The sequence below is a fragment of the Hoplias malabaricus genome, chromosome 8 (genome assembly GCF_029633855.1).
Source record: "Hoplias malabaricus isolate fHopMal1 chromosome 8, fHopMal1.hap1, whole genome shotgun sequence".
In the NCBI taxonomy this organism is placed as follows: domain Eukaryota; kingdom Metazoa; phylum Chordata; class Actinopteri; order Characiformes; family Erythrinidae; genus Hoplias; species Hoplias malabaricus.
Window position 1 is genome coordinate 26,074,099 of NC_089807.1, and position 72,089 is coordinate 26,146,187.

The 72,089-nt window shown below is 38.3% G+C and overlaps 1 protein-coding gene across 5 annotated transcripts; it reads left to right on the plus strand.

Annotated features, from left to right (window-relative positions):
* The first annotated feature begins 4,541 nt into the window (after window positions 1–4,541).
* On the plus strand, window positions 4,542–29,035 carry bcl2l11 (BCL2 like 11). Of its 5 annotated transcripts, none has more exons than XM_066678946.1 (6): window positions 4,542–4,850; window positions 6,760–7,115; window positions 9,826–9,959; window positions 11,498–11,583; window positions 11,665–11,729; window positions 26,837–29,035. In XM_066678946.1, the coding sequence occupies exons 1-5, from the start codon at window positions 4,843–4,845 to the stop codon at window positions 11,693–11,695; spliced, it is 615 nt and encodes a 204-aa protein (XP_066535043.1). In that variant the 5' UTR covers window positions 4,542–4,842; the 3' UTR covers window positions 11,696–11,729; window positions 26,837–29,035. The 5 variants fall into 5 exon arrangements, with proteins under 5 accessions (XP_066535043.1, XP_066535040.1, XP_066535044.1 ...); XM_066678943.1 differs by lacking the exon at window positions 4,542–4,850 and adding an exon at window positions 5,750–6,477; XM_066678947.1 differs by lacking the exons at window positions 4,542–4,850; window positions 11,498–11,583 and adding an exon at window positions 5,750–6,477 and having other exon boundaries at window positions 26,837–26,868.
* Window positions 29,036–72,089: the final 43,054 nt, after the last annotated feature.

Consider the following 72,089-nt stretch of genomic DNA (forward strand, 5'->3'; position numbering starts at 1 on the left):
GACTTTTAAGTGTTTTTCTCGGTTCCGTTGCTTGCAAATACCTGTACTGGTTTAGTAAACTGTAGTGAAATTGTTTTTTGTTTTTTTTTCCATTCTCTGCTCCACTGTTGGATCTATGGAGGTCAAGTCAAGACAATATGTTGAAAGTGGTGGCAGACTTCAACAGTGCTGCCCGGCTGTATCTAAACAGCAGCTGCTGGGTTGGCCATCCCCAGGGTAAATTGGGGCTTCTACCCATAGTCAGAAAACCATATCATTCAGCCCTACCCTGCCTTCCTTTTCAAGAAAATGATCTGTGACACTGTCGTACCAACAATGCGTCTTTTCCAGGGACTTGACTAGTGTCCTCTCAATGGCCAGCAGAGCTAGGCTGCTTAAACGGCTTTGGCCCATGTGAAGTGTGTCCGCCTGTGAGTGCTTTGTGACGGTGGAGGGGCTCAGCAGCACCCGCTGGACAGAAACTGCGATAGAAGTCAGAAAGAGTTATAGAAGTCAGTCTCCAAACACAAGCAGCTACGAAAAACCCACCAGAAATAGAAGCTTGATTTGTCGCTAATCATTTTTAACAAAGAAAATGCCACTAAGAGGTTTAAGAAAGTCTCCGGTTCAACTCAGAATAGAATGAAAATTTAATGCTCTCACGGATCTCTACACCAAAGAATCGCTGATACGCTCATTTCGCTGTCAATCAAAAAGGGATTCAGCCTCAGACAGATCATCCAATCATCATGCAGAAGCTGAGCGTCCGGGCCAGCCGGGGACAGCCCACTGCCCCATAGACCCCCAGAGACGCTGAGCGTCCGATGGGCGGGACAAAGCCCAGCATTTATCCAATGACTCATCTCGTTTCGCTGCACTTCACTGCTTCGCTATTGAACTCTGTGGACGCCCAGCGCCCACACTGTTTAAATCACTGCGGGGATGATTCAGAGGAAAGCCGCGTCTTTACCAGCGATTAGAAGCTGATTCTGAACTAAAGTTGAGCGCGTTGTAGTGCATATTTATTCAATGACATGTACACACAAACAAGATATATTTGATCACTTATTTTTTGACATTTTAGGGGAAGCTGAGCTTCCCTTGCAGTCTTAGAGCAATCGCTACTGATCTCCATGCACATGGGTTTGAGCTCTTGCTTGTTTAGGATTTAATTTAGCTGGCAGCACAAATAGAAAGATTTAGATTGTTTTTACCTCTACTTCTGTAAAATCTATAAAATGCAGGTTTGATTTTCATTACTCATGCCTCTTGGTATTAATGGCAATTGTAATATTAGGCAGAACCTTCTCCTTTAACTTTTACTTAAAACCAAATTAGTTTGCATGGTGTTCTGGCATCAAGCAGTAGATACTCAATGATTAATTGTATGTCATTCAAATTTGAAGACCTCCTTCAAATCAAGTTTTTGGGGTTTTTTTTTTGTTTGTTTATTAACATTTCTGTGTGGCATTATACACTGAGGGAAATATGCCATCAACCCATTTCCACTTAGAAACAGCAGTGTACAATAGACAGTCTCAAACTGAATTCAGAGTGCCAGGATTTCTTATGTCATGAGCCAGTCCTGTCAGCTAGCAGGGCAGGCCTTTAAAGCTGCAGAGGAGGGGTAACAAAATCTATATCCATCTCTATAAAATTGTCCCTTCCATGACATCTCTGTCTATACCTATATCTCTGTTATCCCTTCCACGACATCTATGTATCTATATCTAAATATATATGTACCATTTGCCCTTTCCTATATCTAAATATCTATGTAGTCAGCCCTTCCACATTTTACAGTTTTTCTCCATTGCATACACAAAAAAATTTAACTATGCACACACTTCTGAAATCTTGGAAGTTCATGTATCAACAACATGAATCTAAACTGCTAAGGTCCAAGCACATTTTCATTTGTTTTCACTGAAATATCATACTAAATCACAGTTTTACAAATCTCTAAACACACACTGCATCATTTAGGAAACTTTGGCCACCTGAAAACATTCCCACATTCCCAGTTAGTCTCACTCATGTTGCACCTTTATAAATTCAATTGGGAGAAAACTTTGATCATTTCTAAAAGTATAAAAGAGGCAGGGTGTAGAGTAATCAGTTTCATGCATTTTGTAATAAATACATTTATTTTGTGACATTTTTGTGTCTGCCCTTTTTGTTCCTTGTAGTGTTTCCCATTGTTTTGCTACATACCACATAAAATGGATCACATTTGTGTTACATATGCATGTAGTATTGTAAATGCTGTTTTGGGCACTTCACCAAATTGAGAAAAAAAAAAGTCAAATTTCCACAAACTCATAAGCATTTTAATATGTAACATGGCACATTAAGCAAAAGCATACATATACACGTTTGATGGAAGTGTTTTGAAATTGTCATATCAGTGTTTATTTGATGCTCTGTAAGAGACAAACATGTAATAGCTATGTGTAATGTTTTAGTGAAAGAGAACATGGTTTTGAATGCTGTTTCATTTTGCCAGAGATTTATGGCTTTTTGACAAAGTAATAAACTCTTTTGAGTTTTGATAAATGGAGCCATGTTTCTGGAAATGTGTTTAAATGTTTGGAAAAAACTGTAATATATCATGGGCTGGCATAAGAAACTAGAAATTAAACTCAGAAATACATAAAATATATTTCTATATATAATATAGAAATATATAATTATTTATGTTTATAATATATTTATATTGCCCTGTGAAGGACTGGTGTGTTTCTGCCCATTGATTCCAGGTAGGCTCTAGACCCACTGCAACCCCTGGATAAGGGTTTGGGTAGGTGTAAAGCAATTACAAATATATTGGTTTTCATATGGGTGGCATGGTGGTCCGTCTTTGTGTCTAGTGTCTGTATCCCACAATGAGCCTGGAGAGAAGAAATAAGAGCAAACAATTGAGGATGTGAGAACTGAAATTGTGAAAAACCATGGACCGTCTCAAGGCCACAAGTCCATATCCAGATATCTTAATGTCCTTGTGTCCACTGTGTGCAATACCACTAAGGATTTAATCACACAAAGCAATTCACTGACTTTCCTGGAAGGGATGGAAGAAAAAAATTCTGGAGGGCTGTAGTGGTGGCTGAAGAACTGCAAACAACTTTCAAAAATTCAGGCTGACCTACAAACACAGGCTACAACACTGTCAGGGGAGTCCCAGGAGATCCCAACTGCTGACATAAAAATCCAGTCAGAATTTACCTGAGGAAGCCACAATCTTTCTAGGAGACATGAGAACAAAGAGATTTCTGATAAAGCACATTATTGTACCATTTCCAGGACACAAAATGAGGTCTTTAAAAAAAAAGCCCTCATGGTCAAATATGGTTGACATTCACAGATGTGTTCGGCTGGTTTTGGTCTGGCACTGGATACTTCGACTGTGTACGTTGCATCATGAGTTCTGAAGACTACGGAATGCTGAAGCACAATGTAGAGTCCATCAGACGTCCTGGGCCTTCCAGTAGGAGAGTGACCTATAGCGTACTTCAAAAAAGAACACAGAAATTATTTAAGACAAAGCGCTTGAGAGTTCTGTGGTGGCAACAAAAAAACACAAAAAATAAGTCCAGATCTAAATCCTCATAGAAAACCTGTTGAGAGATCATAACACAGCAGTTGGAAGAAGGAAACCTGCAAATCTGAGACGCGGAGCAGTCGGCAAATACGAGTGATCCACAATTCCAGTACAGAGGTGGAAGGAACACATTTATAGTTATAGGAATCAATTAATTTTGTTGTTGTCTCTTAATAGTGTGCTTCCAAATAAAAAAGGAAACGTGCAAATAAAATTGTCCAGTTAATTTCTGGATATGTGTTCCAGGTGTCTGGAATGAAATCCGATTTTACTTACTTTTTTCTCTTCCAATGCAAACAAATATATGCATACTAAAGCATTGATATTGGTCACAATTTTCTGGGAAAAGGGATGTATTTTCGGAAAAGTGCAATGGTGTTGATATTTTTAGCCATGCATATAATCACTGTCCAAAGGAAAATACGTATCTCTGAAATAGCAATTTTACAGGAGAAAAAAATGTCTTTACTTTCAATGAAAGTCAAGGCTAAACATTTTATTCCAGGTAATTTTGGAGCATTTCTATTGGTCCTTTCTTCATGAACTTATTAAACATTATGAAGGACAGTGGCTGTGCTTAAATGATGTAGTAAGCAAGGACATGTTTTTCTTTGGACAGTGATGGAAGTCTACCATGATGCTCTAAAATATACATTTTAATAATATAAGTATAAATTACCTGACATAATACTTAAAACAGTTCATGTCCATTTCAGCATTCAACTGTCTGCTGCAATAGAGCCCACTATCATTTTCTTACAACGTGTTGCACATAGTGGACAGCTGACCACCAATGTTTTTAACCCTAATGAGAATAAAACTTGGTGAGTTAAACTTGAAGCGTGGCCTCAGCACGTTCTACCGCTTGAACAGATGTGGGCGGGGTCGCATTGAGGATGTGGTCGAAACGCCCAATTCGATGGGAGGAGCATGTAGGAGACGGTGTTGGTGGCGTGAAGCGGCGCTCCGCAGACAGCTGCAGAAGAACGACCTGCGAAGGAGCTTCTCTTTGAGCGCACAAGCGAACAAAAGACTGAAAGTCAGCGCGCGGACCTTCCTCACTTTATTTTTGCAGCCCGAGAGCCGCCCTTTTACCTTCCTCGTTTCCTGTTGATGAAAGCCTGTTTTCCAGGGACCATCATCTCCAGCTCTATTGCTTGGAACTCTCGTCTAAGTTTTCATTCGGTGAACGGCGGCTTTTCGTTGCGCTCTTGTGGCTTGTCGTGTGCTGTAGTGTTTTAGAGTTCTTATGATCCTTCGAGATGAGCAGGTAAGTCCGGGCGATTTTTATCGACACGAAAATAAGCCGCATTCATTTAAAGTACAAATAAAACTTTCTTTTCTGTTGACACTTAATTTAGTTTAAAATCTCCGTAAAACACTGGCATCGTTTCACAAGCCGCGTTGGCGCTGCCTGATTGACAGGGCGCTTTGTAACTACCGGAGTCAGAATTAGAAAAGGCTGGCGCCACTGCTTTTTTTCCGCGCCGTTGTTTCCCGTCGCGGTGTTGGAGACAGGAGACGTGCGCCGTGCTGAAGAACTTCTCGAGGTGTGAAAAAGGACAGGAGAACACTTGCTTGACCTGGTTTTACTTTGTGTTGCACCAACGCAGGATTAGTCAGAGGACAATGACAGCAGGTCGTCCAAGATTAACTTGTGTATTTTTTCTTTTACACTTCAGAAGAGTTATATTCTGATAATTTGTCTGTGTATTTTCTCTCGATGCCACGCACTGTCGGTTGACATGATATATGAAGGCGCTATAGGTTTATAAGGCAGCCCACGTTATTATGAGTCTGTTTGCTTTTGTTTGGACTCGCTGGACCAAGTTCACACGACGCGATGTTGATTTTTTTTCCGTCTGTTTTTATTAAGTTGGGTCGCTAGGGGGCGCATTAAAGTCTCCACGGTGTGTGAAGGAGTTGTGTTTGGTTTCTCGTATCTGTAAACCATAATCCAGCTGTGGCTGAAGCCCGGGGCTGTTTGTGTTCAGTGCTCAGAGCTGGTACTGCTCGTACTCCCGGTTTCAGTCGAGCGCTTTTAATGTCGAGAGCTCGGTGAGTTCCCTGTCAGTGTTTTTACCGGCTCCTCCAAAGCGCATTCAGACCGTAAACCAACCGATAAACGTAAATATCTATCAGTCCTACTCTTTGTTTGAGGATTGTGGACCAAATAGTTAGGCTATGTCCATTTAGAGTCACCCCTCCCCTCAACACTCGTCTTTCTTAAGTTCGCGGTGAATGTCGGGTTCTGCAATAGCGCTGGAGTTAAAGCCCAGCTCGACACGACAGGACATGCTTTTTCGCCGGCCGCTCTTTAACCCGGGTTATTATTTTAGTAAGATATGCGGCATTTAGGGATTCGCGTCGAAGGAGAGAAAAATAGGAAGTTAGGCACGAAGTGGAGTGGAGTTGTGACGCAGTTGAGCCGCGGCGCCGCTTGAAAACACCGCGGAGTGCTCGGAGACGGCGGAGTAATGTTACTTTACACGGAGAGCGGGTTGCCCACTCGGGGCAGAACTGAACTGACCAGACTGAACTCCGAGAAGATCCCTCACTTGGAAATGATCGAGTTTTCACCGTAGAACAAATTGAAATCTCTCTCCAGCCCTGTTGTTTACTGGGCGCTAGTTTAAGCTCTTACAAGAACCAGCGAGCGTTCCGCTCCTTCTCGGCGAGCGAATGTTAAATCAACCAGCTCCGGATAAGAGCTCACCAGAGGCGCTGATATAGCTGATATAGACTAGGCTGATATTTTCTATCCGAGTATAAATATGGTACGTTCTGGGTTTATGTAACTGACAAAAACCATGTATGTGGAGACCAGCTAACACAAAGCCACAGGTTATTGTGACTGAGGGAGCGGAGCTGGAATCTTCCAACGAGACATTTCTGAGGTAAACAATACAGTATACAATATAAAGTAGCGCCAACTTATAAAGTCTATTTTAGGCTTAAACAACAACAACAATCTATCCTGAGTGCGAGTCGATGCATTTGAGAGGTTCGACTCAAGGTTCCGATTCGTTCGCGTACGGTAATCCACATCTATTTTCTGACGCGCGTTTGTCTGAAAACTCTAGTCAGTCGAGTTTCACAGTCCAAAACACCAGCATGTAGCTTTTCTTGCCCAGTTCGCATGCAGAACAGTAATTGCTGCTGTTTTGTTTGTCCCGCAGACGGTCGAGCCGGGCACCCCGCCCAGCCGTGTTAAAGTCTTCGCGGGAAAGCGGCGAAGCAACGGCCCGAGCCGAGCAACCCGAGCAGCCGCCACCGCCGGATGCAGAGTCCAGCGTGGTGGACCCGTTCCGGGGAAGCGCCGCCACGCCACACAGTCTCCTGGGCTTCCAGTCCCGCTCGCCGGTCTTCCGAACCCTCTCCAGGTCCTCGAGCGGATATTTTTCGTTCGACAGTGAGCCCAGCTCTCCGCTCATGACGCACAGCGCGTCCACTCAAACCCCGAGTCCCTCTAGTCAAGTCATAACTCACGCCTTGCAGCGCATTTCGGAGGCGCGAGGGGTTGGGCAGAGGCACGGTAAGGAGTCTGCATATACGTTTATATCACGGAGGCGCGCGCATTCTTTCACTTGAGTGTACTTCAGTAACAGTTCGCTTCCTTTGGCCGCAGCTCGCGCATATGTTCAGCGCCACGGGGTTGTTATGTTTAGAGTAGCGCCGCGTGCCGTGTGTTTCAGACCTGACGTCACCGCGCGCTCCCCTGATAGTGTATTTGCATGCATGCGCTTGCTCTTTTTTTATTGGCTCCCTTATGAACGGCTAGGTTAGTGACCGTTTGTGGCTAAATAAAACCCCATAAAAACAAGTTCCCCTCCAGTAATCGATTAACCCCCTAAACGCGTCACTGTTCATCAGAATTTACAAATGTATAGATTTACAAGTTATCTTCCAGAACTGGTAAGAGGTTCTTGGTCCACTTATAGTTTCAGTTGACCTATGAAATCCTTCCCTGCAAGATAATAGGGTAGCTTTTTAGGTTTGTGATATAAGAAAACCTTTTTGTCTGAATTTGTCTGTTTGAGACTTTATTTGGGACACTGCAGTTTCAAAACAGAAATTCTCAGCCATGATATTTCACACCGAATATATCTTTGTGAAAAGAAAAGACTAGATAGCAGTGAGCAATTACATCAAGATATTAAATTCCGATAATATCCACTAAACAACGTTTATCACCATTTTTTAATGCAATGAGATAACTAAGCAAATCTTAATCAAAAATATTAACTAATGCTAAAATATCCATATATTGGATACTGGATATCCATTTATCTCATCACATGTATAGTTTTGAGTGCAAAAAAATGTTTTCAGTAAGTGTTGGGGTTGTCTGATAAACCATTTTAGTACTTTGAAGTGACGTCTCATGTCAAAATATAGAAAACTCTTGTGTTCCACAGTGTTGCCTAGAGACTTTGATTGTGGTTTCTGTCTGTGTGAGTGAACATCTTTCAAACAGAATGTCCTGTTAAATGCTGTGTTTGTAGTTATTTTGCTGACCTAAAAACCTGTACATATTGAATTGAGCATTCCTATTTACTTCAGCTCAGGACAGAGAATCTCCTAATGTCAACCTGCATACCTTATCAGCACATAAACTATTTCACACTCTGTATTTTGAACTCTCAAGACATGTGTCTGTGTGTGTTTACTAGTGAGGGTGCATTTTATGTTTTTGTGCAGGAGGTGTGTTTAGCTTTTTTGCAACCCCTGTGTTTAAACTCTAAAGCAAGCCAAAAGAGGCAGGAGGCCAGCTTGCCTGCAGTCAAAATAGAGTGCCATGTCTTTTGTTGAATGCTAGACACAAGATCTAGCTGTTCTTATTCTCCCCCATTGAGAGCCAGCAGATAGCACAGGGTGATAAAGTATCTTCCTGTAGCGCCTCACTAGCGCTCTGTCTCCAGGAGGCTACTCTTAATGGCGAAGGAAAGCAACACTAACTTATCAGGGCTCTCATCTGTCTCATGTGCAGGAAGGTTATCCAACCAGGAGCTGCTTGTTTGGACGTCTGGTTTGGTGTCATTGTGCCAGCTTGTGCAGGCTTTGTGTATTTGGTTTGTGAGATATATATGTCAACAGGTTCACTATTGTCTTTCTGTAACTGCTTTAAAGTCAATGCCATATGACATGAAATAGTGTTCAGTGCTGAGAGATTATACATCACAAACCATAACTTGAAATACAACACTTCACAATTTCATCAAACTGCTGCTACAGCTATTCAGGGTACATGCAAATGATGGTGTTATCACCTGAAAATATTGCTGTCAGTAATATTGGCCTGTGGCTAGCAAGTAATAGCAGAGAAGGTAATTGAGTAATATCGAGTGCGAATTAGGATGTTTTATAGTGAAAGCCTCAATGAGTCGGGTGTAGTTGAGTATGGAAATGAGTAGCATATGGTCCTAATATGATTGGGTATGAGAAGTAACAGTAAAACTGGTTCTCACTTGAGTCATAGCTGGAGAATCAGTGCACGTATAGCCAGATTGTGGTTGTATTATTAGCACTTAGCCTCAATGCACTCTGCAGTGACATTCATACTTAAGTTCACATTTACAGCATTCTTCAGTGTAATAGTTCTAAAGTACCTAACGTGTTGGTATCATTGTCACTGTTCCCTAGGTCTTCAAATATCAGAATTTCTAGAGAAATTTGAAGCAGTTTAAGCAAAAAAAAAAAAAAAAAAAGAAGGCTGAGGATCTATGAAGTTTATCAAAGTTGTAGAGAAGTATATTATTTTAATGTGATAAATTTCTCACTTGTTCATTCACATATTTCAGCTGGTGCAGTTGAACTGACTGACCTCATGATGTTTATATGAAGTCTCCTTAGCAACCAGAATAAAGGCAGTAAAACAGCAGACAGGATATTAGGCTAAAATGTTATTAAATAGTTTGCTTCTGTACCACATTTCTCTTTGTGAGGTTATATAAGGATATATAAAATCATTAGATGATGAACTGAATTTTATACAATATCCTTAGATGTGATCTTATGAGTACAATTCTAGCTCCTTAGTCTGTGGTCCTGTTTATTTGTTGTAGACAGTAAAAGACTAAATAATTTCCATATTATGTTGTTTTCTGACCAAAACCAATTCCACAAGAGAGTGTTAGTATTTTCCCACATTATAATGAAATTAGTTTGCCTAAACATTAACCATTTAACATAAAAGACGATGCCTTATACCTGATCTTTCATTGTCTTTTTTGTGTGTTCCACAGAGTTATGGCCTGCACAGTATAACCACTGTCCACCCCACGGAGGGGAGCCTGAGGGGGACATGCGAGTGGAGTCATACATTGCGCAAGAGTTGCGGCGCATTGGTGATGAATTCAATGAGCTTTATTTTCAGGCGGTGAGTAACCTGCACAGGTGTGTGCTTCAGCTTGTGTTGGTGATATGCAAGCATTAAGGGCACAAGATCTTGATGATGAAATACTTTGTGTGACAGGAGTAATGGCAGGTTACTTGGTCTGTCCTAAGGAGTGGATAGCCTTTCTGTAGAATTTACGTATCTGTCAGAGTTCATTAGCAGTAGCTGGAGAGATGCCAACCTGAAAGCTTTTGATGGAGTGAATATGAAATAACTTTTATGTGTCGCCGCAGGTGAGGGCTGTAGCTTGAGGTGTGTTTATCTACACGCATTTGGAAGGATTTATATATTTTTGTAAAACTGAATTTCTGAACATTGCATCACTTCATTTACAGTCAGAAATCAAGGTCTTCTCCTTGGGGAACTACACTGATGAGGAGCACTGTGTACTGGAGCCCAGGCTTATTTTTAATAGATTCAGTTTAGCCTTGTTTCTATTTTTTAATGATTTGTCACATGACAATTATAATATTTTTAATAACACAAAAGCCATGCTGTCTGACTCTTCAAACAGTGTTTCAAAAAATATGCATATTGTCATGAACCCCTAATGCAATGGTTTAGCTTCTTTTATGAGTGTGGTTGTATCAGAATTCAATTAGAACCCTATACTTCCTTCCTTAAAACATCTAAATAATTATGATAAGTAAGTGAGCCATTAGGATCACTATTGGCCTATGGTTTTATATTAGATGATTATAGTTGCATGGGTTGTAGACCTGAGTGGGCAAGTACTGCTCTCGGAGCGTAAACTTATAAGGTTACAAGATTTTAAATTTAAAACAATAAATATAGTTATCCTGTGTCCATATCCTGACAGTCCTAATGTTTCACATACTAGGCTCATGACCAATAGTACCATGATTACTGCCTTAATTTGGAAGAATCTTTAATGCTTTAAAGAGTGTTAAGAATGGCTGCAGTGGAAAATGATAACCAGCTCCACAAGTTTATTGGCTTAATAGAATGCGACTGACAATGAAAATCTAGTATCTGATTGGCTGCATTCAAAAATGACTGACATGTATCTGATACACTGACCCCTAGGTGGGGTGGGCTTAGAGGTTTAAGTGGACAGGCTGAAGTGCCACTTGTCCAAAAAAGTCTGAAAATCCCTACACTATTGCATTGTTATCTTGTGCCAGTGCCCAGCTGCCTTTTAGTTTAAATGAACTAGTTTCCCAAAAACATCTTAATATTAACTAGTTTCCCAAAAACATCTTAATATTAAAATCATCTTAACAGGGAGAGTAAGCAGTAAGCTCACTCTACTGCTTAGGCATCTTCTTTGTTATAAGATGCTTTTGGGAAAACCAGCTTTGTTTAATTGTAGGCCAAACTGCTCAATCTTACTCCTTTTCATAATTGTATAATTTATTTAGCTGTCCAAAAATGACTGAACTACTTTTCCAGGGTAGACAATCTTTGGCAAACATCCTTTGTATTTTGTGGTAGCTCTAGTTTATTTAGTCTTGAAGTAATGTAAGAAGTGTATGACTTTTTAATGCTCTTTCCTTCAGATCATGTTGTGTTGTGATAGATTTGCATTGCAGACCATTGCCCATGGAGAGCATTTGTGCAGAAGCATAAGAGTGACAGTGTTTTTGTGAGTGTGATGTCAGAAACCTAGAGCAACTTTGATTCAGTTTTTTGTCCACATTAACAGTATGACATCTTTAACCCTCAGGAGAACCCACCACCATGATCAAACCTTGTGACAGGTTCAAGACGAGACGTGTGAAAACAGTCACTGTGAGCATGGCCATTAATTTCTGTTAAAAGGACAGGCTTTGTGTTCTATGTTCGTTTTTGTTTTATGCCGAGAGAAAAAAGTAGAAACAGAGATATCATAAGTTAAGTGTGATTAAAAAATCATGCTCACATTAGTAAAAGTGTCCAAAATGGGATGGTACAGACGTCTTTGTTTTGAAAACTCTGTCATATTATTAAGAAATTAAAATAAAATGCTGAAATCTACCTCTTTTCTACAAGCCAAAGCTAAATACAGTAAGGGGTGGGGGAGGAACAAACTTGCTGGAAGAGCAAGTCAGAAGGAGAGAGATGGCTGAAAAAAGATACCAAACACCAGCTTTGCAAATATGGTTTAATGTGGGACATAAAAGCAAATTCCGTATACAAAAAATGGCCAAAATATGTCAAGACTCCTAGGGGCTGTGGACTTGCTGTATTGCACATGTTTCAGATATCTTGATTAGCAGGAAGTACCGGCATGCCACATGCTGTAGGGACAATGACTAATGCTCAGGCTGTGGCCCAGCAAGAGGACTGTCAAGGTTGTTTGGGTTCTTGTTATGTTTTCCTGTAACTTCATGTAGAGTTACCAAAGATGTGGGTAAGTGGATGACGCTGTTTACCAAAAAGCAGAACGGGTGCAGTGGTGTGTTCCACCTTTTGTGTTTCATGTATAACATGCTGGTGTATGGGGTGTGTTTGACTTGGTGTTGCAGCATGGCTGTGGTCTGGCTGGATGTTGAGTCTCAAACAATATCTATCACAAATCTCTGACAGAACGGACAACTTAGTGGGTTTATTTAAAAATTATAACAAAAATAATAATGTTACACTAATATAGTACCTTTTACATAATCAAGAATAAAATTGAGCGAAAAATAAATCAGAGACCATGAAAGTATTCTGAGATTTCTAGGTTGCTCTAACACATTCTGGTTTCTTGATGGCTACACATTTTTTCTGAATCATAGAATTTAGTTGTCTACACAGAACTGATGCAAGCTATTTATCTGACAATGATAGGTTTGGTGCTCTATACAGTCTTTCATTCTCCCTTCATTTTTAATTGATTTTCATTGAAAATTCTACAGAAACGGGACATCTAGTAACTTGTCAACACACAAATTAAGGTGTATTTTCCATAGATGTCTTAGTAATCTTTTAAAAACTAGTCCAAAGCTGCTTAGGAATATATCTGTCTTGAATTTAATAGAGAGGTTGAGGGGAAATTACTTTCCTAATTTCATGGAGCAGTACTACAATAAACTATCAAATCACTCTTTTATTAATTAAAATCTAAGAACATGTTTGTGTCCAAGTCAGTGGCCATTTTGAAAGATCATACTCTCTTTGTTTTAGACTTGTGGACTGAAAAATTGAAGGAAACAAATCAGATTATGAACTGTTTCCTTTAAGTTATTATTTCTTTCTTCTACACAATTTTGTTTAGCTTACATCAACAAATCCTCACAATAATCATCTATCAAGAATCCTTTTTACAATTCTTCCTGATTCTCTTATGGTAACAAGATCATAGACTCAAATTAGGAATGTCTGTGTCATTATGTTTTGCCTTATGTTGTCTAGACATATAGCAAGCCAGTAGCCTGTAGACACATTGTTTTTGTCTCTGGACATTAAAAGGTAACACACACCAAAGCAGTGCAAAGATCTTACAGCGTGCATGACAAAAGACAGCCCTGAGATTGAATGATGCAATAGGAAAAGATGAGTAATATTGGGTTCTCCTTTTTTCTGCCATCTCAGAGTGACACTAATAGACACAATGACATGGTTCTGTTACTAATGGACTGTGGAGTTAGTGGTAGTAGTAAGGAAAGAGACTGAAGAGGCTTAGAGTGTTGCATGGCAGGGTTTGTATGTGACTGGGACAAGTCGCCTTCATTATGTTTACCCTGTGGTTAGAGTCTGAGCTCTAATTATCCACTGGGTCATTCTGCATAGCGCCATGGAGGCCCTGCTAGACCTGCTCTTTGTGAGAGTCAGAGTGGAACTGGCCCATTACAGATCAAAATGGAGGGGTTTTGGGTTTTTTTTTCCCTCTGTTCTTCTGTTTATTTTTCTTCTCATATGTCTGTGATGTCAGGTCACTGTTTGGGCTTGCTATGCTTGTTGGAGGCACATCGCCTACAGTGGGTAGCCTTGACCCTTTTTCAGTGCAGATTTCATGTGTAAATATGATCGTTTGTAGTTGAGCCTTTTCTTTAGTGTTCTCACCATTTAGCCTTCAGGAAAATACAGAAATCTTTTTAGAGGACGCACAATGTGGTGTCTTGTGAGCATTTTAAGAGGTGTAGAACATGCTCAAAGTAATTCGTAATTTTATTCCAATACACTTTGTATAAGATTCAGAGAATATTTCCTCCCCATTTTTTAGCTTTTCAGTCTGTTTGTTCAATGGAAGTGGCTCAGCCCAAAATGGTTTGGGCGTTCTCTCTGTGTGTCGCTGGTTCAAATGCTGCAGAGAAACAGCATCTGGAGTAGTTTGGATGGCGGAGAGACCTCTGAACAATGGAAAGCATAAAAAGGACTGAGCATGTTGCTCTGTTCATGCTCCATAGGTGCATATTTACTTAATTTGGAACTGACTCTGGCCACTAATTTCTATGAAAATAAACGCATACTGAAAGTGCAACAAAGCTAAACAGTCCGATTTACAAATGAGTTTATGTGGTAATTTTTTTTTTAAAGTGAATAAAATCTTACCGACATGTTAATCTTCAACCACATGCAAGGTAGGGTCAGCTACTTACTCAAACATACTATTCCACATTAAAATATGCCAAGTTTCTGAATGAAAACAAACCAGATGGAGAGTTTGTTTTGCTGTGAGGACAGTAGGTCTCCAGAATCATCTATATTCCCTTCAAAGTAGAGGCTGGACTTTTTTTTTCTGTAAAATTAGTTTTTTTTTTTGTATTGTTTTCACTCAGAAACAAGACATATCAGTGCATATCATTTTCCAACACCACGATAGGCTGGACTTCGTTCCTGTCAGGACAGAACAGAAAGCTGACAGTCGCGGAACAAAAGAAATAGTTCTTTTAATGACGTTATCCAAAAGAGTAATCACAAGGCAGGCAAATTTCAAAAACAGGAGCAAACAGTACCTCAGAGGATGGGCAAAAACCGTAGTCAAAAAACAGGCAGAGTTCAAAAACCAAAGAATACAAACAGTACTAAAAGGGACAAGGCAGGAGACGTAAACCGTAAATCCACCGCCGCGGGCGGAACGTCGTCGGGCTGCAGCTCATTCAAAGGACCTTGAATCACAGGTTTGAGGAGAGACACATGAAAGGAATTAGCAATACGATATTGTACAGGTAACTCCAACTTATAAGTAACTTCATTAATTTTACCAGAAATACGAAAAGGACCAATGTACTTGGGCAGGAGCTTCCTGCACCTCCCCTCAAACCTGATATCCTTAGTAGCCAACCACACCCTCTCCCCAATCTGGAATGACGGAGAATCCGATCTGTTCTTATCAGCCTGTTCCTTATATCGGGAAAGGGCCTCTGTGATGTGTTGATTGGTCTCTTCCCACACCTCCTCACTGCGTCTCATCCATGAGTCAACTGATGGAATTCCTGATGTTGCTGCAGTCCAGGGTGCCAACTGGGGTTGATAACCTAAAATACACTGGAAGGGGGTGAGGCCTGTAGTCGAGTTCACCAAGGAGTTTTGAGCTATTTCAGCCCACACCAAGTACTGGGACCGGTCTTGTGGATTCTCATGACAATACATACGTAAGAATTTTCCCAGTTCCTGATTGACCCTTTCACACTGGCCATTGCTCTGGGGATGATATCCAGAGGTGAGACTAACATTTACTCCTAAATGTTCAAAGAAGGCTTTCCAGACATGTGACGTAAACTGGGGACCTTGATCGGATAAAATATCTTCGGGAATTCCATAATGACGGAAAATATGTGTATAAATAGCTTTAGCTGTATCCAGGGATGTGGGTAATGAGGGAAATGGTATGAACTTAACTCCTCTAGAGAATCGATCAATTACTGTGAGTACTGTAGTACTTCCTTCAGATTGGGGTAAGTCCGTGACAAAATCAAGTGCTTAGTGCGACCAGGGACGTTCTGGAACCGGTAGAGGCATTAATTTACCTGCCGGAAAGGTTTTGGGTGTCTTAGACTGGGCACAGACTGAACAAGATGCTACAAACTCATGCACATCCGCTCTTAATGTCCCCCACCAGTAACGTGCTAGAATAAGCTGTGTAGTGCGTCTCTCTCCGGGGTGACCTGATGACAGTGACGAATGGGCCCAGGTAATCAACCTATTTCGAAATTCAGGTGGTACATATGTTTTACCTTCAGGACAGGCTTCAGATACCCCTTTAGACCTATTTTCCTGTGCAATAAGTTCGTCTAATTCCCATCGGATGGCGGACACCGAAACGGAAGGAGTTGCTTCTTCACCTTTCTCCCTTAGTTCATTCTGATTTAAATGAGAGAGCGCATCAGCTTTAAGGTTACGACTACCTGGATGAAAAGTGATGGAAAACCGGAACCGAGAGAAAAACAGTGACCACCTGGCTTGCTGAGAATTCATTCGTTTTGCAGTACGGAGATATTCTAGATTCTTGTGGTCTGTTAGAACTGTGAAAGGATGTAGAGAACCCTCTAGCCAGTGCCTCCATTCCTCCAGAGCCAATTTTACCGCTAGAAGTTCTCCATCTCTGATGCCATAGTTTCGTTCAGCAGGTGATAATTTATGTGAAAAAAAGGCAATAGGGTGTAACTTAGGAAGTTCTCCACTACGTTGAGACAATACCGCCCCTACACCCGTCTCCGATGCGTCGACCTCTACCACGAAGGGGAGTTCGGGATTTGGATATTTTAATATGGGAGCAGTAGTGAAAGCTGTCTTGAGACGTTCAAAAGCACCTTGGGCCTGAGCAGACCAACACAACCGATGGGGACTACCCTTCAGTGAAGCAGTAAGTGGGGCTGCAATAGAACTAAAGTTCCTAATAAATCGTCTGTAGAAATTTGCAAATCCTAAAAAGCGTTGAAGATCTTTGACGTTAGTCGGGACTGGCCAGTTCACAACCGCCTCAACCTTTCGGTCGTCCATGACTATACCCAACACACTGATAACATACCCCAAAAACGAAATTGTCTGCTGGTGGAATTCACATTTTTCCCCCCTTGACATAAAGGTTATTCTCCTTTAAACGCTGAAGCACCTGACTGACTTGTTTTATGTGTGTTTTGACATCTGGGGAGTAAATCAAAATGTCAATGTATGTGATTACAAATTTTCCCAACATATCCCTGAAAATGTCATTAATGAACTCTTGGAACACTGATGGAGCGTTTGCCAGCCCATAGCTCATCACTAAATACTCAGTGACCCTTGGTAGTGCTAAAAGCAGTTTTCCACTCGTCCCCCTCCTTAATTTGAACAAGATTGTAGGCACTACGAAGGTCCAACTTGGAGAAAATTGTAGCACCTCTAAGTTGCTCTAATGCGACCGGAATAAGGGGTAGGGGGTATACAAATTTTTTAGTTATATCGTTCGGGGCGCGATAGTCTATACAAGGCCTTAACCCACCATCCTTCTTCTTGACAAAGAAGAACCCTGAAGCTATCGGAGACTTTGATGGACGTATAAAACCTTGGGTTAGAGCTTCTTCTACATACTCCTCCATGACTCTCTCTTCTTCCAAATTCAAAGGATAAATACGTGATTTAGGTAAGGTGGCGCCCTCTACAAGTTCAATCGCACAGTCATATGGCCTGTGTGGAGGTAATTTTGTAGCTTTAGTTTTACTGAAGACTTCTAAGTGTTGGGAATATACGGGAGGAATCTGCACTGATATAGTTGACTCTGGACTCTCCACGGAAGTGGAATGTATAGAAATGTGATTAAGGGCTAAACAGTTTGTTTGACAGGAGGAGGACCAGGACGTGATTTCGCGTTGACTCCATGAGATAACTGGGTTATGAGTTTCTAACCATGGTAGTCCCAAAATAATCTGAAAATCCGCCTTGGGTAATACCAGTAACGAAAGCCACTCGTGATGCAGGAAACTTATTTGGAACCAAACAGGAACTGTCTCTTGTGAAATAGTATCTCCTCCAATAGGAAGGCCATCAAAAGCTCGGACTTGGATTTGTTTGCACAACTGGTTCGTCTTGACATTCAGCCGGGTAACGAGGGATTGTTGAATGAAGTTTCCTTCGGCTCCAGAATCTATTAACGCTGGAACGACAAGAGAAGTTCCTTGGCAGTACACTTTGACAGGTATGAGAAAGGATTTTGATATTAACCCTTTTGTGGGTACACTCACCAAGTTAGCATGTGAAGTCCTTCCTAAGTCTTGAGTCAGGACTCGCGGAGGACGGCGTGTACAATCACGACAAATATGATCAGATCCTCCACAGTATAAACATAGTCCACCGTGGAGACGACGAAGGCGTTCCTCTAGAGAAAGCCGCATAGTATCACATTACATAGGATCCGAAGGAAGACTAGGACTGGGTGCTTGACTTTGTACCGGGCGGAAAGGAAAACCAGGAACGGATTGACGCTTGACAACGTCTTGTCTTTTACACGGTGTCCGGGGACGTTTCTGCAGGAGTTGGTCTAGGCGGATAGATAAAGAAATTAACTGATCCAATGTTAATCCGTCATCTCGACAAGCCAGTTCTGTGAGTATTTCTGGATTAAGACCATTCCGAAAAACATTAATGAGTGCAGGTTTATTCCAACCACTCCCAGCAGCAATAGTCCGAAACTCTAACGCATAAGCGGCTGCCGTTCGAGCTCCTTGCTTAAGTGTGAGAAGGATCTCACCACAAGAACGTCCCTCCGTAGCATGGTCAAATATTCACGGAAAGTAGTGACAAATTCGGGATGTGTTATTGACTATATTGTCCCAAATAGCGGTGGCCCACTCAAGTGCTTTACCAGACAGACGGGAGACCAAAAAAACGATTTTTGCCTGATCGTTACTGGGAGGAGAATTCTCAAAAAATATGGAACATTGCAATAAAAATCCGCTACATTTAGCCGGATCACCTTCAAAAACCTCCGGTTTACTGACAGGATAATGAGAATTCGAACTGACAGACACTGTAGGAGGACTGGGGGTAGGGCTAGGAGCAGGAATACGAGCTACAAGGGCGTTCACACTCTCCAACACTTGTTTCAGGTGGAGCTGTTGACTCTGTTGTTGTTGAGCGAGAGAGTCAACAGATTGAGTCACACTAGCCACACTAGCTTGCTGGTGTTGACCTAGCATCTGGCCCTGACTAGTTATAGCCGTTCAAACGGCTGTGTCCGCTGTCTGCATGTTGGCCGAGTATTCTGTCAGGACAGAACAGAAAGCTGACAGTTGCGGAACACAGTAAATAGTTCTTTTAATGACGTTATCCAAAAGAGTAATCACAAGGCAGGCAAAGTTCAAAAACAGGAGCAAACAGTACCTCAGAGGATGGGCAAAAACCGTAGTCAAAAAACAGGCAGAGTTCAAAAACCAAAGAATACAAACAGTACCAAAAGGGACAAGGCAGGAGACGTAAACCGGCAAACAGTATGCAACAAGAAATCGTCAGACAGATTACAAGAGAACGCGTTGTATACTGGGGTGAACCATCGCAATACTCAGCAGAGAACAGTTCACTGAAATGGGTTTAAATAGGGAGACAAACAGGTGTGTGTAATTAGAATTCTGGTGAGGGAGACCGGTGGGTAGTCATGTGACTGACGGGTGCATTCTGGGAATTGGAGTCCTGAGATGTAGGCGTGACAGTTCCATTCAGGTCCAAGTAACCTTTCACACTTTTTTCACCTCAGATTTAAAAGGTCTGGCAATGTGTCCTTCACTTTTATTTATAAACTCTTTTGACTCTGTGTTTATTTTTGTTGAGTGGTAAAATATCTACCTCAAACAAATGAGATCCTTCAGTTAGCTCAGACACATGATTTCAGTAGCGATATCGTAAAAGTAATTGTTACGTTGCCATCTCTGCTGCCACTTTACATTGATTGGTCAGCCTGCCTTAAACTCACTAAAAGAGTTCAAAATACAAAATGTGAATAATTTTGGCAACGATGCTGTTATTTGACAACTTTGTTGTGTGTCTCAGACGTCCTACTGTGCTCCCTTTATATGTCATGAGGCCTAGATGAGAAGCAGTGGTGTGAGATGCAAAACACTCCATTATAGTAAGCAAGCTCAGCTCTAATCCTGAGCAGATGTCTGGCCTCATTTGGCTCGCTGTTCCAGCTCAGTCTAATGTCTGCAGCTCTGCCTGCTATCGAGCATGATGGACCTTTGTCAGTGCTATGCATCAGTGCTCTTTTGTTGTGAAGCCTCTTCGCCCTAAGAGTAGAACAGTGTGGGCCATTGTAGCTGCTGAAGTTTCTATTGACTCACACAGTCACCTCTCAGGAGATGGGTGAAGGTGTTTATGTTCGAACATGATGTTTGGCAGAATGTAAAATGCTTAGGCTCTTGAGTGGGTCCCAAGATATGTTTTACTTCATGATTTACAGCAGTGCAGACAGAGCTCGGGGGTTGTTCTTATCACTGCTGAAAGGAATGGCTTTTCACTTCACCCAGAACAATAGATGATGTTATTATTGAAATTAAATATGTTTATGACTATGTCTATGAGCTGTAATTTAAAATAAGAATATACAGTAGGATTCATCTCACTTTCTGTAAATACTTGGTTTGATTGATTTATTGCTTTTATAAATTCTTTCTACAGACTTGTTGATGTTGGTCAAATGAGTTGTGGTGGACACATGTCTGCACATATAGCAACACTTTACTTGAGCTTAACATTGGCATAATTATGCCATAAACACGTAATGGCTGAAGTCATACGGTGTCTTATGATGACAGATTTTTTCAGAAATATCATGTTCAGTAATGTCATGTTACCATTATCGGTTAGAATCACAAGAGGTGCCATAATGTTTGATGCCATAACTGATAACATCATGTGCACTCATCCTTACCACATCTCAAGTTAGGACAAATGTAGCTTTATGCCCCAGGCCATTCAAGTCAACACAAATAGGATTTAATAGGGCATCTATTACACTACATGCTAATTCACACATGCTTGCTTTCTTGCTCTTTTGCAATTTGCAAGTGTAAAGAAAGTGTTTTGTGTGTGTGTGTGTGTGTGTGTTTAAGTGAGTCACATGGCGTCCCTTCACATAAACTAAAAGCACATGCACTTGAGTTACTATATTTATATGTCTTTTTTTGTTCCAGCTCTGTCAATTGTAGCCATCTGCGAAAGTATGAGCGAGTTAGTTAAACTGCATGTCATCTTGTCCATTCTGTGGCGGTTAGCCCAGTCTGAGAGGATTGTTTTGCAGCGCTCTGGCTTTGTTCACTTGTGGCTTCTCTGTTTTTCTTGCATGGGCTCTCGTGCAGCTCTCGCACATCAGCTCCCATTGTGCCTGAGAAATGACTAAGAGCAAGTCCTATGCTGTTATGCCGCAATTATCTTGCTCACCTCTCGCTCTTTTTGTCTGAGCCCCCTTCTTTCTCATTTGCTGCATAGCACCGTAAAGGTTCTGCATTATCAATTGTAGTCCCTATTGTTAAGGAACCTAGAGCTGTGAAGATCAGTCAATCCCATATTGTGAAGACACAATAACTGAAATTTATAAAGATTTTTTCTGCTTCAACATCTGTACATAAGCTATTTGGGCTTGATTAAAGGGATGTTTCTCCCTTGCCATTTGGCACTCATGTGGGAGCTGCATGCTGTCTCTGGGGATGAGTGCTCTCCTTCATACCACTTAACTGTTAAGACCCTAGAATGTAGAAATTTTGACTTTATATGTTGATTCAAAGGTTTACAAACACGGCCAAGAAGAACTGAAAGCCAGTTCTGCTTCATTGTAGCATTGGATTGATACTGGTCTTGGTAGAGTATTGCTTTAAAAATGCAGATATGTTTCAATTTTACAGATCATTGCTGCCCAAAGAAAAACATGTTTCTCAAATGCCCTTTTCACACATGCACGGTAATCCGGAGTTCCGGAGTTTACCCAGAGGAGCTGTATGTGTGAATGCTACATTACCTAGACTTTTTTCCTGGTAGCGCTCTAATAAAGACTCCCGGTAAAATCTGTGTCAGCGCATGTGAGGAAGCAGTGGGAAATGTTCCGTAGTTAATAAAAAAGATTTTATTCCAAGTCTAATTCTGCAGCATTTCTATTGGCTCATTCATCATTTTCACAGGACAGCAGCCATGTTTAAATGTAGGTGCATGATTTTGTTTGGACAGTAATAAGATACTACATACTCACATTTCCTACATCACTGGGATTGATTAAAAACGTATTTAGGCTGAGATTTGATTAGTTTGTACATCAATTGAAATGGCTACCAGTAGTTCAGATGAGGCCAAGCATTGAAACATTAAAAGAAGCCTGCCTATATCTTGGTTTGTTTGTGAATCAGCTTTGAAAGTTTTTGAGTGTGGCTTGGCACTGTATCTCTCACTCTGAGTAATCGAAGTGTCAAAGTCAAAGTGATATTGAATGGTGTGTAAGAAATTAAAACTTTCCTTCTGCAAACACAGTCATTCATGTGGTGCTACTGACCTCTCTCTCTCTGTCTTTCCCTCTCACTTTCCCTCTCCCCCTTTCCCCTCCCTCTATCCCCAATGCAGGGTTAAATCTCCCTTCATTTTTACTCCACTTCCTCCTCACCTGTTTCCTCTGGCAGAGTGCACCATTGCTCCTTGGGCACGATGTGGTTTTTGGCTCGGTTTTACTGAATTAAGCCCCCCTTTTGTTTTTCTCTCTCAGCATTTGTTTATTAAAATCCTTCTTTTAGCCCAACAGCATCACTGGGGCTAATTTGGACCACATGCTTTGGGTCAACATCCTCTCATTTTACTTCAATTTTTTTTTTCTTCCAATCACTTGCACCTGCATTAATCCAGATTTAATTCTTCTTTTTTTTACTATAATCTTGATTGTTACCAGCTTTTTTAGCTAGCCTTTTGGCTGCAGGCAAAAGATTCTTATCCTGGAGGTGAGGTAAAGGCAGCTCCTCTGAGCCTGATGTTTTTCACCCTTCTTTTATTCTGTGCAGGAAAAGTGTTTTTTTCTGTCTTCCTTTTTTCATTCTGAAGTGTGTTTCCTCACGAGTTCCTGCCAAGAGCCCCCAAGGGGAAATGCTCCGTTCTTATCGCGCTCACTCTGTGCACTCAGCACGAATCTAAACTAAAAGTGCCAGGCTAAAAGAGGCCACCTGGTTCAGTGCCACTTGTGCCAGGTTTTACACAGCCAATCTGTCTTTAACAAGTAGACTCCATTTCATTATCTGGAGTACCGCTGGCTTCCATCGATGCCAAAATCTCACACTGAGAGAATGACAGAACGCTGGCAGCGAGCACTTTCATTAATGCCTTTTATTCGTCACTGCCTCTATGTTAAAGGCAGAGTAATTTTTTGACCTCAGCAGAGCTCATTTCTGACTGGATGAGTTTGCAAAAAAGATGTTATAGTTCCATTCTGGATTGTTTAATAATGTTTAAACTTTGGAAATCTTTTTTTTTTATTATTTTAACAAATCAGTAGTGTATTCGTGCATATAGCATGTGTAACAGGTGTGTATTTGCTTACTTGTGTTTGTTACTGTTAGCGCTAGGCAGTTTTGTTAATGATGTATGCATTTGTTTGTATGTGTTTGTGAAGGCAAAGGCACATTCCTGCTGGTATTTAGACTTTTCCCAGTGAAGGCTGAATATTTTTATTTATTTATTTATTTATTTATTTTGATAGGGATGAAGTATGATTACCTATGTGAGCTCAAGTCCTTTCTGCTTGGCAGCTACTATTGCTGCATTTCCACTGCATGGTACATGCTCAACAACTAGTTTTGCACGGTATACCGATACTAGAAAATTATCTCAGTACTTGGTCATTAAAAACAGTTCAATACCCCATATAATGAATGCCAGTACTTTGGAAGGAGTGTTTTAAAATATGAGCAGTATGTCCAACAAGTGCCACAGGGGGGGCAGTGTGCGCCCACAGAGCTTTGCCTCCTTTTCCTCCCATTATGATTTTGTCACTGGTTTTAGCGACTTTTCAGACCTTCTAGCGACAAAACACAAAAACCTGACGAGTTTTGTGACTTTCTGTACAAACCTTTGCTACTTTTTATAGAAGGAACTTGTTAGAACACTGGGACTGACTGTGAGCGGGAGAGACAGCTCTCTCTCCGCGGCTTTTCTGCTCCTTAAGACAGAGCTCTGGGAGACACAGCTCTCTCTGTGCAGCTCGTCTGCTCCGGAGCAACACAGTCGGTCCGCACGGCAGCTCACACAGACCTAAATGTGCATTAAGTGCTACCAAAGACATGTTTGCTTTATGTTGCTTTATTCTGAACTGAGATCACATAATGATTGAGGCACCAGCTTTATTTGAACAGTAAACGTGTATTATTACTGTATGACATGGGACCGAAGGCATGATTGGACACAGAAATGGTGAAACGTCAAGTGTGGCTTCACACTTGACAACAAGATACCAGCGATTTTGCTGACCGCCCTCAGCTTGTAGAGAAAGTACATTAGTTTTCCTGATGTTTTAGGTTTTTGCCATGGTATTGTTTCAGTATTGGTATCGAGATATTTAGACAGGTATCATATCGAAAGTCATAATTTTGGTATTGTGACAACACTAAACTCGACTACTTTAGGGCTGTTGAAATAACTCCAATACAAGCAATCATCACCATCGTGATGTATACATGTTTTTCAGTATTTGCAAGGTCTTTCAAGGTCTAGTCACAAAACCAAATGCAACTTCATCAGTTTGGGAGCATTTCAGCTTTCACCCAAATGAAAAGGGAGGGCCAGCCAATTTAGAGGAGGCAATATGCAAAATCTGTGCCAGAGAGGTTGCTGTGAAATTACGGGGAAATTCGAATTTGAGATCTCATCTAGCTGACTTTACCATGACCCTGAAATGGACAAGCAGAAAAGATGATGATGATGATGATCTAGCTGACTTTCATCCAGCTATTGAAGCCCATCTGTCTCCACCAGCACCAAGTTTTGGAGCAGTCTCAAAAGAACAGTTCAGGCCTGTTCCAGGTGACTGTTAGGAGTGTAGTGCTAGAATCTGGATTAGTGAATATAAAGTCATTTGAGGCAGTAATATTGCAGTTTTGAACTCAGCACAGGAAAGACTTTCACCATGACAGCCCTATTTTACCTGGCCCTAATTTGTTGTACTTGCTTGGTCCCTGGTTGATTTCCCATTATAAAGCTCCCCTAGCCCTGAAATGTTGCCAGTGGTGACTCAAAAACAAATGGCTGTGGTAAAATTGTGTTGTTTACTCATTTGTTTTTGTTTCTTGAGATTGAACCCAGCTCCACACTACAGTTCAGATAGATCAGTTTAGTTATCCCACTCCTTTGTTGCACTACCCACATGTCGCTGGTGTCGTTTGTTGACCACCAATCCAAGGAGCATTTGAACCTCTTTAAAAGACCATGGCATAAATTTATGTAGTTAAGAATCAGATAAAACCAAATTTGATCGCTTCCGTAGCTGGGAGATTTTACAAATGGCTAGTTTGTGCTAGATATCTGTGCTTTGTTGTGTTGAATGATAGCTCGCTTGGAACCAGGAGAGAGCAGGGACTAAAAAAGTACCCAGCTCCAGGAACCAGGCTCCAGATTTACCTACTGTAAAAGCAAAAATGAAAAAAAAAAAACAAGTAGAGCCATGTAGAGTGGGTACTACTCTACACTGCAGTGGAAAATCACAATTATATATTAACACTAGGAAACCAAATAGCTAAACTGAGTGAACAGTTAACACTTGTTCTTTTATAGTTCCATACACTAACCAAAAAAAATTCAATTTTAGTTGCAGTTATATATAAGGCAGTTATTTCTATATTGACATTAATGGCTTTGCTAACAAGCCAGCCCAAGACACTAAAAACCTTGGCTGCCTTCTTTACTCAATACATTCTTTTGAGTCACACAATAGATTAGTCAGCAAAACTGCATTTGCTGACTAACTTAGTGTAATTAGTTGAACCAATTATTATTATTATTATTATTATTATTATTATTATCTAGAAGATATGGAAAAGCCTGTATGCTCTCAGTTGTGTTCCTTAAAGGTACATTTCATTCATATGAAATTAACACAATTTTAATATTTTCATTTAGAATAAGTTACAAATTTGTTCCACCACAGTAATAGCGAAAGGTACCACCACAATGACAAATTTTCTGTAATTGTATGTAATTGTAATTATAAATACTATGGACATTTACAGTGATGTATGATTACATTTATACAAGCACAGTTAAAAGGGAATGTGTACGTTTTTGGGGGACTGCAGTTTATGTTCAGAAACTCATATTTTAAGGAGCAAAACCGACATTTGTTTGTACGTGGCTGAATTTTAAGTTGACTGTAAATTTTTATACACTGTTTGAATTACAACAGAAACTAGTTTGTATCTTGAGTTGTTTAGTTTAGTAGAACCTTCGCTTTGTGTTTATTTTTATGCAGTTAGCCTTCCCCTGAATTTAGAGAGGGTTCCTACTTAAACAAACTGAAACAGCAAAAATCCTAACCCTAACACAATATTACCCACCTATGGAGGGTAACCAGTATCCTAATATTTTTTCATTACTTGTAATGTTTTGTGGTCTCTTTGCCATTTCCCTGCCATACACACACACACACAGAGAGAGAGAGAGAGAGAGAGAGAGAGAGAGAGAGCCTATTTCTGACCGAGCCACAGGGTTTTTTGTTTTTTTTAACTGACACCAGGGCTTATTAAGGAAAGATCTTCTTAAATGTATAAAAAGTGTTTTTTGATTACAATCTGGCATGTCACACCTGTAATGTTAGCAGGAGCAAGAGAAAAAAGAAAGTTAATTTGTAAGCCATTCTTTTACCTTATAGTACCGGTACTTGGGAAATATTATCATAATGTCAAATGAAATATCATCTGATGGCATTACTTTGAAAACTGTGAAATGTATTAATACCACTGAATGCTAATTTGAGGTTTCTTTTTCATCTTTCCTCTCCATAGGCAGGCAGAAATGGAGCTGGAGTCCAACTGCCGGTGCAAAACGAACCCGCCTTCATTCTGTGGATGGGGTTCCTGATTGGACGTCTATTACAGCTCTTCCAGAGACGAAGATAATTGGCTCCTGCCCAACGTACCCAGCAGACAGTAGCAGCTGACTGTAGATATGTAAATAAGTAACAGCAGGATTGCATTCTTGCTCTCCCTTTCTCTTTCAGTTTCTGTCTCCCTTCTCCATCTGTGGAACTGACTGCATTTAGAAGCTTCCCTCTTCTGTCTGACTTCTACATTCCCCGTCCAAAGAGTGCTTCGGAACTGGACATGCTGGGACTAAGTGGGAATTCTGGGATGTAATCTGGAATCAGCAATGTTTCCTGCATCAATTTGGAAAGCTGAGCCATTATAACACTGGATAGAAATGGCAAAATGATCGCCTCTCTGTCTTTGCAGTTATTCCTTAAACTATGAGAGATGGAAAACGTGCCTTGGCTGCCCTGTGCTCTTAAATCTGTTGTCAGTGTCAATGTATTTTTCAGTTTTATTGGGTTTTATTGTCTTTTGACTAGGTTAAAATACATCTATGTTCTGTATTTATTTGCCAGTTTTATATTTAAGTTCTGTGGGGTTTTTTTATTCTTATTGAAGTGGATGTTAGTCAGTCAGCGGTAATGTAGTTCTGCCTGCCCTTCATGTCTCCATGGACTCAAAATTTATTCTTCTGTTTATAAGTTTCTCTAAAAGAAGTTAAAATAATTATTTTGGATAATCATTTCTTACATGAAAATTGGTCCACCATGAGGTTGGTGGATCAATGAATGGATTTATGATTTGATTATGTATTCTCAAGCCAGGAACCTGTAGAAAGGTGTTTGGAGACTCTCATTTGTTTCATCTTTCAGTTTGTCAAAAACATTCAGAAGATGAATTAGCCTTTGACTGGAGTATGATTTTCGCGCCATGTTGTTCTCCAGAGAAACCTGAACCTTGGCTTGGTGCTTCGATGCCAAGTCATTAAATACTCATGGAGGTTAAGAAGCACAGTATACACTCACAGAGGCAGCTGGTTATTCCTCAGTGGAAATTAATGAGCAGTCAAGGAGTGAATAAAACTTAAGAAAGAAAGACAACAGAGCCTGGCATACACTGTAAATTGACTTAAATTAACTTAATTGCTTGTAAGAACATTTTGGACAGCTTTTCATTCATATTTTAGGTGAATGTTTTATTTAAAACAGGACCAAAATGGTTGCATTGGGCATTGAATCATTTTGAGGTATCACCACTTTGAGACATATGGGAAACCACCACACTCAGATTAGGGTTATTCAGGAGCATCTCTTGAAGGTATCCATTGATGTTGGCGTTTGACTGAGAACGGTGTAAATGACTGTGTCTAGAGTTTAGAAACCTGATTTAAACAACTTTAACATGTACAGTTATCCACAGTGACTCAGGGGACCACACCAATGAATCTTTCCAGAACAAAATGGGCTTTGTTTTTGATTCAGTCCATAGCTATGTCCAACTAAGACTCTTGTCCTGTTGGACAGTTGCCCTGTGTTTTGCCGTTGCCCTGGTTGACTCAGGTCAAACTCCAGACCTAAGTCCTTGGCATTTAATTAGTGTTTGTTACGTGAGGATTATGTATTGATGGATGACAACATACAGACCATTGTGTACCTGTATGTTTATCAGTTGTCTTGTTGTCTCTTATTTTGCCAAATTAACAAACAGGCCGTTTCAGCTTGTCTTGACCGTTTCAATCCAAACCAAATACATATTCTTTTTACATTCTGTTTATAAATGTTGAAATTTCCATCAAATCTATTGTTCTGTGTATGAATTGTGAATGCAAATAAATGATTTTTAAACTCCCCTGTAAAAACAGGGACAGCATCAAACCCCCCAGTATTTTAGCCATTTTCCCGAATAAATGTTATCACAGAGGATGAATTTTGGGCCAAACTTCACTGGACTTATTTTTAATATATATATATATATATATATATATATATATATATATATTAAATATGTTCAGTCTTAGTTGCACTGAGCTCCCGCAAAAAAACTGACCTGACTCCACCTCACAGACCCAGTACACTTGTAGCAAAAAAAAAAAACGTTTTTTTCCTTTTTTGTCTGTTGTGTTGTGTTTTGCACTGAAACCTTGCTGTGCTAAACTTGTGCAATACTGCTGTAAATAAAGCATCTTTTTCATCTTTCTAAAATTGAGTGAATTATTGTCTAAAGCAATAAAGCCATTTATGGCTATAATGTTTTGTGTATTCCTAGTGCCTTCTCGTTTCCAGAAAAATGGGACACTGAAAAATGTAGATAACAGAACGTAGTGATATATTTAATTGAAATAAAGGTCAAGGAAAAAATTTAAACTTTGAAAAATATTTGCACAATTTGAATTTGATGCCTGCAACACATCCCAAAAATCCGGAATGGGGAACAAAAGACTGGTAAAGACATGAAAAAAGTGGTTCAGAGGCGCTGAGTCTTTCCGCAGTAAAGATGGGAGAGAGGGTCGCCACTCTGTGAAAGAATTCAGTGATAAATGTTTTTTAAATATTATAAATAGTAATAGTATGTTTAAAAATAGTTTAAAAAATCAGGGTCTCGTCATTTACAGCGCATGATAACATCCGAACAAATCTATATATGCAAAGGACGAGGTTCTGAGGCACTGTATTAACAACACATAACCACGTTCATAAACCACTGTAAACACTTTGTCACTACAGTCACAAATGCAAGTTAAAACTGACAAATGCAATGAAACAGGGCTGGCACTAGTGATGAATGATTAGGGGGGCTAAGCTTTAACCAGGGGGGTCTGGGGTAATTGCATTATAGCAGCAAATTTCTTTGAAGAGGTATAAAATAAGTAAAGAATGGAGCTTCTGTATTTATACAGGGTGGGCAATTTATATGGATACACCTTAATAAAATGGGAATGGTTGGTGATATTAACTTCCTGTTTGTGGCACATTAGTATATGGGAGGGGGGAAACTTCAAGATGGGTGGTGACCATTTTGGATCCAAGTTTTGTTTTTTCAATGGGAAGAGGGTCATGTGAAACATCAAACTCATTGGGAATTTCACAAGAAAAACAATGGTGTGCTTGGTTTCCACGTAACTTTATTCTTTTTGACCACTTATAAAATGTGTTCAAAGTGCGGGCAGCACTTTGTGTTGTTTGTCAATGCAACCCTCTTCTCCTACTATTCACACACTGATAGCAACACCGCAGGAGAAAGGCTAGCATAGGCTTCCAGTATCCGTAGTTTCAGGTGCTGCACATCTTGTATCTTCACAGACAATTGCCTTGAGATGACCGCAAATATAAAAGTCTAAGGGGGTCAGATCGGGAGACATTGGGGGCCATTCAACTGGCCCACGACAACCAATCCACTTTCCATGAAACTTTTCATCTAGGAATGCTCGGACCTGACACGAATAATATGCTGGTGCACCATCTTGCTGGAAAAACTCAGGGAACGTGCCAGCTTCAGTGCATAAAGAGGGAAACACATCATCATGTAGCAATTCCACATATCCAGTGGCCTTGAGGTTTCCATTGACAAAGAATGGCCCCACTATCTTTGTACCCCATATACCACACCATACCATCAAGATGTGCAGCACCTGAAACTACGGATACTGGAAGCCTGTGCTAGATTTTCTCCTGCTGTGTTGCTATCAGTGTGTGAAGAGTGGGAGAAGAGGGTTGCATTGACAGTCCAAAACTATGGGCAGCACTTCCTTCTTCTCTGGGTCCAAGCTTATTTAAGGTGGACTGAGGTGAAGTGTGGTCTGACAAACCTTTTTTGAAAATCATGGATGCTGCATACAAACTAAAGTGGAGAAGGACCATCCTATTTCTTATAAGCACATAGTTCAAAAGTTAGTATCCATGATGGTATAAGGGGGCTTTAGTGCACATGGCATGAATGAATTTTACATCTGTGAAGGCACCGTCAATGCTGAATAACATATACAGGTTTTGGAGTAACACGCTGCCATCCAGACATTTTTTTATGGGAAAGGCCTTTTTATTGCAGTAAATCAATGACAGTCCATATTCTGTATGAAATCCCGAGTAGCTGAGCAGGTGAAATCCAACAAACAATTTGTATTAAAAACTACTGCGACTGTTCTCTTTAGTTCCCAAACACTTACAAATGTTTGTTAAAGGAAGAGGTGATGAACACAGTGGTAAATATGGCCCCTGTCCCAAATTTATTGTGAATATGTTGCCGGTAAAATAAAAATAAAAATTCAGGATTTTATTAAAAAATGTATATTGCTAATATTCACACTGAACCTGCAGTTGGGCTATTTTTTATTTTCTGAATAATACAATGAAACTATTAACAAGAGGCCCTTAAAAACTACTCAAGCTTTTGATGTTTAGAATATTATAGTAGTTATGAATATAGCACTCAGCAGGGAGATTGCCTGAGGAGAAATAAATTCTGTAGTAAAGTTACTAAATTTGTACAAACGAAGCTTAGACATCAATGTACATGTCTTTTACAATGTTGCACAAGATGGAAGTCTATTATTAAAAGACCAGCTTAAACTAAGTAAAACATTAAATACACGTCTGTTTAAAAACATTAATAAATATATGTGATAATCATCAAAATTTCACCAGCCACTCAACATAATTAATTACACATCAGACAACGCATTTTATCTCCACAGTGAAACATGTTATTCTAAAATCAATGTCGCCATCTCTATTATTGTGATAACTGAATCCAAATTAATTTTTTCCTTTCATTTGTAGACACCTGCTCATGTGACTCTTTTTCTGAAAATAATGTATTAATAGTGAGCTTGTCCCTATAAGTGAACTCAGAAGGGGCATCATCATTTTTTTTTTGGACTTAGTAGTTAATATTCAATAAAACCTGTATTTCAAATAGAAATAAGAAGCAATTCAGAAACCCCTCTGCAAGGCAAGGCAAGGCAAGTTTATTTATAGAACACCCTTCATACACAATTGTCATTTGAAGCATGGTTTCTTAATTGGTCTCGGCCTGGGACCCACATATTCTTATGGTCATTAAGTCGCAAACGAATAATGGTTACCATGGCAACAAAAATGCTGGGCGCGTCTGACGCGTGCCTCTCTCTGTCTCAAGATAAAGAGGAGTACAAAATCAGATGAGCATTACTATTCTTCATTTTTAATTTTTTAATTAAAATGTATTCATTTTTTACAAGCTGTCCGAGACCCGCCCAGAAAGTGGGTCGCGACACACAAGTTGAGAATCGCTGATTTAAAGTGCGTTACATAGGCAAATAGACAGTCAAAAAGTAATTTAAATAAGAAATAAAATAATTTAAGTAGTTCAATAAAAGAAAAGATTAAACATGATTTAAAAATTATTTAAAATTATTATTAAACAAAAAAAAATGAAAAAAGCATTAGAACATTCCTGTGATCTAGCACCTTATATCACTTTACATGGATATTTACAATTAAAATATATTAAAATATTAAAAAAAGATTATACTTGAGTTTTCCTGTACCCTAACTGAGGAAGAGCACCTCTAAGCTGTGAATCAATTTGCGGGATACCCAGTGCTAGCACATTTTGAAACCTCCAGGCACTGATTAAGCTTCAGAGAACATTTGCATTAGTCATTTCCAGCACCCTGAATGAGGAAGAGCACAAACATTCAGCTGTAACTGAATAAAACTGAACAATCACTAGATTAGGAACACCTACCTTGTATATACACTTACTGTCCATTTTATCAGCTCCACTGACCACACAGGAGTAGTTCTACAATTACAGACTGTAGTCCACCTGTTTCTCTGTATACTTTCTTATCCCTAATAAATCCTTAATCCTTAATGGTCGGGACCCCAACAGGGCAAGTATGATATGTGTGGTTTTTTGTTTGTTTTTTGTTTTTTGTTTTTTTTTGTAGGGGGCTTTTTGCTGATATGAGTGGCTCACAGCAGGGCTGCTAGAATCTGTGAGATATGGTTGAAACTGGAAGCATTTTACATTAGACTTTAATTTATAACTGTGTGTGAAGGGGAATGTCCTTGTAGGGCTCAAAAGAGACATTCCCCCTTAATTTGAGTGTTCGTGTGAAAGAGAAGTCTCTCTTCCTCAGAACAGCCGGCCTATCAGTGTTCATCTGCAGGACATGGAAAGTACGGTACCTTCCACACAACTTGGCATAAACATGCTGACATAATTATATAGCTTATGCCCTACTATTCTCTGCTTTGTGGATGTCCATGTGACAAACACACACTCACACACACACACACACACACACAGAGAGAGAGAGAGAGAGATGTTAACTCATTCTAATTCCTTCATAAGAGTTTGACCTTCCCCCTAAACAGTGTCTGTGGCTTTTACAGTAAATGACAATATGACCATATGTTCTTACCATAACCACAAACAAGTGGTTATACTGGAAGATTTCCTGCACAAATTTGATGGCAAATAACTATTACAATATAGCCATTTTCTGACAAATCCAAATTTTCATGCTAGATCATTCATGTATTCATATACAACTTAAAGCATGTTGTAATTTAAAAAAATGCAACTTTCTAAGAAAAAAACGTATGGCAGAAGTACATTATTGTTTTAACTCAACATAAGTCCAGGAGATGGAATTGGACATTTACAATCAACACAATTTTAAAATCTACAATTATAATTGAATAAGGTACAATTATGTTCCATAATTAAAGTTACAGAATATGCACCCTTGAAGGAAGCACCAGAATGATAGATTCTGACAGTGTAGATATATTCAGTCACCGAAAACATATTTGGGTCCAAACCTTTTCTCTAAATACTTGTAAAATCAAATTAAAAAACTGGAAAAAAACACAAGTATTGAGCAGCTTTAATGTTGTGCTAAATGATGCCACAGCTTCAGTGTACCCAGCACTGTGTTCTGATTAGCATTTCATAATCTAGATTTCTCAATAAGAAAAGTGTCATTGTCTGTAAGCACTTAACCAGTTCAGGGTGGTGGTGGGTCCAGAGCCTACCTGGAATAACTGGGTGCAAGCACGAATACACCCTGGAGGGGGCACCAGTCCTTTGCAGGGTGACACACACTCACACATTCACACACACATTCACACCTAGGGACAATTTTGAATCGCCAATCCACTTACCAGCATGTGTTTTTGGACTATGGAGATAATTATTTCTAAATCTAGCACTACTGTGCACTAAACTGACAGCTAACAAAAAAGAAATCTTTATGGAGTCCTTAAAACATTCTTTAAAGTTGCAAGGATATTATATTTCAAAGTATTATAAAAACTCAAGATATGATCCAATGGCATTCAGGGAAAAATGTAGGAATGTAGGTTAAAGCCTACAGAGCAAGAGTTCTTGAAAATCCCATTTATTAATTCATTCATTTATTAATTTATTCATTCATTCATTGCCTGTAACCAATTATCCAGTTCTGGGTTGCACTGGGTCTGGACAAAAATAAAGTGGACTTTGGCTTGGAAATCTTAATATGAAATATCTTAATATTATATTAAGATGGCATGAGATCATACGGAATTTAGGGTGTGTTCAGCCTTCGGTTCCAGAGTAAAGAAGAAAATCATTCATGGTAACAATTTAGATTCATGGTTCTCAGCTGGGCTTAATGTACCCACAAAAGTTGTGTTTAAAACAGGGAGAGGTGGTTAAATGTATAAAGAAGTCAAAACAGAACCTGAAATACCTCCATGGCCTGAACCAAAGAGGGTCAGCAGCCCATTGATTGATTTTATTGTAAACCGTTCCCTCATTGCGCGATAATTTTTACATCTTGTTACGTCATGTCATGTGTTTGGTTCATTTCAATGCCTTTGGTTCATATTGCGTTCACACCTGAAACAAGCTGCACCACAGTTGGATTAGAAAGTGATCGAGACCACCTGAGCAGGTTTGGTGGGAGTTTGAACATGAACATTCATATTTACACTTAGGGTGTTTTCACACCTATATTTCGAGAGCACAGGTTTTTTTTTTTTTTTTTTTTTTTTTTATTAAACGTTAATCATATTTTCTAACAAAAGAAAAGAGACAGAAAATGCTAAATATATCCAGCAGTTTAGTTTGTGCTTTTTCTTAAACCAGACATACTTAGACCCTTTTAGTTTAAAATCTGCTTTGTGGATTGTACTTTTGTTTAAGAAGCCTTTTCTTGTGGTCTTAAACCACACAAAAATTCTGTTTCACTTTAATGGAAACATATTAGGTGTAAAAATAAATTTTAAATAACTTTTGCGTAGCATATAATTGTAATTCAATATTCAAACATTCTCCCACTCTTTTCATTATAGGGTAACAGTTGCAGAATATGAAAAATGACAACTAAATAAATTTGATCAGAATTACGATCTTTAAATTGTCTAAACCAAAGTCACATGTACTTTACAATATTATTCCTAAGAACATAACAAATCAATCCACATGCTTTTGCAGTGTTTTTTCCTTGATGGATCACGTAAACTTGTTCATTTTTAGGGTTTTGTTGTTGTTGTTGTTGTTGAATAAAATTACAACTGTCATTTTTAATACTATCTATCAGTTACCATTAAAACACCAACACTTACATTACAATAATATGTTACACAATAAAGCTTTATTAGTACACCTAATAGAAAACCAATTTACAGAAAGGTTCATTATTATATAGTTTAATTCCAAACCAATTGCAGACAATCACACCCAGCTGTAGAGTCTCATTCCTTCACACATGTCTGTGTTTACAGTTAATAATGAGGATGTATGGGCACCATAGCAGGAGGCAATAAAAATAATGGAATTACTTTCACTGTTAATAATCTCCCTGATGTGGGATTATTAGGTGTACTTAAATGGGTAAGTGAGTGAGTGGGCTTTTCTCTTTTTAAGCAGAGCTTAACATATAATTAGTTCTGTAGAGTCTATTTACTTATAGAGCTTTATCTAAAAACTGGACAGAGGAGAATCTTGTGCAGCCAGTTTATCAGTGTTTATCTGCCGGGGATTTAATGTTTTCACCTTGTACTGAGCTTCCTGGAAAGATGTCCCTCTACCGAAGATAGATACTATCTACCAGAGATAGTAAGAACAGAGAAGAAAGTATAAGATGTATAAGAAGTATAAGTTTCCCCCTTAAACTACCAACAGACTTGTATTTGTGCGAAAGGTGAAGAAGAAGACGGGAAGTTAGGGATTTTGCAACCTCTCTAATTATGAAATAAAACTGTGACACACCCAGGGCTAATCTCCTTTACCTCTGCCTAGTCTACTTAACATTTTACAAACATTTTTTTTTAAATCACTGAGATCTTTAAGTTCCACAAAATGGCCAAGGATACTTCATTCAAGATTTGTAATTAAGTAGAAGGTATCAATTACATGATTATACTCCTTTGTCGCAGCTTCTGTTATTCTACAAGGATTTTACATTAGACTTTGATTTTTGTGAAGATTTGAATGTAATTCAGCCACAAAACCATTACTAATGTGAAGGGCTACTGCTGGAAGATTAGTTCTGGAAGGCAAACACCACCACTCAGATCAAATGTACTAGATGGTCACTCCCAACTGATGTTTGGGGGCTTTATAAACTTCTCACCAAAATTTGGCATTGTCACAAATAGCTGTTCCAGAGCATGCCATTTCCTTTCATGATTTTCTGTGGAGAATCATATTTCATATCAAACCACTGTAAATAAATTAGAAAATGAATGAACCTCATAACTTTTAACACAGTAATTATACAAATATTAATAATATATGCCATAAAAAAGATGACCACATCAGACCACATTATACAGAAATGTAGGTAAACCATAACCTACCTTCAGCGTTTTCCTTATGTTTTCTATATACATTGCAGTGTATGCTGTAACTGTCCCAGAACTCCATGTAAAGCCTTCAGAAATAATCTGGGAAAAACTAAAAGCATTATGTGAAATTCCACAATATTAACACAAAGCATGCAAGATTTCCTTAAAAGAGCAATTAATTATACTGTATAAGAAATTAGAAATTAGAAATGTGTGCCCAGAAGTGCTTGTGTGTATCAATCTCTATCGGATGTATTTTCAAACTTGCTATACTTTATGTAATTAATGTAATTAATTAGGAGAAATTTCTTAAATTAAATTTGTAAATTGGGGCAGATTCGCTGTAATTTTTCTTATTTATGAAGCTTTTATGGACAGATCTAACATATATGTTCAACCTTTGTTTTATTCTCGTGTGAGATTTAAATTTTCACTGAAAACATTTGGTTTTATTCTGCACTTCAACCTTTTTATTATTATTAGGTTTATTGAAGCCCAGTTAAACTGGTGAAATGTTGTCAGTGTCTTTCTTGTGTATTGAAACTGCAACCGTCTTTGCAGCTTTAGATCTTCAAGTCGGTTTTAACTGTTCTATATATAGCCTGGTCTGGAACCATATATAGATTAAAGAAAATCATTGAGCGTAATGTTTATTTTAACATTATATTAATAATCATAATCATAATGAATATCAAATAGTTTTCAAACTGCAATCATTGCATGTGCCTTGGTTATAAGGAATGTTGCCTAGTTGAATAAGGCCTTAATTGTTTGTCACCAGCAACACATGCAGTAACACCTTCATTTAGCTTTATATTTAAAAGATGTTTGAAGATGTTTCTGATAGAAATATAGAGGACCAAGCACTCAAAACCTTAATTCAACCTTTATATGCAATGTGTCCAAAAGTTCATATAAGTTATATAGATACTTCTTGTAATGTTTGATATAAATTCTAGTAAAATCCCAAGAATTGATAAAACATTGAAGAAACAAGATGTTCTTCCTCACTTAAAGAGCAGAAAATCTCCAGACTCAAATATAGTTCTTTCTTTAATCTTACTTTAATAATTAACCTCTTTTAAAGAGTACAAACATTGAAAAAGCTGATGTCTACATACATTTGGTCATATAATGTGTAAATAAGATGCGAGATTATTTAAAAACACATTGACTGGAGTGGTAGGTTTAGGCACTTGAAAAATGTTTTCTTTCTGTGTCACATTTCATATTTAAAAGTGATTTTCGGGACATTCCAAGTCCACATCCAGATCAAAGTGCTAGAGGAGTGAGATATATTGATGTCTGTGTGACTGCTGGCATGCCTCAGGGCATGTAAACATCAGATAAAAGAGCTCATAGCCTGCTGTCATTTCCAATAACTGGCATAAACATTTTCAGCAAGTCATGCTGTCGTCACATATTGCTGCAGCCCCAACAAACCTCTAAGCAGCCTTAGCGGCTTTTTCAGTGTTTCGACCACATCATTCAGGAAATCTGCATTCTTTTCCTGGAAGCACACACAGGTGCTTTATCGCTCTGTCACCAAGCCTGGGCAGCAAGCTCCTGAACTGTAGAAAAGAGGCAGTGTACTCAGGATGCTGTGGTTAAAGACCCTAGACAAATCTCTTCCTCTATTGTGTTCATTCACACAAAACTTTCCATAATACAACTTGCTATTCTGATGTTTATCTCTTAGCCCATTGCACAGCAGTCAAAAAAAAAAAAGTTTCCTCTCTGTTTCAGTGCACACAGCAGCACCACTGAACATCACAACTTTTTCACTCTTCTTTATGGCTTTGTTTACACATTGCTCACACAGGAGTCATGTCTGAACCTCAGTCCAGCTTGGTGGAATGCAGTGGTGTTACCTGCTATACTATGCCAACTGCTCTAAACAATGGTAATTTGGAGTCATGGTAAACTGTGTATTGTATATAGCTCCCATTTCCTCATAAAATATCATTTATCTTTCCATTTGAGGTTCAGAGTATATATGAGTGAATATCATAATCTTGTGAGGTTCTGTGTGCGTAGCTTGTCGTTAAATGTATTTTTTCTGTTTTATACAGGATATATTTTTGTACAACAGCAATTGTTAAATGGTTATGAAATTAAACATGTGGCAGGTGAAAGAGGAAAGCACAGCAATATTTTATTTAATGATGGTCCTTAACTGTATTTAAAAGATCACAGCAATTGAAAATCTAAATTGTAGACCCAGGGCTAGTCTCATAGTACTTACATTAGTAGTTAATCCTCTTAGTGTATGGGGACATATAAGCACATCTATAGTGCACACACTGAAGTGAGTATTCACCTCATTTGGGGTCTTTCATCTCCCTGCTCTTTGAAGTGGTGAACTGCCTAGTAGTTTCCATTGTAATTATGGAGACTGTGAGTTCATGTTGAAATCGGGGTTGAAGTGAAAAGACTACAGTGTGGGTTGTGAAGCTGAAAATCAGAGAAAAACTCAGGATATGGATTTATCATAGGCCATGTTCACACTTGGCATTAAAATGCAGCCTGTACCTGGATTTTGTCCATATACAAACTTAGAAGACAGATGTAGGCATGGTTGTGATCAGAGTATGTTCGGATCTAGTTCCAGATGCCAAGGTATTGGTGCTGAATTGCTACCGAATTTGTGTGTAAAAACACATTGTGATTGGATCTGCAAGTGTGTGATTGAATAGGTGCATGTTTATAAACAAACTGTGATTAGCCATGCATGTGTACAGACTCATTGTGATTGCACATGCATGTGTTATAATTGGATCTGCACATATATAATTAAATGGGGGGATGGGGTGTATTTGCATACATACATTGTTACCAGATTTGTGTGTGTTAGAGATCTTAATGTAAGTGGATCTGTGTGTGTATATATAAATGCAGTGTAATCAATTGGGCATGTGTCTGTAAATGTAATGTGCTCAGATCTCTGCATGTATGTAAACATTGTAAACAGTTCTATAGGTGTGCATAAATGCATTGAGATCAGATTTGCACGTGTGTATAAATGCAATTTATTTATGTGTTTTATTTATTTGTGTGTATGAAAGCATTACGATTGATTGTGCATGTATGAATAGAAGACATCATTATCAGATCATAGTGTTTAAATGTAATGTGGCATGTCGACAAGGCAGGAACACGCCCTGGAGGGAGCACCTGTCCTTCACAGGGTGACACACACTCCACATTCACCCACACCTAGGGACACTTTGGAGTAGCTAATCTACGTACCAATGTGTTTTTGGACCATCGGAGGAAACCGGAGCACCTGGAAGAAATCCACGTGGACATAGGGAGAACACACCTACTCTAAACAGACAGTCACTCTGTGACAGTGACACTACCTGCGGTTCCACAGTGCCACCCAATCACTATGATCAGATCATGCCAAATGTTTATGCTATGTTTACACAGGACAGTAGCAATATGAGCACTGGTTTTCACACCTTCTCCATAATCCTCAGGTTGTTTGCCATAAAGAATAGTGAATCGAAACTGATGTGTTTGTAATACTGCGCTGTGGATTTCTGATAATGGTGCTGGGATGTTGGGATGGAGGAGTTATGTTCTTTAGCAGAGCATCCAGTGTCAGCACTGCTGAGGATTATCTGAGGAGTTCAGCAGAAGCTTAGATGTCTAATGGTGAAAACAGGCTCTCAGCTTTGGAACAGAAGGTGCATTCTGTGCCCAGACATCTGAGAGCAATGGTTTCTTAATCACAGTGGTCATGACTAGTTATACTGGGGGGAAACAAGACACTTTCTGTTTTTGTTATTTCATATACTAATCTATATCCAGTTCAGATTTACACACACACCAAAAGTTTGAATAAAGAAGCCTTTATGTTCTCAGGAAGAAAATTATTAAATCATATGTATAAAACTAGAGTGCTTGTATAGATCTTAAAAACCTGTGCAAGAAACTTTGTGATACCACAACTAACGGTCCATATCACAAAATTTCACAATGTGCAAATGTAAGAGAGAAGCCAGTGGGCCCTAGAAAATAATTGGAGGATGGCCAGAAAGCAGCAAAAACAGTCACACCGAGAATAATGAGCAATGAACTGCAACAATGTCTGTTACACTGCACACCAATATATTTTGCTAGAAAAAATTAAATAGATGTGTGTTTGTCTGAAATTTCATATCCAGAGAACACAGTTTGACTGCACCACAGCACAATACTAGGGGATTCATATAACTCTAGCCCACACTTGGTATTGAGCATGGTGACGTAAGGCTCATGTGCCTCTCCTCCAGATACCAGAACTGATGTGTTAATGACATGTTTTATGACATGTTTAAGAGAAAGAAGAAAGAAGTGTATGGGCTTTAAGAAATTCATTGTGTGATGTAAGTCTATGAACAGTAGTATACACAATACATGTAGACATCTATTGGTATTAGTACATTCAGCCAACTTATGCTATATTTGTTGCTTACACAGGAGTTCAGTGGTATACATTGCTAATCAAAGGGTTGCAGTCACATGATCTATCTATCTATCTATCTATCTATCTATCTATCTATCTATCTATCTATCTATCTATCTATCTATCTATCTATCATGTGTGTGCCATATTGGGGACCGATTTCCTTGTTTCAGAGTGCAGCACTAACGTAAATAGATAGGAAAGATTGATATATTTTCTCTCATACACAGCTCCTCTCCCTGAGCTGGACTTTTTCTCACAACACTCACAAGCTCAGAAAGGGGCGGATTGTAACAGATTATTGGAGGATAATTTTTTATTGTGATCTGTCTGCCTAACTTTGTATGCAGAAAATAATTTTAGCCAGCTATAAGATTCATGATTTCCTGTTCATTTAGCAGCTAATTACTGTCCAGGTTCAGTATTATTACATTTATTATCTGTAATGTACACTATAAAGGAAGTATGGCGCTATTTGGAACTGCTGGCTGGGTTATGTCCTTTTAATCCAGAATAGGGATGAAAATGTGATGTGGATAAATGGGTCAGGGATCCATGGTTATATTTCTTTACTACCCCATTTCCAGAAAAGTTGGGACACTTGTCAAAATATAAATAAAAACAGAAAATGTTGAATCTGGGAAATTTTTATTGATTTTGAAAAATGGTTGCCCATTTTCAATTAGAATGCCAGCAACACATTCCAAAAATGTTTGGACAGGGAACAAAAGACTGGTTGTGTAATGTTAAAGAAAGTAAATGAGGCTAATTGGCAATAGGTAAAAGACATTTAATAAACAGTAATGGCTAGCTATGGTCTTCAAGCACTCAGATGGCATTGAATGAATAACAGACATGTTTCAGTAGTGGAAATCATTGCATGGGCTCACAAACCCTTCCCAAAACCGTAAACACAGGTCATCACTGCATCCACTAAGAGAAGTTAAAAATCATCAATACATAGATCAATCTCAGAAACACTGCCTTCTTCTATGGGCTTGAGCTCATTTGAGCTCACTGAGTTGAAGTGGAAAAATGTCTTTAGGACAGACAAATGAAAATTTTCTTAGGTCAGACAAATGAAAATATTCTTTTTGGAAATCATGGATGATTTGTTCTTCATGGATAATTTGGAGAGGGACCATCCAGCTTGTTATAAGTGCACAGCTCAAAAGCCAGCCTCTGTGATGGTATGGTGATGCATTAGTGCATAGGTCAGTTGCACATCTGTGAAGGCACTGTTAATGCTGAAAGATTATATACAGGTCCTGGGGTAACACATTGCCAATCAGAACTTTTTCTAGGAAGGCCTTGCTTATTTCTGTAAGAAAAGGCCAGTCCACATTCTGCATGGATTACAACAGCATGACTCCTTAGTAAAAGAGTCTGGGAGCTAAACTAGTCCAGTCACCACCCATTAGAATCATTTGGCACAGTATGCAGAAAACACTATAATGAAGACCCCAAGCTGTTCAGCAGATGCACTCCTATATCAAGCAAGAATATAGGTATTAGGTTTACTAATTCACATTCAAAACTACAGTGACTGGTCTCCTCAGTTGCCAAATGCATACAGAGTGTTGTTAAAAGAAGAGGTGACGCAACACAGTGCTAAACATGACCCCTATCCCAACTTTTTGGAAAGTGTTCCTAGCATCAAATTCAAAATGGCCATGTGCCTTTCATAAAACCACAAAATTTCTCAATTTCAACAGTAAAATGTTTGTCTTTGTACTATTTTTAAATTAAATACAGGGTTTAATTAAATTGCACATGATTGTGTTTTTGTCCCAGCATTATTGAAAATGGGTTGTCATTTTAAAATCTAAATGACGACTAAATGTGTACTCAGTGACATCAAGTGCAACACGTGAATGAAATAGGAGGCTCTGGATCAGAGTCACACAACCCTGAATTCTCCATGATCAATGTATGTTGACTACAGATGTGTAAAGCAATCAGGCTTGCAATGGATCTATGTTCTCTGGAATATTGGAGCATCATCCTATATAGCTGGGATGAATTAGAGTGGGGTTTGTGATCCTGAGCTAATCATTTAACATCAGCACCAGACCTTTTCAATGTACTTGTGGCTAATTCAATTAAATCAACAAATGAAATTTCCAAAGTCTAGTGCAAACCCTTCCCAGAAGAACTTTAGCTGTTATTGCAGCAAAGGGCAGAATAACTTCCACTTAATACGATTGATTTCAAACTTCTCCCAATGTAGTGTATATCAATGTGATTGTAATGCTGTTGTTAATAGTAATGTACAGTATTTGAGAAAAGGGTTTACTGCACCAGGAACAGGTGTGATTTTATTTCCCATATTATTAAAGCATGAACACATTTGTTTTCATCTCTGTTTTTCTTTTCCTTTCATTTATTTTTTCCCTTATCTTCCCTACAGATACCAGTCATTGAAGTAGGCACTTGCTTTGTATTCTGTAAATGTGAGTCATGGCAGATTGACTTTAGAAACGTTATTCTATCTCTGTGTGAATCATCCACAAAATGACAGGTCAGTTCTTCAGGGTCTCTGCAAAAACAGTTCAAGAGTTCCAACATAAACTGGAGCTCAATAAACAGCACATTGTGCATATCTGGCATAACTGGGCTGTCCACACATGTCTGTGACATAAGGTGATGCAAGGTCTGTGACCGGGATATGCAATTATAACACAAGTTATGCTATTATGTAGAAAACTGCACATAAAAAAAAAACATGTGCACATGACTAATGAGTCAAGATGAAGCAAGATTCTGTCTCAAGTTCTAAGTTCACAAATTTCAATGGTATAATGCAAAGACACTGAGCAAAGATAGTAGCATTCAGGCGTTGCCTTTAGTCATTCTTCTCATGTGAGCTGTATTTTACATATATATAAAAAGAAATGAAAATGATAATTAATCACTTTCTTAAATACTATTTGCTCCTGTTTGGAACATTTGTCTCTGGTAATTCTAATGTAGCAAACTAAACTGATCTACATGTGCCTCTTACCAAGCTGTTCTTAATTTCACTCTAGTTGTTTTACTATGTACTTCTGAGAAATTAGGCTGATTGTAAAGGTCCTAGGGATCTGAACTGAAAACTCAAGTATAAACAAGCACACTGACTACAGTTTAGTGCCTGGAGTGTCAACTGTGACACAGCATCTTTGCAGATGTTCGAACAGTATCATCAAAGCAGTTCAGTCTTTAGACTTCACCAGATTCCTACTATACACCTGGATTCATGAAAACATGAAAAATCCAAAACATAAGCCATTTAAAAGTGCTTAACCCTGTATTGGTAGGAAATAACATCCTATTACACAATTTCTTTGAAAGGCTAGGTGAGTGGAAGGTGGAAGTATGTATGTAGGAGTGTGTGTGTATGTGTGTGCATACCATTTACACACACACACACACACACACACACACACATATATATATATATATATATATATATATATATATATATATATATATATATGTGTGTGTGTGTGTGTGTGTGTGTGTCTGTGTGTGTGTGTGTGTGTGTGGTGGAAATACAAAAGTAGAAATGAGAATGAGTTTATAATGGGTCTGAAAACCGATAGAAGCACTGATAGAAGCAGAGTCAAAATAAGGGCAAAGTCCATGAAACCTAATGATAACAGTTCGAGTTTATTAACAGCTGTGTAAGGAATGTACAGAGTGAGACAGATAAACAACTTATTTATTTACTTGCTGTTGAAAAACAGGTTAAGGGCTGTTTTGATGGGAAATTGAATACAGTAAAACAAAGAGATTCTGTCTACAAATTTGTAGTATGTCACCTACTGCATTTTGCTTATTTTGAGTCATGACATGTTAAATGACACCTGTTTACCATTTGATTAGTCTACAGCAGACTAACAATCCATCAGGGTGTTATTTCCCTCCTCCCTAGAATTTCAGTGCTTGCTTTATGTATTAGAGCACATTAAACATTACTCTAACACATCCCTGGTCTACAGCTCCATATCTCGTCATTCATCATCATCAGCATCATCTTTGTCACAAAATCAACCCTGTGTTGTAAAGTGGGCACAGTACACTCTAACACATTCAAGTTTTAAATGGGATCATCCAGACACACCCATTGTAGACACAGATTTTCAATAGTGCATACACAGCTTGTATAATCTTCATAGAAACTATAAAATAATATAGGAGTTTAAGGTCACCATGTCCAATGACAGGGGTGGGCTACATGGATATACAGTACACCACCATTGTGAAAAAATAAAATGTATTTCATTATATTATATTTAAAGTACTACTTTTTTATTTGATAATAATGTAATACAATACATTATAACTTGTACATCTGATGCATACGATATACTACAATAAGGATAAGAATATATTTAAGTTCGATTAGAAAAGTGGAGAAAATAGATAAATGGCATAATCAGTATGTAATAAATATAACTTGAGATCATTTTAATTCTATTTTTGTACAAAATTATTTTGTACAAATTAGTGGTTCAAAAGTAACATAATTTAATTTAAATATATCCATGTACCCCCCTTGTCATTAGTTGTGGTGACTTTAAAGGTTTCTGTGAAGATTTTACATGCTGTGTGTGCACTATGAATGGGTGTGCCTGGATGGTTGAGTTTAAATGTAAAAAATATTAATGTGTCAGAAGTGGATGTGGATGATTAGTTATGGATTCTGGATTCCAAACAAAACACTTCATCCAATATATTTTTTATAGGATTAGTTGGAGTGTTGTTTGTAATCATCCACACCAGTGCCTGACTTTACAAATTCAGCCATCATATCCGCAAAAAAAAGTTATAGGGTAAAGGCTCCTCAGTATAGAAGAGGCAATTATGGCAGCAAGGGAGAGTCAAACTATGTATTAATGCCCTTCAATTAAAAAGAAATGCTGCATGAGCATGTAAAAAATACTTTTGGGCATATATGTTCAACCAATCAAGTCCTTTGGGAGCCCAATTATGGGAGTTGAGTGCAATCCAGTAAATGAAGCTTGGATGAATGGGTGAGTCATTAAACAAATCCTGGCCCTGGTCTTGGAGTTTCCTCTGCATTTTAGTGTTTTCTCTACTTTAAAACACCCACTTCAGGGAAGGAAATATTAATGAGATGGCTAGTTGAATCCGGTATATTAAAACATAGAAAGCATTTCGAATGTGCAGGGCAGAGAATTTCAGAGGCTGGGAGCCATTTAAAACTACAACCTTGCCATTATTTTCCATTTCCAGTTTTTCTCTTGGTGTATGTATTTTTTTTGCAAAATTCCATTGAATTACGGCAAACTTTCCTTTCAAAGAGCACACACAAAAACAAACAAACTAACAAAAAACAATCAACCTAAAATGTTATAGGTAATTATTTTTCCGAAAGTGTTTGTAATAGGATCAACAACCCCAATTCCAGGGACGTTGGGACCCTGTATAAAACATAATACGATGATTTGCAAATCCTTTTCAACCTATATTCAATTGAATACACTAAAAAGACAAGATATTTAATGTTCAAATGGATAAACATTTTATACTGATACTTTTTTTTTTTTTTTTGGAAATATTGACTCATTTTGAATTTGAGGCCTGCAACGCCTTCCAAAATAGTTGGGACAGGGGCAACAAAAGACTGGGAAAGTTGAGGAATACTCAAAAAACACATGTTTGGAACATTCCACAGGTGAACAGGTTAATTGGAAACAGGTGAGTGTGATGATTAGGTATAAAGGGAGCATCCCCAAAGGGCTCAGTTGTTTACAAGGATGGGGCGAGGTTCACCACTTTGAGGAAGAGTGAACAAATCATCCAACAGTTTAAGAGCAACGTTTCTCAATGTACAGTTGCAAGGAATTTAGGGATTTCATCATCTACAGTCCATAATATCATCAAAAGTTTCAGAGAATCTTAAGAAATCTCTGCAAGTGGCAAGGCCAAAAACCAACATTGAATGCCTGGGACCTTCAATCCCTCAGGCGGCACTGCATTAAAAACTGACATCATTCTGTAACGGACCACATGGGCTCAGGAATACATCAGAGAACCATTGTCAGTGAACACACTTCATCTACTAGCGCAAGTTAAAACTCTACCATGCAAAGTGAAAGCCATATATCAACAACACCTGTTGTTGAAAATCTGTGGCGCATTATGTAGTGCAAAATACGACAATGGAGGTCCAGGACTGTTGAGCAACTGAAGCTGTACATCAAGCAAGAATGGGAAAGAATTCCACCAACAAAGCTTCAACCATTAGTGTCTTCAGTTCCCAAACATTTATTGAGTTTTTTATAAGGAAAAGTGATGTAATACAGTGATAAACATGCCCCTGTCCTAACTCTTTTGGAATGTGAGTGAATATTTGCAAAAAAAAAAAAAGTTTATCCGTTTGAACATTAAACATCTTGTCATTAAAAAATTGTAGTGTATTCAATTGATTATAGGTTGAAAAGAATTTGCAAATCATTGTATTCTGTTTTTATTTATGCTTTATACAATGTCCCACCTTCATTGAAATTGGGGTTGTACTTTTACTGGTCCCTTGGGCAATTTACTTATTTATTTTTTAGTCCAATCAGATCAACTCAATATATAAGCCCCCTTACAAAAGAAAAAAGCAATTTTCCCACTCAGTCATATCAACTCATTTCAGACATCTCCCTGCTTTGCTTTCAGTTTTAAAAAAATAAAAACAAAAAGAAAAAAAAGCTTAAACTGATTTTTCTTCAGTGATTCAGTTCTGTAGTTCACATGCAGATTGTTTTTATTGAAAATCATGTTTAGAGGAAGAGTGGCAAAATGTATTATGCACTTTTTGGCTTTAAATCTGTGTAAACTCTCAGAAAAAAGGTACAATAATGACTTTATTTTCACTAAATTTACAGACAGTGTAAATGTATCTTTTATAGGGGACTTCTACAATTTAAGAAGCTCTTCATGTTTTAAGGGGGAACGGTATATTTGAGGAAAATTATGACTTTTTTTGTGTGTGTGTGTGGCTGAAGTTTACCTTCTGTTTTTTTTTTTCCCACCGTTTGAATTACCACAGCGACTCATTTGGGATTCGGGTTGTTCAGTTTTGTTGTACTTTCGGTAATGCAGTTAGCCATCTCCTGAATTTGAAAACATTTCCACCTTAAAGGAGATTAAATTAATTAAAAATGTCCAGAGTGTGTGATCATGGATTATGGAAAGCGTCAACTAAGAATAAGAAGCAAGGATCTGCCTCCTAAAGTGATATTTATGGTTGAAGGGAAAATAACATCAGCTTTGTTGCCTTGTCTAGTCTAAAATTTTAATGTGGTTTAGACATTACATTCTTGTAAATGCAGGGAAAATGGTGGTGGCTCTTTCCATTTTTGCCTTTCACTTAAGTGGGTAAATGTTTAGTGACATCACAATTGGTTTGTGTGATTTAAACTGATAAAGTGGATTAACAGTCACTTCAAAAGTTTCAAAAGCTACAGTGCTAGCTTCAGCTCTTACGGTGGGACAGAGAACACAAGAACCTGGCAACTAACATCAATAAGACAAAATGTTTGACATGAAGATTGAAAATTTTGAATAAGAAGCAAAGATCTGCTTCCTAAACGTCATTTATGGTGGAAGGGAAAATTGATAAGTCTCACCAGCCTTGTCTAGTCAAAATATTTATTGTGGACTTGAACAGTAAAGGTTTGTAAATGCAAGGAAATGGCGGCCACTAGTTCACATTTTTCTCTTGCTCAGGTAGATGTTTTAGTGAAATGATATACACTTTTGTGTGTAAATATGTTGATTATGGCACATTCTTCTTAGCTATTATCATCCAAAGCTGTTAAACTTATCTCTTGCTTCTTCATTCATTTTTCCTCAACCTGAAATCTGGTTGAGCTTCACATCTGGACAGGAGGCAGACAGCTCTCTCCACTGTTTTGAAACTGTATTATAGTTCAGATTTTAAATGCTTGGTGTCAGTATTTCAGATTGCTTCTTTAAGTAATCCAAAACAGTAAAAATAAGTCAATATTACCCAACTAAGGAGCAGCAATAGAGTAATTTCCACATCTTGGTTTGTGCTTTTCAACGGTTGGAGTTCGACTTTGCTGACTAAAATACTCCAGATGTCATTTCTCTGCTGTGAGCAGTGAGAGAGAAAGCCTAGCATACTGGACCAAGACGTTTCTTTTTTTCACATTTACAGACACTGGGGCTTTGTAAATACATTAGACCAGGTTCGAGCACTCAAACAGACTGAAAATATAGCAAATAATGAGGAGGAACATCCTCTGAATTTTATAAAAATTATTTTTTGATAAAATTTGTGAACGTCTCCTTTAAAAGTGCAATAGTGGTGTTAAAGTTCAGTTATGTTCCCTAAAAGTATATTATATTTGTGAATAATTGTAAGATTTCATTATAGAAGTGTGTGAAATAAAAGAACATATAAGTCTTGGAAATAAAATTGGTTATATGAAACAAACATAATTTTAAAATTACAATTATAATAGAATAAGGTAAAATTATGGTCCCTAATTAAAGATATAGAATATGTAATATGTAATGTAATATGTAACATGCAATATATAATTGGTGGCACCACCACAGGGACAGTTTTTCAGACAGTTCTCTGGTAAAGTAAGATTTAAAAAAAAAAATCAGAATGGAGATAAGTACCAAATTATACACAATAATACACAATTAAGTTATAAGACAGTATGCTGTCCATGGCCCAGGAATCACATAGGTGACCTCATTTTCTGGGTTGGTAACATGGCCCCATCACTCCTTATATCTTTTTGCTCATGATGCTCACTAACACAGGCTTCTTGTTAGCTAAGTTGTCTGGTTAGTTGGCATTCTCATGCTTTATAAGGTATTCAGTAGTGTAGTTTTAGCAGCAGTTCACTACCCCTTTAAAGTACCGTGAACTGTGAGATTTCATGGCAATGCTTGAAGAGGGAAGAGAAACCTTGTACTGCTGGTAATCTTGACCAAGAGCAAATATAAAAATAAATGCATCTACCCTTCTACTTTATTACCTTCCCATTTTTTACTCTATTTCTTTTTTTCCCCTTCACCTTTTTTGTGTGTGTTTTGTGTCTGTCTCACAGCTGTTTCCAGGAATTAGGCAGGGCCAACCAGGTTCCTTCTTTGAGCATAGTGCAGCTGATGTCTTCAGCAGTGAGGACAAACTCATGAGCTGCTCCTCTTGGAGTCATGGAAAAAGTGTGTCACCCAAACTTTGCAAAGAGTAAACACACACTCTTAATCTCCTGCTATTGTTGGGCCAAATTCATCAAGACACCATATTTGTAATTGTATTCTATCCCTCATTTCATCCTGAGAGGATGGATGCAGTTCCAGAGGTTTATATAGTTTATATTAATACTGCCCAAAACTTTGCTCATGCAAAGTTTACACCAAGGCTGTACCCATCTGCGTCAGCCGTAAGGGACAAATGTTATACACTGTGGCTATAACCACAAAATATAGCTATGAGGTATAATTACATTGTCTGTTGTTTGGCTGATTTACTTTAAAATGCCTGTTACCATATGAAAAAAGTCACAAAATCCTCCCAAATACCTGTAGTAAACTGACTCTGACAGACAGTGTTATATGATCAACTTTTAAAAACATGCTAGGAACAGCAATGTGGAAAATGTAGTGTCTGAAGTGAATTTCCATGTGTTCTGTTGTTCTGCTCAGTAATTGATGTTTTACTACAGTGATATTTTGTGTGGCAAAGCAACATTTGAGTCTACTGCTGACCCTGCTAATAAGTGTCCTTTGGCAAGACTCCAAACACAACAGTCACCTACTGTTACATGATTTGAACTGTGAGTCTTTGTACATAAGGAGTCCTTCTGCTGATGACACTTGAGGGTGGACCCACCTCTCTTGATGGGCAAAGGTCGAATCTGTGTTGGAAAAGGAAGAGCTGGGGCGGTGGTGGTGGGTTGTGAATTTTCTTCATGAGTAGGTGAGGGTAAATAAGTGATTTTATAGGGTGTGTAATGAAGGACATGAGGAGTTTGCACGTTGTCCTTCATGGATGTTTCCCTACAAATTACCACTGTGCTAACTACACTTTATTATTAAGTCATATGCTTTACGTAGCTTATGTACAAAACATAAAACAAAAAATGGCCCAAGGCAATGACAACAGTGGCGTTGAACTTTACGACTCAATTTCTCAATGAGAAACCTGTCAGTTCAGCTGCTGTTGACAAAGTTGTCACAGCTAAGTGGTGTCTGTTCTGTGACATGAATTGTAGGGTTAATATAAATCATCTGACCAAATAAATCATAAACCATCTGACCAAATCAAGAAAATCCATCTCCTAAAAAAGCTAGTTTCACTAAACTGATGGAAATTATGTCTTAGCATGATCACAAATCTAATTAATATTTCTCATTTCTTTCTCATTGTGAAATGGTTGTAGGATTATCATAAAACCATAAATTGATTTTAGTCATTTTATCTATGGACAGACACACATATTTAATTGTATAGAATAATTCTTGAAACAAGTATTATATTATGGATGTTTCCTTTCTTCCTAGTTCTCCAGTCTATGTGCTATGTGTGAAACCAGTCTAATGTGTTTATAAAGCTCCAATGTCTGTAAATGTGTAACAAAACAATATGTCTTGCTCTGGTATTTCTCTCTCACTGCACACAACAGAGAAATTGATTTTTTTAGACAACGGAGAGAACTCCAAATGTTGAAAAGCACAAACCAGAATGCTCTGTTCCTGCTCCATAGGTGGGTAATATTAACAAATTTTTGCTGTTTCAGATTGCTTAAGGTGGAAATGTCTCTAAATTCAGGAGACAACTAAATGCATTACTGAAAGTGCTACAATCTAAATAACTCGAGTTTCAAATTAATTTCTGTGGTAATTCAAAGTGTGAATAAAATCTTACAGATAAGGTAAACTTATTCACATAGTCATTTTTTTCCTCAAAAGTATCGTTCTACATTTAAAAAATGCAGCACTTCTGATTGTGAACAAACCACTAAGAAGGTTTCCCTACATAGACTTCCCCTTTAATATGACAGATTTTTTTTTGCAGTGTAGCAATATATAAAGCTACCAAAACATTGTTAAAACTATGTAAATTGTGGTGTCCTCTACTTGCTTTCATTGACCCTTCTGCACACTCAGTAGTTTATAGTGAAGTACTCTTTTTAGGAACTGCCCTTAATCCCACCACTGTGGGATCATTATTGGGCAGGCTTCCTGCTCACCTGTGGCTTGTTTGTGGCCTTTACTTCACACCACAGCAGCTCATTCTCCCGAGAAAGCTACGTACTTTCCAGAGGAGTTAGTCATCCCCACAGTCCTCTCACAGCACCACCTTAATATGCAGGAAAAATCCCCAGCAGGAAATGTCAACAAGGACAGCAGCCATGTGCCTGAGGGCCCTGAAACATACTCCTATTCTGCACTTCACTCGTAATGTCATTATTGCAACTGTGGTCGTTCTTCAAATACTTCAGGTTCTCACAGCAATAACATAAAATATAATGTGTAAATTCATCAGTTTCCTTTTGAGATTTACACATAAATACATAAAGGTGCCTCTGCTCATTTTTGTATTTACATTTACTGTTAATTCAGCCTTGGCAAAGTCACAGAGAAGTGTTTTTTTTTTCAAGGTCAACCTCAGTACAGTGCATCACCAGAGAAGTGTTGTAAAATTGTAAACGTATAAACTTTACAGAAGAATGAATATCTGTCTTGACTTGTAATGGAAGTTCAATGGAAGAATATCTGACTGGTCAGTTCATCATGAAATTTGGAGGTTGCAAAGGTAAAATGTAATAAAATATAAAAATGTGTACATTTTTGCAACACGAAAATCTGTCTGTCAGTGTTTGTACACTGTCATAAGAGCTGTAACAGTGGCGGTACCGTCAAAGGTACATATTCAGTACCTTTAATTAGGGAAAATAATTGTACCATTTAATAATATATGTGTGTTCATCTCCAGGGCTTATGTTATTTTCTTTTATTTTACACAGTTCAATAATGAAATCTTACAATTATTCACCTCTCCTTCTGGAGAAGAATATGTGATGTGCCTTTAGGGAACACAGCTGGACTTTAAAAACACTGTTGTACCTTTTAAAAGAACATTTACACTCTACATTTAGAAAAAATGTTTGTATTTGAGTATTTATTTTATATTTTATTTGTGCCATGCTTATTTTATTGTGTCAAAACTTATGTAATGTGTGAATTCACACACACATTACATTAGAACAAGGTGCGATAAAGAAATTCTCAGAATCAATATCTGCAGAATCTGCAATGCTGCAGGTTACAGTGGTTCTTGGAAGCACATTTTCTGAGGGTAAATGAAAATATCAGCTAATTTCTATCATTAGCGTTATTACAATCACTATGAAAGCTATACCATTATGAGTAATACAAGTATGTGAGCCTTGTGAATACAAAAACTGAGCCTTGCATTGTGCGTCGCTATGAATTACAAGACATTAGTCATCCACTCATTAGCCCTGGGGCATTTTTACCTGTTCCCAATTTTGAAAAACCTGTCTATGGAAAGCAATTTTCTGATCATAGTGATAAATGCTCATTATTCAAGTAAAGATAATTTATTTATTATTTTAAGTAAAGATGTAATTGCTCGGTCTAAGCAATATATAGATTTGTTATGTGATTGCATAGAAAAATAATATTATAATACATTTAACTGATTATTGTAGTTATTATTAACATACTGTTACAGTCCAAAGAAAACTATGTATCTCCATTTTTGTCAAATCATTTGTAGGCATTGTGTGAAAATTTCAAATAATGAATGGAGCATTTCTAATGATTGGGAGGAACTATTTTTACATTTGTTTTTCACTGAAATTTAACAAGGTTTTTCCCCTTCTGCTTTAAAGTTACTATTTTGGAGATATATTTTTGTCTTTGAACAAAGTACAAAGGTCAATATGACTTTTTAAGTTATGCAAAAGAAAAGTAAAAATTAAAGAAATAATTCTATATGAAAATTAAAAGTCATTTTTAGAGCAGATACTGTTTAAAGAAAAAAGACATTTTGGATAGTTAAATTAAATTTGTATTTGCATCTGAAACAAAAATGAAGCATTTAAGCATAGCCTTTTGTTGAAACATCTTTAAGCTGAAAACACACTCAATCAGGGTTATCTTTTGACTGGCAGCATATATAATGTATGTATTTTGTTTATGCATTGTTACAATACCAGGTGTTCATACTGTAACAGTGTTTCATCATTCAGGTTCATAAATACATGTACTTTTGTTTAATTATATAATTATTAACCATTGTACTTGTTTTGCTTAATCACAGGGAGTTTTTTTAAACACTGAACCCCCCTCTTCTAAACAAGGATTTTTCAGGGGTACATAGACTCTGCTCCTGGAACAGTTGGACAATGTGTGTGTGTGTGTGTGTGTGTGTGTGTGTGTGTGTCTTTGTGTTCCAGAGCACTGAGTCACTGTGTACTGTCGAGCAGTAATTGGCTGATCTGGGCAGGGTTATTTTAAGCAGGTATAAAGGTGGGTTCATTTGTTGGCTGAGTGCTCAGAGCTCGAATGCGTCTGCTGTACATCCTGTTTGTTTTAATTACTCATAGAATTCCAGCATTCCAGAAATTTGAATATAGAGAATACTATCCTCTCTGTAACTAGGTTCATTTCAAAGGAGAGGCCATATATCAACACTTTGACTTTTCATTTCTCTTTTCAGAAAACAAAAATCATGTTTAGAAGCCATGTAATTATAAACAGGAGCCTAAGGCTCTAGTTTTAGCCAACAAATCAAACAATTTTACTTTACAAAGAATATAGTCAATCAACCATGCCATATTTGAGATTTGAAGTATGCTTTTGTGATTTTTCACAAAAACTATGAGGATAAAGTAGTTAGCAAGCAACAATATTTGTCTTTAAAAAAGGCATTTTTTTATTTTGTTTTTGTTGACCACCAACCCAAGGAGTGTTTGTAACTATTCAGAAGACCATGGTGCCATTTTACAAGCTGCCATTGTGAGTCAGATATTACTACTGTAGCTTGAAGATTTTACAGATTGCTAGTTTGTCTTGGATGTATGCATTTTGTCATGATTGAATAGACTCTCTGCCAATCATCGCTCTGCAAGGTTTACATATCATGGTTTGGAACCACGAGCAAGCAGGGACAAAAAAAGCACCTCGTTCCAGGTAGCAGGTACCAGATTTGCCTAATGGAAATGCAAAAATGCAGAGTAAAGACAAGCCAAGTTGAATAAGTACCATGCAGTGGAAAAACACTATTAGTGAACTTTTCTTTAAATGCTTTGGGGGTGTACATGTTTGTAAATGTTCAACAAAAGACCAACATCTATTGATCTCTGAGAGTTATATGTGGTTCATTCAGATCAGCCTCGCTGAACCTCCCACAATCAAAAAATAATAACACAACACCTGAAATACTGCAGATACCATCACCAGCCCAAAACTAAAGGAGTTCTATGAGCATGCTATGCTTGGCACAAGCCCTGGTGCCCAGTATCAACACACTAATAGACACTGTCAAACCAGCATTACGAACAACATCCTGGCATTACAACACCAATCAGCATCATACATACTGCACCTTTAAACCACCAAACACACGTCTAAAGCCATACTGAGTGTAGTAGTCACATACTCACTTGACACTTTTTATAGAAAACATAGAAGTACACATCCAAAAACAGCAACAGAAGCCACTTTATTGTCTGGTGTGTTGTCTTTTGGTTTGTTGTAATGAGCTCAAACATCTTCAATAACAATGTACCCAAATCAAATATATCTATATACTTTTTTTCTCCTGCCATTGAAAAATTAACCACAATTTTACTGTAAATAACGTAAATAAGGTGTGGTTTCTGATGTTAATACACCTTTTTTGACTTTATTGTTATTTTGTGCAAAACATAAAGTATTTCCATGCAAGCTTGAAATCAGGAGGTGGGAAAATATGGAGGATGAACCAAAGATTACTTTCTGTGACATGATCTGTGTTAATTGAGCACATCTGGCATAGATCATGTATGATTTCCCACCAGCCCAAAACAAAAGGAGTCTTATCAGCATAGAAATCTGTGTCTTGGAACAAGCCCTGCTGCACTGTATGAAGATGTCATCAAACCATCATGAAGGACACCACCCTGGCCTGTTCCCAGTACACATCCCTGTATCATTCCATCCACATGCTGAGTGAGCTGCATCAGGATGCACCCGGATCAGGATGTGTCTGTACAACACATACCCATTCTGTTTGAACACTTTCATGATAACAGCCTCCATGACAAAAAGTGTTGGAAAATAAAAACACTAAAGGCACATTCTGTTTGTGTTCTTCTCTAAGTCAAGGGGAATTACCATAGGATTAGCCAGGCACCTGAGAAATGTTGGATGAATGCCTGGGACAGTTTTCATTCTAGGCCGTGCATGCTAATTGGTGTTACCTGAATGTTCTGATGTGACTTTTCATGTAAGTGATTAATACAGTTTTATGCAAGGACTTGACAATCCTGGTTAATTTAAAGATTTGCTGAATTTTAAAATGAAAATAAATCACACTTGTGCACACTTAATGTCACGCCCTCGTACTGTCAAGTCTGTTGTCCCGGCCATGTGCTTTATTTGCACATGGCTTTGTTTGTTATTGTCCTTGTCTCCGCCCCTGTCTCCGCCTTTGTTCCGCCTCCTCGTCTGTCATTTGTTAACTCGTCCTCCTTGTTATCTGTCCAGGTGTGTCTCGTTTATGTCTTGTATTTAAGTTCCCTTGTGTCTCTCCTGTTTTGTCGAACATTTCTCCTCATTCTAGTCGTGTCATGTTGTTTAAATCTAAAACACGTGCTCGGCGAGCAGCATGAGCCCCTGCCTCGGTGGAAGTCTCAGCTCCTGTCTCCGGAAAGGCGGCGCCTCCAGCCGCTTCTGTTCCCGTGAAAGCAGCGCCTCCAGCCGCGCCTGTCCCTATGAGAGCGGCGTCTCCAGCCGCTACTGCAACCCTTGGACGCCGCTGCAGGTTCCCCTGCCTCCGTGGACGGCGTCGCTGTAGGGCCTCTTGTCTCCGTGGACGGCGACGTTGCAGGGCCTCTTGTTTCCATGGACGTCGTCGCAGGTCCCCCTGCTTCCGAGGACGTCGTCGCAGGAAGGCTTACCGCTGCTGCTCCACTAGGCGCAGCGCCTCCAATCACTCCTGTCTCCGTGAGCGCGGCGCCAACGGCCGCTCCTGTCTCCGTGAGCGTGGCGCTTTCAGCCGCTCCTGCCTCCGTGGACGCCGTCGCAAGGCCTCCTGTCTTCGTAATCGTGGCTCCCTCAGCCGCTCCTCTCCCCGTGACTGTGGCTACGGCGTTTCTGCTCCTGTGACTGTGGCTACGGCCGCTCCTGGTCATGTCCGTGGGACGGCCCCAAGGACTTCAGGGCCGATCCCTAGAACTGTGCCCAGGCTGGTTCCTCAGACTGCCCCACAAACATTTGCCAGTCCTGGGCACCCACCTGTTATTTTGGTTCCCTTGTCTGTCCCTGTCCTGGTTCCTGTCTTTGTCTCTGTCCCTGTACCCGTGTCTGTCTTTGTCTCTGTCCCTGTACCCGTGTCTGTCTTTGTCTCTGTCCCTGTACCCGTGTCTGTCTTTGTCTCTGTCCCTGTACCCGTGTCTGTCTTTGTCTCTGTCCCTGTACCCGTGTCTGTCTTTGTCTCTGTCCCTGTACCCGTGTCTGTCTTTGTCTCTGTCCCTGTCCCTGTCACTGTATTCATGTCTGTGCCCCTGTCCCTGTACCCGTGTCTGTCTTTGTCTCTGTCCCTGTCCCTGTCACTGTATTCATGTCTGTGCCCCTGAATGTCTTGGTCCCTGTTCCCCTGTCCAGTCCCTGTTTCAACCCTCTGTCCCGTCTCCTGTCCATGCCCCATTTCAACGCTCTGTCTTGTCTCATGTCCAGTCCTCTGTTCCCAAACATGTCAAGTCCCCGTATCCATCCCGTGTTCAATCACCTGTCTTGTCTCAAGTCCAGTCTCTGTTTCAACCCCCTGTCCAGTCTCAGGTCAAGTCCCCATTTCAACCCTCTGTCTTGTCTCATGTCCAGTCGCCTGTCCATTCCCAGTTCTCCATTCCGTCACCCGTCCCGTCTCCTGTCCACTCCCTGTTCCCATCCAGTGTAATGTCAAAAACCCTGTCCAGTCTCTTGTTTCGTCTCCTGTCACCCCACTTTGTCAGTCTACTGTCTTGTCCCCGGTCCAGCCCCCAGTTTCCACTCCTGTCAACTTTTCAGCTCCATTTCCTTTGTCTGTTCCCGTCTTGTCCTGTCTTCCATGGTTCCTTGTCCTAGTCTATCTTGTTTTCCGTGCCCTCTCCTGTGCCAGCTCCTGGGGGGTTTAGGTGTATGTGCCCCAGGAGTTGCGCGATCGGGGGGGGGGGGGGGCATCTGTCATGCCCTCATCCTGTCAAGTCTGTTGTCCCCGCCATGGGCTTTATTTGCACATGGCTTTGTTTGTTATTGTCCTTGTCTCCGCCTTTGTTCCGCCTCCTCGTCTGTCATTTGTTAACTCCTTGTTATCTGTCCAGGTGTCTCGTTTATGTCTTGTATTTAAGTTCCCTTGTCTCTCCTGTTTTGTCAAACATTTCTCCGTTGTCCTCATTCTAGTCGTGTCATGTTGTTTATCTCCCGTTTTCTAGTCAGGTCATGTTTGTTTCATAGTTTTGTCTTTCTGTGTTTGTCCTGTCTCCAGTTTAATTTCCTCGTCTTGTTGTTTTCTTTAGTTTGTCTTTGTTTTGTTAGATCTTTTGTTATAATAAAAACTCTCCGTGTTTTAGCAAGTGCGTCCGCTTCCGTCAGTCCGCCCCGTGTCCGTGACACTTAAAATCACAATTACTGTTTATTCATTCCGCAACCCTGAAATGGATATGATAATACTGGAACTGATTATATTACAAATAATGAATGAATACGCATTCACTCATTTTGTATAATCACTTTATCCTGTTTGGGGTCACAAATTGTGTGGAGCCTGCACAGGGCAGGAACACACCATGCTCAGGGCACCAGTACATTGCAGGACACACCACACACTCGTGCAAAATCACTTCTCAAAATGGTTCTGAAGTCAGTGCTGCCTTTGAGGTAGAAGGAATGTATGGTTTCTAGCCAAAAGGGTGATGAACCTAATTGGTTAGCATTTATTGGGTGGAGACTTTCAAATGCTGTTCCATAAACTAGTAAAATTCTGCTCTGTCTGCCAGAAATGACTGAAACATAGTCCTGTTTCATAATTTGTTATAAGTGTTGCAAAAAAAATCCAGTATTTTGTTTTGCTTGAATGTAAGATAATGTAACTGGCTCTGAGGAAGCTGCAGAATGTTCTAATAACCTGCTACCTCTGAGGCAGATTATAAAGAAATATATTTTGCACACATTCTGCTTCTTCACAGGCAGCAATAATGTGCTGTTCCACTTGGCTTAGAGCAATGGTAACATAATATACTGTAGCTCCATGGGATAAAACCCACAACCAAGTAGTTGGGGGACAAAGATACTACCTGTTGTGCAGCTGAACAGGCCAATTACTGTGTACTTGATAATAAAATATAAGGTATGGTCTGGGAAAATGTATGACACATATTAATGATTAAAATAATCAATGAGAACATAATAATAGTAGTAGTATTAAAAAATATATAACAAGCTAACATTCATTCAGAAAAATGCCAAATGAGTCTCACTGCTGATATTGCAGTATCATCAAAAAAATGTAACCAGGAGAACTCATTACTGAATAATGATGGCCTAAAGTCTGATCCTTGTGGGACACAATGACTGTGTCAGAAACAACATGAATGCTGTCTACTAAGGCAGTATTCTGAGACAGGAAGGCTCTGATTCATGTCAGAATGTAATACTTGTATAAAAGGCTGCCTGATTTTTGCTCCAGTATATTTAAAGTTGTATGTATTCTAGCAAGATAGCATATGGGTGTCCAGGCCAAGGTTGACATACTTTAAAGCCTGTCTCTAATGTGAGTTACTAATATCTACATTTTAAAATGCTGCCTTCTAAGGCATTAAGTTGTGAGACAGCAAGACATTGAGGTTAATGCCTTCTGGTTCAGAAACAGTCCCTCTACACTTTGAATGGTGTGAGATATAAAACTGTCAAGAAGAAACATTGAGAATGGTCATAGAGGAACAAGAACAGTACCGGATATTCCCAGCCATTTTGCCATCCTGTCTAACAGGAGAGTATGACAGACTATGTCAAAGGCTACACTGAGGTCCAACAGGATAAGGACGTTAATAGCACCCAAGCCAACTGATAAAAGAAAATCATTAATAACCGTCTCCAAAGCGGATTCTGTACTGTGCCCAGCTCCAAAGCCAGATCTTACAGACTGGGATCTTACAGTCAGACAAATCCAACACGCTCAAGAATATTAGCCAAGAATAAAAAATTTGAAATTGCCATATGTAGTTTGTAAAATGCTCTACAGCACATTGCCTTAAACTATTGCTTAAGAACATAGTATATTTCAAGAATTGTTTCTAGGGCTGTCAGCATACTGCGTAGAGAGCATAATGGAATGGGTTTTCAAGGCCAAGCAGCTGCATCCAAGCTTTAAATCACCAAGTCCAATGAAAACTGTCGGATGCAGAGGTGTAACACACACCACCACTGGACTCTAGATCAGTGGAGTCATGTTCTCTGGAGTGACAAATCTTGCTTCTCTGACTGACAAGCCAATGGACAAGTCTGGGTTTGGCTATAGCCAGGAGTACGGTACTTGTCTGACTGCATTGTGCCAAGTGTAAAGTTTGGTGGAGTGGGGATTATGTGGGGTTTTTTTCAGGAGTTGGGCTCTGCCCCTTAGGGCCAATGAAAGGAACTCTTAATGCTTCAGTGTACCACAAGATGTTGGACAATTTTATGCCCCCAACCTTGTGGGAACAGTTTGGGTATGGCCCCTTCTTGTTCCAACATGACTGTGCCCCAGTGCCCAAAGCAAGGTCTCATAAACACACTCCTAATTTTGTGGAAAGTCTTTCCAGAAGAGCTTAAACTGTTATAGCTGCAAAGGGTGGGCTGACATCATACTAAACCCTATGGATTAAGAATGGGAATTCACTCAGGTTCAAATGTGTGCAAAGGCTGACGAGCGAATACAATGGCAATATATAGTGTAGATAATATAGTGACTGAGGAGATATCTCCTGTGTACTAAAAGTTAAGTTTGGTTTGAAAAAGCTTCCAGATGTAAATGTAGATAAAACTAATGTTGTGTGCACATACTGCAGTGATTAACTATCTTTTCACTGAAGCCAGGCAGACCAAGCAAGCTGGTCTGCCTGAGCAACTGGTTAAAAGAAAATTAGACTTTATGAATTGGTTGACTGGAGACATGATACACAAGCTCACTGTTTCAAGTAAACTTACTGAAAAGTGTGAATATGTTTGAAAAGTGACTGTTCATTTTGTCTCTTCAAAGAGAAACTATGGCATTTTCATTGGACATGTCCTCTTTTTGGGACCTAAAAAGCATCAGGCTGGGATATCTAAATCACCAATATATCCAGGATTCAGTTTTTGCTCTCTGCAGTTTTTCCCTGTCCCAATTCTTGCCCTAAAACCTAAGGTCTTAACTTGAAGTGTGCACTATAGTGACTTTGATTACATTGTTAATTATGAATATATATGCTCTTCTGGTTGATAAAATGTGGTGTTTTTAGAAACATTAAAATACGTAACTGATAAAAATGTAATATTGTGGGTTCCTGTCATGGACTTAAATATGTAAATGTGAATGAATGAATTAAATATCGCTTGAATATCATTTCAGCACAGTGATTCATTTTTGTAGCTTGGAATGAACAGAAAATAACAAGCTTTCCATAATTATTTACACATGGTGCCATGGTTACACCACTCCACCCACAACCCCACCCACCCCTCCTGAACAGAACCTTAAAGTGCAGGTGTTCACCTGCCCATGCCACGGTCCTGCCCTAAGTGCTTTCTTTTTTAAAACCAAAATATGGTCACCCTAAATTTAGTAACTTAGCATTCACTGTAACATTCATTAGGGGAGATTTTGGGGAGTTTACTAACAATTTACAGAAAAGCTGTAGCAAATGTTACTTTGTAAATTTTATATATCACATAATTAAGTCTGAAATTCATTATGGATGTGGGCAATGACAAGCATTTCCTGACACATTTTATTCAGTTAATTAAGAGATTCTAATTCAGAAATAAGCAAATGTCACTTGAAATTATTAACGTTATACTATAATAAAGTGAGAATTATTGGTTTCTCTAACCATTGTATCATGCATTTGTTTATTCCAGCACCACACATATATATGTTCTACCACCCCCCATTAAAAAAAACAAGTAAATGCTAGTATTTTAAGCTTCATAATTAATCATTATTACTCAGTCTATTAGTATGTATTATTTTTACTTTTTTTTATCAGATGACATAACTACTCTTTTCCCCCACTACGTTAAACGGAGTAATTACATAGAAAATATGCTCCATATTTAGCAAATTTTTAAATACCACATTTAAATTTGTTTTCTGTAGATGTGTTCCCTTATTCCTTCTTCAAAAATAAACAAAACCTTGACATTTGACTAGTGTTGTTCAAACATTTTCATACTTTTTTATTTTTAATCCAGACATGTATTCTGAATCTATATATCTATTCATCTGTTTCACAATCTGAAATCTGATGAAGAATCATATGGAAAAATGCATGTAAACATTTCTTTTTAGACTTCTTGAATCAACATTCTTATAGTGACATGCTGAAACGACAAGACAATTCAGGCTTCAAAATGATTGCTACTACTATCCACAGCTAAGCAACCAACAGTAGTCGCGTCATTGGTGTAGATAATAGTTTATCACAGTATCAGAAATCTAATTAACCAGCCTCTTTAAGATTAACTATCAATAATAATTTAAAATTGCAGCGCTAACTAATAAACTATAAACTTATTTTTCAAGGAGTCTCAAATCTCCAGTACAAATGAATGCTTAAAAACAACACTGCAGATCTAGAGAACTGGAGATTATAGTGGGGAAGAAGAAAGTTGATATTCTCACAGGATTTTCTGGTTCAGAGTCACTGTGAGGTGAAAATCCATATGAAGTAGATCTATTATTTTTAATTTGAGTCTTGGCAGAGTAATGTGTTATTCCTGCATGAGTCAAGCAGTTACAAAACATGGCCAAAAGTTTCTGGATTCCTGCTCAGCAAACACTTTTTCAGAAAGGTATCAATACGTGTTTTTTGTCCCCCTTTGTTGTAGTAATTGGCCGCTACTCTATTGCGGAGGCTTATACTGGATGTTGGGACATTACTGTGAGCATTTGATTGTACTGGATGAAGTTCCAGAAGATACAGTTCCAGTGTTCCAAAGGTCAGTAATGGGGGAATTGAGTATAGTAATGAAAACATGTAAACACATGAAAAAATAATAAATAATAATAATATATATATATATATATATATATATATATATATATATATATATATATATATATATATATATATATATAATTTTTTGTTGTTGTTATTATGGAACAAAATGTCTTCTGCATTTTAGTGAGGGATGACAGTGACTGCACAAGCACACACACACACACACACACACACACTGACACACTGGTGGCAGCAGGTAGGCGTCCTCAGAGCCTGGGGAACCTTTGGGATTAGATACATTGTTCAAGGGCACTTGTTCCTTTACTCCCCCTTCCCAGTTTGCCTGCTGGTTATGGGGATCAAACTAGCAACCTTCCATTCTCAAGCCTGTTTCTCTAACTATTAGGCCTTGCTGATGTGCAATTCAGCTTATATGTATTTGCTCCAGGATTTTCTACAGTAATAATAAAATTGTTTGCATGTTTAATCATATAGGGTGTCTTATTCCTATTAAAGGCAATGTTTACGATTGTGGGGAAAGGTTGTTCTCTTATTTGTTTACACGTAAGATGGAATAGTATGATTAAGGAGAAAAAAATGATTGTTGTTTGTACGTAGCTGAAGATATATTATACGTTTTTATTCACTATTTGAATTACCACAGAAACTCATTTGTTACTCCAGTTGTTTAGTTTTGTATCACGTATGCTCTATGTTTACTGTCATGCAGTTAGCACTCTCCCAAACACAGCTACATCTACAGCAAAAATAAGTCAATATTACCCACCTGTGGAGCAGGAATAGAGCAATATCGTGGTTCATGCTTTACAAACTTTAGAGGTGTATTGATTGTCTAAATATATATATATATAAATTAAAATTGTTACATTCACCTTTAGATCATTTACATGTAAAATGTCATCAAGTGTTTACTTTCACCACTCATAGAAACATGACTTTAAAAACATAAAAATGTACAGTTTAAACTAATGCATTCTCAGTAAGCCTGGTGCTTGTATAAAGTTATATATAATCATAGTAAATACTTTTACTGTGATTATATGTAACTTTATACAAGCACCAGGCTTAGTGATATATATAAAACAAAAAAGAAATATAAGATTTTATTTTTTCTATAAAGTAGTATGTGTGAGTGAGTTTGAAGAACAATGTTTTGTTCAGATTCTCCTTGATTGCATGAATTTGTTAAATCAACAGTACACATTATTTAAAGTCATTATTTATTAACCGCTAAAATTAGGTACTGGATGATAACCTCAAATACTCCACGAGGAGAGATTTGGAAAAAGTTAAACCAACACATTCACACATAGAATATCACACTTACTGGAATAATGTTATTTGGTTTTATTCTAATGTTGGGCATTATTTGTTGTTAACCTATTTGTTTTTTTAGCTAATAAACACTTACTGCTCAGATATATAGCATTTAAAAAATCATATCTCTGGTGCCTAAAACCTTTGCACAGTACTGTGCATGACAGTCATCTGCTATAAATTCTGTTCTAGGTAGTGATTGATCTGGAGCCTGGAATCATAGGCCACAAGGACAGGACACATTAAAACACATAAACATAATTAATCATCCAACACCAGTACCTGACCTTACTAATGCTCTCATAACTGAATGGCATTAGTTCCTCACAGCTTCCTCATCATTCCCTACTGATACCTCTGTGTTCATATGTGACTATGGATGAACATGATTTTTAAACACATTTTTGGCCACATAGTGTAAGTATTAGTTTTCTACTAATTACTGATGAATACAGGAATAAGAAGCCAGCAGTTTGAGTGGTGACACTAGACATATTAGAAAGCATTTAACCCTGAAAGAGGTGAAACAGCAGTAGAACATAGGGCAGACTGGATGATTAAAAGGCTGAAGTAGAGCCAGTGTTGAACACTAACGTCTTTATGCCTGGGGCAGTGTATGAAGGAGGAAGGAGGGGGGTCAGTAAAGTCTAATCTCAGTAGAGCAGCACCTGATTGCATGACTTTTGTTTACACTGTGCCGGACAAAGCCATGAAAAGAGAAAGAGAAAGAGAGAGAGAGAGAGAGACAGAGAGAAACACTATTTAGACATGTCAGGGCGTGTCCCTCTCTGGTGAACATTCTCCCTACTCACTTGCTTGGTCCCAAACAGTCTCTCTCTCTCTCTCTCTCTCTCTCTCTCTCTCTCTCACCTCTGTAACTATAGCCAATTTGAACGTAAACATAAGACACTCTACTGTCTCCTGTCTCAGGATAATAACCTGAGTCAGTCCAATAAAAACAGCAGGCAGCAGTACTGGGCCGAGTGTCTGGTGATTATGATCTTAAGGGCGAAGGTTAGTAATACTGTATTTTTTCTCCATCAGGAACTTTCCATTGTCAGACAATTTCAGCAAAGAATTGGACAGAAACTTAACGAAGGCACACACTCTCAAGCAGAGCTCCAAATCCCTCTATTTTCAATGCTTAGTTGATCACATAGAACAGTTTTGCATATACAATGAGAAAGTTAATGAATTTGCACAGCATTTTCTACATTGTATCCCTCCCCGCACATCCCACGAAATGTCAACTCATCAAACATATGGGTACAGGTACATAAATACATTCATGATACTTTAGACATTAACAAGCCTTACTCTATAATTAGGTCATGTCAAAATTAGTAATTTACATAATAAGAATAAAAAAGTACCATCATGTACTAGCATTCTTTTAGGATTTTATACATTTCTAAAATAATGCTTGTTTTTGCCATTACTTAATGATTAATTGTGACTTTACTTAATTATTTAGTAATGCTTATTGCTGTCTTCTTATTTAAAACAGTCTTAAGTAATGTTTATTAACATACCTTTATTGTACCGTGTTAACAACATAAGAATTATAGAACAATTTTTCTTTTTTCATAATACTGTGGGTTTTTTGCTGTAAAATTAGGTCTGACCACAACATGCATGCCATGGTGTTCATTGTTGGGAATGGGATTTACACAGAAATAATTACCAGTGTTATAATTAATAACCACCTTTATTAGAGAATAACAGAAGTCTTACAAATGTTTACTTAACAGTTGATTTTTTTTCTCTCTTCAGTACATTCATGAAAATTATGCATGGATTATTTTGCATTGTACCAGAGATATATTAGAGATATATATAGATATATTACCAGTTGATATATTAGTTTGGTAAAATACAATTAGAATCATGTTTTTATTTAACAAAATTTGGCTTCTTTGGTTCCATCACCAACCCACCTGAAATAATTTCAGGAAGGATGGATTAGATAAACCACTGATGGACAAGACACTTGACAAATATATTTAATGTTGTTTGTGTTGTTGTTAAACACTGTTTGGATGAAGGGCATTACATTACTTTTCAGATTGATTTTTCACAGTACTGTAAACAGGCCTTAAATGCACAGTCCATTTATTCCTATGGATGCTTGGTTTATAAATCTTTACAAATATTAGTGGGAACCTTATTAAATATAGGTTATAGGACCACCTATTAACATAGTCTGTTACACTTGACCTGAGATAAGTCTGGTTAAATACGGGCCATTTGATGGTCTGACAATCCCCGGCGCCACGTGTGGACGTGGGTTAATATCTCAGGATGTCTCTGAGTGCCATGAGTCACTAGTCACATTTTGTTCAGTGCTTAGCAAAGTCCTGCAAACTGATAGTCATCATGTCTGTGTCATGCATGCTCTGGCTCCTACATGTCTGTCTGACAGTGAGCTGCTTTTCTTTTCTTTCTTTTCTTCCCTCACAAAAAAGTAACTTGCCCTAACATACCACAGCTCCTGCCCAGAGGATTATTGTCTTGATATGGGGCTGCGGTTACTTGATGGTGTACAACACTATGTAACACTTGAGATACAGATGGCGGTTGCAGAGTATAAAAAACTCTCACTCAAGAAAAATTGGAAAACACTGCCAGAAAAATTGGAAAACTACTGTGTAGTTCAGAGAGTTCTGGATCACATCTGCCCCTCCAACTGATTCTAATGATACAGGATGCTGCCTCCATCATTCCTTACAACAGTCCCACTGTTCAAAGCTCAGTGTTTGGAGCTTTACATCCCTTTAGTCAGTGATTATCATGGAGCATGGTGACCTTAAGCTTATGTACAACTCACCCAGAACATCTCATTTCATTCCATGTTTTTATATGAAGCTTACAAATATTTTAGCCCACCTGAATGTTTAATGTCCATTATGGGTTCACCTTAAAGTAGCATCATTCATTATTTATAAGGATATAAAACGTAAAAAAACAATATACACCGAAGAGTGACATAATGTCTGAATCCATCTGTGTCAGTCTAATTGAGCTAATTATTTGAGGTCAATGTGTGATGTTGTGTGTTACATAATTTCCATGATGTTAATGCGAGGTGTGAACTTCCATTACTTAGCCCTCTAACATCATAGCTCTTCAAAAAGAAACTGATAGGAAAAAAAACACCTTTTTTTTTTATATGTTATAATGTTGTGTAGTGTGGTGCAGCTTAAGGCATCAGATGCAAAACAGTGACCACACAGTGGCGTAAAGAGTCACACAGCCATTGGAAGTCAAACAACTTCCTGTGTTTTAAGCTGAGTCATGGGAACAGAGAACAGGAGGGGTCAGGGAAAAAAGCAGCAACCACTACTCTCTACTAGGCCTCACAGCTTCTTCCCGTTTGCTTTAATCTACATGCTGACAAAGGAGTACACAGGAACGGCAAGGCCTCTCCTCTTAAGTAAGCTGCAGTGTCATTGGTGAATGTGTAAATTGTCCAAATACTTTTGGTCACTGAATTGATAATGTAGTGCACTGATACATGAAATAGTCACAAAACGTTTTTGAGTTCATGAGCCTCAAGAAAACAGCCTCAAAGACCCCAGTGTAAGGTCCCAACCTTTGTGTTTTATAGCAAAAAATAAAATAAATAAATAAAAAAATTGAAAATGTCTTGAGTAGGCTATTGCTTGCTATTAGATGCCACAAGTTCTTTGTTTGTATGTGTAATGTTTGTATGTGTAATTACACACATTCACACACACACACATATATATATGTGTGTGTGTGTGTGTGTGTGTGTGTAATGGTGAAGAGGAGGAGTCTGGGCGTGGTGCCTCTCTTAAACTTAAGTTATAAGTTTAAGTTTGATATATATATATATATATATATATATATATATATATATATATATATATATATATATATATATATATATATATATATATATATATATATATACATCAAACTTAAACTTATAACTTAAGTTTAAGAGAGGCACCACGCCCAGACTCCTCCTCTTCACCATTACACACCCTATAAATACCACTCCTCCCTCCCCACATTCTCGTGATGAAATTCGCACCTTTCACCAATGAATTTTCACTCTCCACAAGCAGAAGCCACCCAAAACTCCAGCCCTTCCAGTCCTTCTGAGTTCCCCTTCCTTGCCCTGCTTACATCAGGCATGGTCCCTATATATATATATATATATATATATATATATATATATATATATATATATACTTTTGTATAGAAGCAAACATCTATGTCTGCCTGAAAATGTACAGTAAAAATCATTTTACTTTAAAGTGGTTGTGACCTCATCCAGTCATTGCTTAATGTAAAACCAAAACAAAAGCACACGGTAAAGCACAGATGTTCACTTCTTTTTGTGGTATTTTAGAGGGGGAATCTGTTCAGGGAGAGGTCAGGTTGTGTGTTTTCCTGTAAATGACTAAAAGCCAGCCACTGAGAGACACCATGTTAATAATAAAAAGCCACTTCCTAATTTTTTTTTTTAGGTTTTGTGTAAAGCCCGGTGTTAAGAATTTGACGTGCCGTGGTTAAAATGTTTTTCAAACTGACAGGTGAGACATTTATCAGATATTTTCCCAGTTTAAGACTGAATTGAATCAAGATAAATTAATTACAGAAATGACACATTAATTTTAGACCAAATAACATTTGGTGCAGTAGACGCTCAGGCTGGAGGCTGATAAATTCACAGAGAAATTTAAAAAGAAAACAGGGAAACATGCCCCTCTAATGTCCATCCATCCATCCATTATCTGTAACTGCTTATCCAATTCAGGGTAACATGGGTCCAGAGCCTGGAATCATTGGGCGCAAGGCTGGAATACACTCTGGAGGGGATGCCAGCCCTTCACAGGGCAATACACACACTCACACCTACTATTGGTCACTTTTGAGTAGCCAATCAACCTACCACGTGTGTTTTTGGACTGTGGGAGGAAACCGGAGCAACCGGAGGTAACCCCTGCAGACACGGGGAGAACACACCAACTCCTCACAGACAGTCACCCAGAGCGGGAATCAAACCCACAACCTTCAGGTCCCTGGAGTTGTGTGACTGCGACACTACCTGCTGCGCCACCATGCCGCCCCCCTAATGTCATATAGCAATATTTATTTATCATATAGCATATTTTAGAATATATATTATGTAATCCCATCATTGCTGAACAGAAGAAGGAAATTGTTCCATTTATCATGAAACGTTCACACAATAAAAAGAGCAGCTGATGCTGACAAAAAAAAGGTACAAGGTTTAGTTCAAAGCCATTGAATTTTAGTATAAACCTAAATCAAAAAGCCTTCCAACACAGAGCATGAATACCAACAACAAGATGGCCCTAAGGAATTACTCCGTAAGGATGTGTAGTGTTTTGTTCCCTCAGAGAAAGAGAGTTAGATATGAAGGGTTGTCCCATGTAACAGACTTTCTTCTTCACTGGAAAAGTTATTATTCATTCCTGTGAAAATAAAGTCTCATTACTAACCAATGAAATGAAGTTAAATATGCATGAGGGGAAGATGAAATGGCCATTACAGCAGGAGCTGCAAACAATCCACACATTTTTTCAGGTTAGCAAAGTTTAAACTTTATTTAAAAAGTCAACACATTTCATTTTGCAGGTTTTGTGTTGAAGTGCAAGTAGGGTGTCCCCCAATCTCTATCTTTGTAATGATGACATTCTAGATTATAGTTGCTTATTACTGAGACCTGTTGTAAATGATGAAGTCAGTTGTTAGGAATGAACATCAGATTTCAGAATACTGTAATTTCTGAAAACATTTTGTTTATTGTATTGTAATTTAGTGTAAAATTACAGCATTGGGTTACAGTGCTGTTATGGTTTAGTGGAGAGAAAAGGTGAATTTTGCTGGGTTTTGTTGAATGAAGTGGTGAGAAAATCCCTGGCCATTAAACAATGACTTTAACTCCCACAAGTCGGTGTGTGTGTGTGTGTGTGTGTGTGTGTGTGTGTGTGTGTGTGTGTGTGTGTTTGTGTGTGAACATGCAAGGATTTCATGAACTCACAGCTAATTTCTGAGAAGTGGCTGTTTGGGTGGGTGTGGGTGTGTGAGTTGTATAAATTTTAAAACAGCACTTGAAAATTCCTCAATGAAAAAGCAAAGGGACTCCAGGAATAAGCCAATAATAATAACCATAAACTACAATAATGAGTCTTAAAACTCAATATAGGGCAATCTTCTACTAAAAACTTCAAGCTCTAAAGTTGGGATTGTTTAACTCTTGAACTAACACACTTTGATTGGAATAGTTCTATGTGTAACAGGACATATCATTACATTGTACATAAATGTCTTAAACAATGTGGTTAAAATAGGATGTTGTATTTATGTGACTGAAGGGTGTACATAATTTTCAAAAAAAAATCTGCATTAAAATATTTTATCTTTCAGTAACTGAACTAAAATAAAATGGAACAAATCTAAACACTGTGTAAAATAAACTTTTTTATTATTTAGATATTAACAAACAATATAAACAGTAACAAGAGTACTCTTTTGTCCGCATTTGGAATTTACAGTGTGCTAACCTTGCAAAGTCTCTCTTCAGGTCATGGGCCAATAAATAAATAAACAAATAAATAAATAAACCACACAACAAATCAGTGCAAAAATAGTTAACATGCATAAAAATACACACCCCCAATATACCTGAAGTATCAGGTCTGGACATTTTCAAGCATTGTCTTTTCACAAATATATGACACAAAAGGAGATTTTCCATATCTGATGTGTTCTCACAACAGGAAAGTTTTCTATGGGCTTCAGACATGGGGCAGCACCTGTGCAGCAAGTGCAGGAGGCATGGCAGGAATTCACTGTGAATACATTACCTGCTTTATTGACACAGGGGGCTGACAGAATAGAATCTAGGTTATGGCTAGCACAAAGGATTCTGACATTTCCTTCACACATACGGTGGCTCGGGGTAATGTCCGGAAAAGGATTAAAAGGTATTCTTCTCTTTAAAAATGTAATTATAAAAAGGCCTTACAGATCTGTACAAGTGTTGTAAGGCCTTTAAAAAACAGGTTGCATAATCAATAAGTACCCTATCATATTTTGTACAGCAGATAGAGTTTGTGCAGTTTGTAACACATGACCAGAGTAAAAATAAGAACAATTTACAAGTGAAACAAGGACAATGCTGTTAA

Coding starts and splice junctions, on each gene's coding strand:
- bcl2l11 (XM_066678943.1), top strand. CDS start 6,395: ATGTGGAGACCAGCTAACACAAAGCCACAGGTTATTGTGACTGAGGGA. Junction 7,116..9,825: donor AGGGGTTGGGCAGAGGCACG/GTAAGGAGTCTG, acceptor TGTGTTCCACAG/AGTTATGGCCTGCACAGTAT. Junction 11,584..11,664: donor ATAAGAGTGACAGTGTTTTT/GTGAGTGTGATG, acceptor TTTAACCCTCAG/GAGAACCCACCACCATGATC.